The following is a 60,948-nucleotide window of genomic DNA, read 5'->3' as shown; positions in this document are numbered from 1 at the left end:
TTTTTCTCAGTGTGGAATCAAACAACTTCCCAGTTTAATTAATTTATACGTCAGAAAAGTGGGAAAATATACTAAAGAATCAAGATAAGCATTACTCGTGGAGAAATTTCACTACCTAACCAATTGCATGTCTATAGATTTTGCTATTATTTCCTATATTTGCTATTGGTTGAGACCTCATAGTATTTTTTATCTAGGCATTTTAACCATAAATATCGTAGACAATATGCTCTTAGTTCAGTACAGTCTCATAACTAATTTTACACTGAAACAATTTAAAAGTTTATTTTTAAAGCCATAACTGATGTTTTTTTATTCTGTAACAAATGGAGTGTATACTTATAATGGGCAATTGTGAGAGGTGAAAAATCACCTTGTTTTAAATTTTATTTCTGAAGAACATGTATATGTATTCAAAAACAGTGAACAGCATTAGTAAAGGCCGATTCAGAAAGAGAAACCCCCATATTGAAAGTGAACAGCTATAAAGTTTAGACGTGTTGAGGTTTTGAAATTGGTTATTTAGAATGTACTCAAATTCACTTCCAATATATACACAAAACAGAAAGCAATTCCAGCTCCATCAAGGAACGGTTTATTTAGAAGCACGTAACAAAATCTATGGGAAGCATTTTTGATTGTCAATCATACTGTTAAATAAGCTTTGAAACTAGGAATTCCAATATGCTCATGTAAAGAATTAATGTAAGAATAAAACTCATTATTAACATTACATAAAATGTTGCCTTTACATTTTTCTGCGAAAAAAGATTTTATTCCCAAGTACGTACGCTGTAGCAATGAAGTAAAAAAATAGAACACTTCTAAAATACTACCCTATCGATTATACATCAATTCGTGCAAACTTCTGGTATCTTCATGCAACTGCAATAGTGGTAGAAATATTATTTGAAATAGCAAACTCAGATTGCTTAACTATTTCTGCATTCAACATTATAACTGCCATTGCATTGATATTCAATTACTCAGAAACGAGAAGGAAAATTACTGTATGTAACATTTTGGACAGTTATCCAATAAATGCACATTTAAAAAAAGGTCAAATTTACAAATGTAAACTACTTCTCAAAATATACACTATATTAATTTGCATATTTAAAAATTGTTAAAGTTTTGCACATAGTTTTTAATCCATCTCTATGTCCATTTAGATACCCTTACTATTAGCATTTTCTAATCAGGGATAGAAATCTGCAAACTTCTCTGCACCCTTTGCCAAGGGCTTCTGGTATCTGCATTAATTTGACAGTAACATTCCAGACTTCATACTTCCACTATGAATTCAACACCTGTGTAGAATCAAACCTAAAGCAAAGACAAGGGCTTCTGCTCAAAAAAGTGTTTTTAGAAATAAATAAAATTTCACTCAGCCTGTCTTTTTGCAGTCCTGCAAATAACCTTTAAGGATAGCACGTCCACTTACATATCATCAAAGGTTGTACTATAGAAACTAAACATTGAGGATTGCATCCATTCTAGCAGGTTCTTTTATTACTGTTTCAGATTTAATTTGAAAGTGAATAAAAGCTTACTATCAATAAGATTGTTACAATAATCTTACCAGTAATTCACTCCTCAATCTTGCTTTAGGATTAGTGCAGAAATGCAGCAAATCAGCAATGGTTTACAAGAACACGCCCTTCTACAATGACTTGTTTCTAAACTAAAGAGCTCCTGAGAATTATTGTGTCCCAGCACAATGGTACGCAAACATGGAACTCTGATTTACAAAAAATAAATCTGAGCCACCAAATGCTTGATTAATATACTTTTTGCCCCCACTGCATGATACACACAAGATACAAATATATGCATTAAGTTAAAAAGTAAATATAATTGACATTATTAAAATTGACTGCATAGAAAAGCAGAAAATTGAGACCTGTTTTAAATCTAAAAAAAAAACCCTAAAAAGTTTATTCATTTTTCATTAACATCCTCATCATACAGCAAAAAACAGTTAGAAGTACAAATGATTGTCTTTGCTAGAGACCAACACAAACTGTGTTTGAAAGCTTTGTTAGATCATTTTTACATTTTTACATTAGCAATATTCTCACCTATTACAAAAGTTATTTAAAAAAAACAATACCATAAACAGTAATATCCCTTTTCAAAGATTTTTAGATCAGGACAGAAAACCCACCAATCTTTGTTACTTGCAGCAAATTCATCATAAAGTTTGAAAGTGTATTTCATTAGTGTTAGTTATGATAAATATACATGTTTGGGACAAAGACCCAATTTACTTGCCTCTGTACTCCACAATTTGAGATGTGTAATAGAAAAAAATCACAAGTGGTTAAAGTGCACAATGTCAGATTTTAATAAAGGCCATTTTCATACATTTTGGTTTCACCATGTAGAAATTACAGCAGTGTTTATACATAGTCCCCCCCATTTCAGTTAATGTTTGGGACACATGGCTTCACAGGCGTTTGTAATTGCTCAGGTGTGTTTAATTGCCTCCTTAATGCAGGTGTCAGAGAGCTCTCAGCACCTAGTCTTTCCTCCAGGCTTTCCATCACTTTTGGAAACTTGTTGCTGTTTATCAACATGAGGACCAAAGTTGTGCCAATGAAAGTCAAAGAAGCCATTATGAGACTGAGAAACAAAAATAAAACTGTTAGAGACATCAGCCAAACCTTAGGCTCACCAAAATCAACTGTTTGGAACATCATTAAGAGAACATTGATGAGTTACTAATCGCAAAGGGACTGGCAGACCAAAGAAGACCTCCACAGCTGATGACAGAAGAATTATGTCCCTAATAAACCTGTCAGACAGATCAGAAACCTGTCCGACAGATCAGAAACACTCTTCAAGAGTCAGGTTTTGATTTGTTAATGAACACTGTTCGCAGACAACTTCATGAACAGAAGTGCAGAGGCTACACTGCAAGATGCAAACCACTGGTTAGCCGTAAAAATAGGATGGCCAGGTTACAGTTTGCAAATAAGTATTTAAAAAATCAACCACAGTTCAGGAAAAAGATCTTGTGGACAGAGTGATGGCAAGAGCAAAGTATGGAGGAGAGAAGGAACTGCCCAAGGTCCAAAGCATATCACCTCATCTGTGATACATGGTGGTGGGTGTGTTATGGTCTGGGCATGTATGTCTGCTGAAGGTACTGGCTCACTTATCTTCATTGACAATACAACTGCTGATGGTAGTAGCATAATGAATTCTGAAGTGTATAGCCACAACCTGTCTGCTCAAGTTCAAACAAATGCTTAAAAACTCATTGGCTGGCAGTTCATTCTACAGCAAAAGAGTGATCCTAAACATACTGCTAAAGCAACAAAGCTAAAAATTGGTCTTGAGTGGCCAAGTCAATCACCCGATTTGAACCCAATTGAGCACCGCCTTTTATATGCTGAAGAGAAAACTGAAGGGGACGAGCCCCCAAAGCAAGCATAAGCTAAGGATGGCTGCAATACAGGCCTGGCAGAAATGACACCCAGCAACTGGTGATATCCATGAATCGCAGACTTCAAGCAGTCATTGCATGCAAAGGATATGCAACAAAATACTAAACATGACTACTTTCATTTACATGACATTGCTGTGTCCCAAACATTATTGTGCCCTGAAATGGGGGGACTATATATAAACACCGCTATAATTTCTACATGGTGAAGCTAAAATGTATAAAATATGGCCTTTATTGAAATCTGACAATGTGCAGATTTTAATATGTGATTTTTTTTATTACTAATCACAAATTGTATGGTAGAGGCAAATAAATGATGGGTCTTTGTCCCAAACATTATAAAGGGAACTGTAAATCCAAATTCCAAATCCAAACTGCAAATATAAGCAGCCTGAAACGTGAATTTATTTTATAATAGCACTTAACCCATTCTAGTTTGAATATTCATCTCTGAAAAAAGTTCCAGAAGGACTTTAACAGCTCCTTCAAAGAACATTTGTGTTAAACAGTGAATCAGTATATGAAAGGAAATGAACACATAAAAAAATATGTAGTCTTGAAGAAATGTTCAACCTTGGGCCCTTTTCTAACATTTAATCTACTATCAAAGGAAGGTATTCCAGTCTCTTGTTGCCTCCATTAAATGTCGTTGACCATGACCCACCCATTCATCCTGGTTATCAAATATCCTACCACAAAACCAGCAACTGAATCTAGCCTCAATTGCTTTATTTGAAACTGTCTTCACAATCTGATAATTGTTCTTGCTGGTCTTTTTTAGCTTCAACTTCAGTACATATCTTTCTTTCACAGGGCTCACTGGTTTTACCCTTTTGCATTGGTTGATAAGGAAGCATTTTGCAATGGCTTTATTACTGCTGTGAGGATGCAACAGTGCACTGATTGTTCTTTTTGACAAAACTACCTTGAGAACATTCCCTTTACACTTCTTAATTGTTTTCATGACATTAATTACTTCAGGAACATCTGCATCTGGATGATCAAGCACAATCACAGGTTGGTTTCTCCTAGGACATTTAACAAGCTGACCATTATCAAAAGGTACAAGCCTGAGAGTTTGTACAGTTCCACGAGAAGCTGTTGCATTGTTAACTACAAGAGACTTTTTTAATACTTCTTCAGCTTCTTCAAATTCACTTAAGCTATTAGTTATTATTTTGGATGATTTTTCAGAACTTTCCCATTTTCTCTTTAGTCGTTTACTGTATCGATATACAAGCTTCTCCTTACATGACCTCCGTGGTTCCCACAGTTCATCAGATTTCTCATTAACCCATATGCAGCTTGATCGGACTGCAGGTCTCTGTGGAACGAGTGAAGTGGTTTTATTTGTATTTCTTTTCTCAGTCGAGCGAATGGACGAACCCCGGACAACTGGAGGAATAGGAACTTTAAGAGAAGCCGTACTACAGACTTGGCGAGGGGTGTTGACCGTTGCGGTATGGGTGGGTACAGGATTATTCACTGGTAGTAGGATATATTGAGACCCACTTGTCAACATTACAGCCTGGCTGGATTGTTGCAAAGGCTCAACTGCATTACCTGCAGCATCATTATGAAGTGATACTGAAGTTTTCAGGTACTGGTTATTCTTCATGCCCAACGCCCCACTGGAATTTTTAATAAATCGCAACAAAATCTTCCTCTGATTAGGCCTACTTTCTTCAGACTTTGAATCAGCATTTGCCACATTCTCTTCACTGGTGGCTGCAACAGTTTTTTTCTGCATAATACATTGAAGCAAAACAGTTTGTTGGCTTGGTATGTTTTCTGTATTTTTATCTTGTACACCTTCCAATGCAGTGCCTTGTCCCAATCGAATTGACACCAAATTATTTGATACAGATGATCTGTTGTTTTCACAGGGTTCACGGATCAATTTTTCACCTTGACATTTTTCATTTAATGAGCCATTTTCTGTTCTTTGTTGATCATTTAGATCAGCTGCAAGTTTTGCATAAGAATGATGATCAAACACAGCAGAAACAGGACTATTACACAGAGGGTCTTTGGGAGACAAAACCTTTATTGGTGCAGTCTCCATGCCTGCTACTCTGGAACCACTAATTAATGAACACGTATTCTGTTGGACTTTGTCAGAGGTTTGTCCTTGTGCATTTGTATTTGCACTATGCATTTTTGGAGGATTGCCCCCACAAACGATGTTAGAAACTGCACCAATTGTTCCATTACTGAAAGTAAGTATCAAACCAGGCCCCTTATCTGTCAGGCAGGCAGAATTTCTAGTAAGGACTTTTGTTTGTGCAACTGCACCACGAGAAACCATTTGTAGTCTGGACTGTTTTGCCAGGTGTAGGGGAACTGAAGAACCTTTCTGTGATGGTTGGACTAGAACAGGCTTACTGATTCCAGCCCAGCGAAATGGGCCCAGAAGAGTTACAGGTGGCAGAGCAGAGTTACTATTGCCATTTGCAGAAGTGCGAATCGCATCCTTTATTAACTGCTGGTGAATAATTTCATCAGAATGAGTCTTTAGCAGTATGTTCAGCTTTTCAGCATTTGGTGGTTTGCAACTGGTGAATACATGTGAAGGTGCAGGCAACTGCTTATTTCCCCCATCATTATGTATATTGTTTACAACAGTGCTATTATTTTCATCATTCACAGAGTCCAACAGCAAAGCATTGTTTTTAAGGGAATAATTATGCAAATCAGGTTTGTTTTTCACAGTATGTGTACAGTTCTGTTCCTCTTGACAACTACTATTTAAATACTCGGATTCACTGCGAGGAGTTTCATCACTAAAGATGGAAGTGGAAGTGGCCTTCAATGCATCAAGTAGCACTTGATTTTCTTCAGGAGCCAAACAACTAATTCCATTCCCCGTCTGTAATGAGAACACAGATGTGATTCGAGGCATTATCACTGATTTACTGCCATCAGAATGACTAGCTTGTTCTTCCAAAATCTCTTCTGTAGAACCCAAATTCATGTTATCTTTGGTGTGAAAGTTCATCATCTCTACGTCCACAGTATTTGATTTTTCCGAGTTTGATCCACTGTAATCCAAAACAGTTTGTGAACTTGTACTGTTGACAGAACGTGATTGGGAGTCTTCAGTATTTTCCAATTTACCATTTCCATCTGAGCAAGTTGGCCAATCTGTTGAAGAGGACCAATTATTGTTACTTTTTCCTCGTTTACATTTTGTCCGCACTGTTGTACAACTTCTCATATTTTGCACTTCACAATCATTTCCAAATTTTTTTTGCCCATCCCTCTTTAAAGTATCAGGTTCCAATTCAGACTGACATTTGCCTATCATTTCTGCAGCAGGGATTGTATTCAAATTAACCAAACATGGTTCATAAATACCTCCATTTGATTTGTCTGCCTCAGAACAAACCTTTTCCTGTTCTGTGAATGTAATTTGATCTTTTAATGCTGTACTGTCAGGATCAGGGTTTGCATCTACACAATTATCACAGGCTGTTTCATGCCTTAAGCTCAGAGTTTCAGGTCTCAGTTCAGTCGAGGTAAAAGGGAACCTAGAATTTGAATAACTTGTATCTTCTATATTTGACATCACCACAGGAATATCTTTTGATGTCATAAATCTGCTCTCATATTTTCCATTAATCACTTCCGAAGGTTTCAGCATTTGGAGAAGTATAGGTGATTTCAATTTATTCAAATCCCAAATATCTGATTTTTGGAATCCATGCAACTGTGAAGGAGCACTTGTACACAACTCACTAGAAGATGAAACATCATCAGTTTGTGAATTTATTCTAGTTACTATCTTGTGTGGTTGCCCAGACTTTGAATCGTGAACAGCATTTGATGGCAGCAAAATCATTGCTGATTTTGAATCATCTCCTTGTACGATTGAAACACCTGATTGTTTCGAAGCATAATTGTGAATGAAAGGCAAATGGATACCTCTTTTGAATTGTAATAAGGGGTCACAATCTGACTCTTTTCCCTTGGATATCTGCTCATTATTTAGGCACTGCAATAATTTTGAATCAGTCTGGCTATTGGCTGAAGATACAAAAATCTTGACATGGATAATTATTAGTAACTGAAGATTGTTCTGAAGTTGGAATTTTTTGCATAATTTGATTCCCTGATATGGCCTTATTTATTGCAGCCTCAACTGCACGCACTGAAGATGTTGGCAATAACAGATTGCCTGCTTGTTCCGAATCCATGCCTGCAATCAATGGCTCTATTGCCTTAACCCGAGTAAATTTCACATTGGTAACAGTAGATATTCCATGAGGCACTGTCTGTGTTTTTGATTCCACAGAATGGTCTCTTACCAACAAAATGCAAGGTTGACCTGCAAAAATATTTGATAATCTAACAAAGCGAGCACCTGTACTCGAAGGATTTGTAGCCGAAATGCCATCATTTGAGTTTTGTGCATTCTGCGGCATGTGTAGCAAGTTGGTATTGTTGTCTTGGGTTTGAGAATTTGGAGAGATAAGCTTGTGTTTGTTTGGAGGAATGAGCTTAATTACTAAATGCTGTTTCCCATTTACTACTTTGAAGTCCATAAATTGAGCACTATAATTATGTGGCACAGATAATTTATTGTTCTTTAATGTTACTTCAGAAGGCTCAGGTGGCAATATTTTTACAGATATTTGTTTACGGCCACTTGCTTGTGTTTTCTTCTGTTGAGACCTATTTAGAGTTACTAGCTTTGGTCCACAAATTTCATTTTTCTTAACCACATCTATCTTTGGACCAATTATTTCCTCACCCAAACATGCATCTAAATATGGAGCAGATTGTGGCATTGGATGATTTTGCTTCTTTGTGGCATCAGACTTCTTAGCATTATCCTTTGCAGTTACCAAATGCTGGATTTGCTTTTTTCTCCTCCACTGCGCTTTCCGAGTTACCCCATTTTTGTACCTTTTTAGAACAAGTTTCAGACCCAATGGATTTGTCACTTTTCCTTTTTTATCCAGATCCACCTGTGATTTGGAGTTGCCCACCTCAGCCAGGCCCTTGTGGACAGCATTAACGTGCTTAACAATATAGTCCTTGCGTGTTGCCCCATAGTTACAATATTGACAACAGAAAGGAAAAGATCCTGTATGTACAACAAGGTGCCTTTGAAACTCACCTTTTGTGTAACTTACATGCTCACATTTACCACATTTATATTGAATTACATCATGTCTATGAATGTGCTGCATAAACGTGCCCTGATCTTTTGTAGAAAACCTGCACTTTTCACAACGGAAATTACCATTTGCACCATGTCTCCAATTTAAATGCTTTCGCAACTCTTGTCGAGTATACATTTTCCCATCAGCGCAAACTTCACATTTGAAAAGAGGGGTAAGATGTTTCAGTCGGTGTGGGCTCAGCATCTGAAAATCATTAGCAGTAAAATCGCATAATTCATGCAAATCTGCGGCGTGAAATTCCTGGTAATGTTTCAATAATTGCTTTGGGTTGTATTTAGCACTATTTTTACATTTCCCACATTTGAAACGCAAAACCTTTACTAATACGGCATTTTCTGTCCCCTCAGAAGTTTTAGATGGCTTGTCTAATGAATTCTGCACAAAAGCTTCTTTTAAAGATACTTCACTGTCCACTCGAGCTGCACTTTTTTTCCTGAAGGATTTTCTTGCAGTTTGGCAACTATGTGGTGATGTTTTGCTTTGATGTACAAGTAAATCTGAAGATATCTTTCTCACATCTAATCTGGTGAGAACTACTTTTGAATTTTCAAGTTTGCGTTTGAACTCTGCCCAAAGCGGTTTTTTCGCATTTTTATTCACAGTCAAACGTGCCAATGAAACTTGTGCAGCCTTTTGTGCTAAAAGTCGTCTGTTTTTACGCGAACGATTTCCCGTAGGCATACTTAATTTCTACAATTCCTGGTAAATTTTGTATCAATGAGTTGTTGCTTCATGAATGGACAAAATTTGACAGAATTCAGTTTTGAGGAACACGAATGCTGCAGATGTTTGTCAGATGCTTTTTCTTCAAACGGTAGATTTTACAAATCTCAAAAGAATCATATCTTCTGAATTTACTTCAGACAAAACTGGCCCATCAATTATTTCATCTCTGCGCTGGTGATTCTGTAAAGTATAAAAAATAAAAATTCAGATTGTAGGCAGAGAACAAAAATCTGCTGCACTGCAACAATACTTGTGCAATTTAGCCAATTTGAATATATCAAACTACCATTAGAAGTTTAGAATTGTAGCCTTAGATAGTAAAAAAAAGATATTAGCTTAGATTGTGCAGTTGAACTTCTCAAACCCAACATTAACTTCCAGTATCCGAAATCCAGAAATTATTTTTGGTTAAATCCTTTGGGTTTATTTGTTTAAGAAGGAACTGCAGATGCTGGAAAATCGAAGGTAGACAAAATTACTGGAGAAACTAAAATTTGTATTACTTTATATTACTTGGAAGCGGACCAACTTGAGACAATGCCACCATTCCGTTTGCCCCGGGTTTCATCCCACGTACCAAAAATTAACAAAGATCTATCAAACACAACTTTAAAAATTAATTTACAATAATTTATTTTTCAGGTATTGGTATTTGAATTAAATTAATCTATTCGGTATTGGAAACACCAAATAAGACCACAGCAATTCACACTCTTTTTCATGTATTTTGCACTATGGTGTCAGGATAATGGTCTATAGTTCTGGGAACTGTAGACCAGCAGACCTAATATATGTGGTAGGGTGTGAACTGCAGACCAGTAATTCTAAAATATGTTATAGGAAAATTACTGGAGAGAATTCTGATAGAAGATATACATGCATTTGGATTGACAGGGCTTCATGAAGGATATTCAACATAGTTTTGTACTTGGAGACCCGGTCTCAAATTTGATCAGACTTTTTGAAGTAACCAAAAAAGTTGACAAGGACAGGTTGGTAGGCATGGCCTATATGGGCATTAGGAAGGCCTTTAAGATGGTTCATATGGTAGCTGCTCTGGAAGGTTAGATTGCATTGGATCCAAGCAATTCATGGTAGGAAACAATGAGTTTTTCGGATTGGAGGTCTGTAATTAGTGGTGTGCCTCAGGGATCAGGGCTTGGCCCACAACTGTTTATTATCTATATCAACAACCAAGACGAAAATGTACAAGGCATAAGTACGTTTTTAGATAATACTAAAATTTTGATCAGCTGGGCAAATGAGCAGAGGAAGTTGCATGGGAATGTTGCAATGCTTTTTTTTTTTTTTTAATTGGTTTTGAGGAGTGAACTGGGCGTGGTTAAACCCCTTTTTCACAGGGCGACTTGACGCAAGTGTTAACCAAAGTTGAACATCGTGGGAACCTCTTGCAATAACCGTACGGCATTCCTGGACCACCGTGGCGCTAACGGCAGGTACTCGTGTAACTTGGTGACTCGGGAGAAAATTCAAACAAGCTTGAATTTCTCCAAGAGTGACTTGTACACTTGTGGTTGAACATTGCAACATTATATGCACGTAGTGGCCAGTGCGATATCCGTACTGACTCTTGCGTGTACCGTGGGAACTCCTGCGAACCCGGAAGCTGGACAGAGGGGACAGAAGGCGAGTAAAAATTGTCTTCTGTGGGTTTGAATTTAAAAAATAAAGATTTGCATCCGCATATGGACATCAACTTATTCATGAGTTATGTTAATGAGATTCAAGAAAATAACTATAATCTTTAAAAGGGACTTTACTGAAAGGCCCCGCATTTTTATGGTCCGTGAGAAATTTTTCACATGTACTTCTTTGAGAGATACAGCTCGGAGTCCTCGCCAACCAGCGATCGATGCCTTTCCGAAGCAGGGTCCGGAACGCTACCAATCAATGTTCTCGAGAGACCCGTGTAAAGGAGTGAACTGCACATGCTGGTTTAAAACGAAGACAGACACAAAAAGCTGGAGTAACTCAGCGAGTCAAGCAGCATCTCTGGAGAAAAATAGGCGATGTGTCGGGACGAGACACACCTTCAGACTCAATTTCGTTCAGGATGTCTGAAGAAGGGTTCCAATTCGAATCGCCACCGATACGTTTTCTCCAGAGATGCTGTCTGACACACTGACTTACTCCAGCTTTTTATGTTTTTCTTCCCAGATCTGACTTACCTGCTGAGTTACACCAACATTTTGTGTCCGTGTTCACTATGAACATTGAATTATTGAATTATTAAATTTTCTCTCTCTCCCTCCCTCTCTCCCTCTCCCTCTCCCCCCCCCCCTCCCCCATGCAGTAAATGCCGGTTAACCAGTCCAAAGTTTGCAACGCTGGTTCCCTCTTGAGATCACAATATCCCTAGCCAACAATTGGCCTATCAGGGAACCAAATATAGACATAAAGTGCTGGAGTGACTCAGTGGGTCAGCCAGCATCTCTGGAGGAAAGGGTTAGGCGACATTTCGGGTCGGGACCCCTCTTCAAAATACCCTGCTGAGGTCATCTGTTGTTGGCCCTGATTTGTCCCGGTCTTTTCTTGCTTCCAGTTCCCCCCTACAATCATCCCGAAGAAGGGTCCCGACCAAAAATGGAATATATTCCTTTTCTCCAGAGATGCTGTTTGGCCCGCTGAGTTACTCCAGCATTTTGTGTCTAACTTGCTGATTCAGACAGTTTTTGATTTACTCTGAAACACACGTTGGAAATTTAAACTTGGGCGCAACTAACATCGTCTTACTACCGTGGGAACTCTTTAACTCAGCAGGAAGGCAGCAGTTAATTGTTGCTCCCTTCAGTTTCCCAGAGGGTCGGGACGGGACTGGAGTTGGAAAGGTGGGGGAGTCGAGGGAGACAAATGGGGGTGTCTTCATTTACTGGCGGTGGGTGTCTGTCACTGAAACAGGCAGGTGAGATTTCACATCCACGTTGTGTGTGCCCTCTCTCTCTCCCTCCCTCCCTCTCACACAGGCTGAGAGACTCTGCCTTTGTGAGTGTACGTCTATTTCTCCCCCTCTCACCCACACACAGTAAAGACCGAGTAACTGTGCTCACTCCATCTGTGTCTCCCACATACACAGTAAAACTCTGCTTTGTGTGTGTATATACCAAATCAACCAAGGGAGGATATTTATAGTGTGTGAAAAAAAAAAGTGACATCATTTGTGCCACGTGATGATTTAATTACACTTGACAGTTTACAATGTCATTCAAGATTTAACGGGAAAGTTCGGGAGACGGACAAGTCACTCGCACAAATAACAGAAATGCCGAGTACCGTGGGAACTCTTTGTCTACCCCCCCGTTATATCGTGTGATATCGTGCTAGACCACGACCACTTCACTCTGGCTACATCTTGCGTCAAGTCGCCCCGTGAAAAAGGCCTATTAATATTAAGGTGGTGCGAGGTGTTGCATTTTGATAAGTCAAACCAAGGCAGTGAACCCTTGGGTCCTGGGAAGAGTTGTAGAGCAGAGGCATTAAGGAATTCAAGTATAGAGTTTGTTGAAAGTGGAACTGAAGATAGATAGGATTGTGGAGGTGGCTTTTGGCATGTTGGCCTTTATCAGTCAGGAAACTGAATACTGAAGATATTATGTTAGAGTTGAACAAGATATTGGCATGGCTACACTTGGGAGTATTGTGTTCAGGTTGGTGTCTCTGTCTGAAAAACGGTCTCGACCCGAAATGTCATCTATTCCTTTTCTCCAGAAATACTGCCTGACCTGCTTAGTTACTCAAGCATTGTATCTATCTTCAGGTTTGGTCAGGATGTGTAGGAAAGAACTGCAGATGCTGGTTTAAATCAAAGGTGGACACAAACTGCTGGAGTAACTCAGCGGGACAGGCAGCATCTCTGGTGAGAAGGAATGGGTGACGTTCGGGTTCTAAGAAGGGTCTTGACCCGAAACATCACCCATTCCTTCTCTCCAAAGATACTGTCGGTCCTGCTACATTACACCAGCATTTTGTGTCCACCTTCAGGTTTGGTCATCTTGCTATAGGAAAGATTCCTTTAAGCTGAATCCCTAGATCCCTCTGCTCTACAACACTGCCCAGAGCCCTGCCATTCACTGTGTAGGTCGTGCCCATGTTAGACTTCCCATAATGCAACACCTCAGATTTCTCTGTATTAAATTGCATCAACCATTCCTCAGCCCACCTGGCCAATCAATCAAGATCCTGCTGCAATTTTTCACAACCATCTGATGATGTTTGATTACATAGGATACATGTCCATTTCTATCATTAATGTGCATGAAACTTCATACCTCCTTGGACTTTCGACTGCATCTAACTTAACAGCACTCAAACATGCAATCATCAGTTAGTGGTGTGACAGAAATGTCAACTTTTAATATATAATTCTTGCTGTGAAAATATTGAATACCTTAAGCTCTCACAGAGAACAAATAAAAAAGTTTATAAACTGAGAACTAAATAATCACTGAACGACATCTGGCCTTCAAACATAAAAAAGCATTGAAGAACATTCCCTCTTAGTGGTTTCAAAAAAATAAAATACAGCCAGCCCCCCCCCCCCCCCCCCCCCCCCCCTCCCCCCCCCCTCCCCCCTCCCTATAAAACGTCTGACCTATATGCAGCCGGTGCACAAAAGCAAGCATTTAGGAGACAGGGGGGTAGATTTGCCAGCAGCCCCATATGGAAATTCAGTCCGCTGTAATATCTGCGTGATTAAGTCAAATTCTCTTTCAACTTGGTTGGCCTCGGTTTTTATTCAAATATGTTGCCAGGCAGCTGCATTGGCAGTTTGTGAACGGTTCAGGCTAGGATCAGTTCTCAGGAGCAAACTCTATCGTAACCTGGGAGAACCTGTAGTTATTTTTGAATTTCATCTTCTACCTGCTAGAATCGGAAGTGGATAACATTGGAAGTGATCGCTGATCAGCGTGGTCACAAAAGGTCTGTTTCTTCGCTGTATTTTTTAATCAATTTAATCTTTTTTTAAATCCACAACAAAGAATACACCAGATAGGGGAAATCAACATATCAGAACCAGCTAGGTTTTTATGGATAGGTCTGTAATGAATGCTGGCCTTTTGCAACAAAACACAATGTGCACCATGTTCAGAAATGCAGCAGTGCTACCTGTTCTCATTAGTAGGCCATGCATTACAAGTTCAAAAATGTGTCATTGTGTCCAAAATCAACTTGAAAGACAGTACAGATTGGGAAGGCTTTTGGTTTGGGATGCAAGGAAAGCTTAGAAACAGCCTTCAATAGTGCATTCTCTTCATGTTATTCCCATTTGTTTCTCAAATCATTCCAAAATATGCCTGTAATGCTTTATTTTAGAGGTAGTCTTAGAAACTCAACAGAATCTACATTAAAGCTCTCCTTAATATTAACCAGGCACAGTTCAATCCTCAAAACCAATAAAAAAAAAGCATCTCAGCATTCCTAATATGTTTGCTTCATTTTTCCAGGTCACCATCTGTGGGCTTTAAACAAACTCAGCCTAACCAATCAAATCAAAATATAAGCAATAGCAGAAATAACTTTGCAACAAATTAAGGATATTCGAAAATTAATTAAAAACAGAAAATGCTGGACATTCTGAACCAGTCAGATACACCAGCTGAGAGAGAGTTGACTGGCCTTTCATGTCAGTCCTCGGGATTGGGGGGGCTTGCTTTCTCTCCAGTTTTGTGGGGTGTTAAAGAGGCTTTTAAGTGAACAGAATCTTCCACAGAGGGAGCAGATTATGGCTGACAGGACAGCCAGTTGTGGAGTCTGAGAGGAATAGGGCCTGTGTGTACTCCGAATGCCTTCCCAAAACACCCCTTCCAGAAGTCTGGGGCTACAAATTGAGGGGGTCCGTGGTCACATTGCAATTTATCGTTAACTGTGAACACCTCCTCAAATACTTTCCACTGTGTAATCTCTTACCACAACATAATTCAGAATAAAGTCTGGCTCGGTCATCTTTTTAGTGTGGTGATGGAAGGTTTGATTTTTGGACTCGAGGCCAGTGACCAATGATATACTATAGGGTTTGGTGCCATGCCCATTGTTCTACAAAAGTTAAATAAGGTGGCATTGCAGTCAATGCCGAAAATTATCAAGAATTACAGCTGGATCTTGATCAGTTGGATAAGTGGGCCAAAGAATGGCAAATGGAATTTAATTCAGATACGTACGAGGAGTTGAATTTGGGGAAATCAAACCACAATAGGTTAAAAATCGCTCAGTCTCTGCCTTGAACATATTTAGTGACTCAACCTTCAGAACTTTCTAAGTGAGAAAATGTTTAAGACTCCGGATCCTTGAAATAAATAATTTCTTGTCATCTAAAAGGGACAACTAGTTCTATACACTTCTGCATATAAAAACACTCTGCATTAAAAATATTGCCCAGCACATTTACTTTAAAGATTGCCCCTCACCTTAAATCTGTGCTCTCCAGTCTTTGATATTTCCACCCCGAGAAAAAGGTTCTCCCACTTGTTTAGTATCTTTGTACAACAATATACAGAGTTAATGGCCCACATTTACCAAATAGCAAACACTTTGCTATGAAGTCCTCTTAATTATTTCTTACTTTTTTTTGCAACGGAATAAAATAAAATGTCACCAATTCATTCTGTACACCATTTCTTTACACATTCCCCAGACATTATGTCTTATCTTTAAGGCCCTGTCCCACTGTATGAGTAAATTCAAGAGCTCTCCCGGGTTTAAAAAAATATCAAACTCGTGGTAAGCACGTAGAATGTACGTAGCGGGTACGGCGGAGCTCGGGACGTCTCCTAGCAGCTCGTAACGCTAACGGCGGGTACTCGTGAAGATTTTTTAACATGTTGAAAAATGGCCAGAAGAGCCCCGAGTACCTACAAGCGGCTATTACCATAAATCTCCGAGTTTGAATCAGGGGAAACTGGGAAGAACTCTTGAATTAGCTCGTACAGTGGGACAGGCCCTTAATACTGCCTTCCAAAACTAATATAATCTTAAATTAAACAGAGTATATGGTTCTCATACCAGATCTTGCATGGTTTGGCTAATTTATGGAAACAAAATGCAGTGTTTTTGAAGTGTCACATTTCTGAAGTGTCATTGAATACTTTACCTACAGACATGGTTAATAATGTTTTTATAGACCAACATGGAAGCCCTGGACATAACCTACACTCAGGACCTAGAGTAATGAGGTCATTTGAATTTGTGTACAGTTCTGATGAAAGACCATAGGTCTGAAACATTCATTCTGTTTCCACGGATGTCACTTTACCGGCTGAGTTTCTGCAGCATGTAATTTCCACCCTGCCCATCCCCTACACAAGATTTTCAGCATCTGTAATTTCCTCCTTTTCAACAGTTTTGGCCTTCAATAGAATCAATGATGCACACCCCACATCACCACAGCTCTCCAGGAAACAAGGTTCCACATACTCATAACCCTCAGTGAAACACTTCATCCAAGATTCCACTTTAAATGAGCAACCAACATTTCATGCTGCCTTACTTGAAATTGGAGAATTCAATGTTCGTGTCCGTGGGCTGCAAGATACCCATGCAAAATATGAAGTTTGCCTGTGGCCTCACTTTGGCAAAGGAGGAGATGAAGGTCAGAAAGGTTGGTATAGGAACGGGAAGGAGAGTTAAGATGATTAGCAATCAGGAGATCTAACAGACCTTGGCAGACAGAGCTCCGGTGTTCGCCAATAAGTTGCCTAATCTATGCTTGATCTTGATCGGCCTCCTTTACTTCAGGAGCACAGAATGCAATAGGCAATGTTTGAGAAGGTGCAAAAAACCCCACAAATTTGTGATACATGATCTCCCATGCACAAAACCATGCCAACTATTAATTAATCAAACCGTCTTCCTTTATGCATGTATATCTTATCCTTGAGAATCCCTTTCAGTAACTTACCTATCACAGATGTTCAGCCTACTGATGTATAGTTCCCAGGTTTTTATTTGCAGGCCTTCGTATACAAAAGTCATCCCATTAACATTCCCTAGTCTTCATGTCTTTCTCTGCAGTAAAGAGGGGAGAAATATATATATTAAGGACCTTGTCCATCTTTTGCAGATCCACACATACATATCTACTTTGATCTTTGAGGGGCCATGTTCTCTTTTACCTCAATATACATAAAATCTCTTTGGATTCTCATTAATATCCTTTGCTAAAGTTATCTTGTGCCTTTGTTTTGCCCTTTAATTTCCCTCTTAAATATATTCCTGAAACCCCTCTATTCATCACTTGGGAACATGCAGACTTTGAACTCTCACTATTAAAAACCTCCTACTTTTCCTTTGCCCACAAACAAACTACTTGCAAGCCCCTGCCCCACTTTAAAACTTTAACTTGTGGATCACTTGACTTGTGCATAAATATTAAAACCAAGAGCCAAAGTACTCACTCAGTGACACTTCAGCCAACTGCACTGTCCTATATCCCAAGAGTAGGTCAGCAACTTGGGAAATCAAAGTGACATTGAATATGTCACTCATGATAGTTTAATCTGTAGAAGTCACTTTCGGATGAATGTAGGCATGTCAAAAATCTTGCTTTTGAAAAGTTGACGGTATAATATCTTCTGAAATAACACATTTCTTCTTAAAACAAAGCAATGCAAATTTGACACCAAAAAAGTATATAGCATAAATATTAAAACCAAGAGCCAAAGTACTCACTCAGTGACACTTCAGCCAACTGCACTGTCCTATATCCCAAGAGCAGGTCAGCTTTGCCATCTCCCTAGTAGGGCCTTCAATATATTGCCTGATGAAACTTCAATGACCACACTTAAATTCCATCCCATTTAAGCACTTTACACTAAAGCAGACCCAGTCTATGATAAAGGTTAAAATTCCACACAACAACCCAATTATTATTACTACAACTCTCTGCAATCTCCCGGCATATTAATTCCCTCAACAACCACTATCTAGGGACCTAGAACTACTATCTATAATTATATCAGCATCCTAGAAGATCTTGAGTTCTTTCAGCTCCAGGTTATTCATTTGGTTAGTCAAGAGCTGCGGTGGTTACAAAATAACCATATCCTTTCATAAGCTATGGGCTTTCACTCCCAGAAACTAACAATAGTTTTTCAAATCTCACATTCTTCTACTCCTTCTACCTCTACAGTTTGTTGAAACTTGGAGTAAAGCCTTGATTCCCTTTACACAGAGACCACAATCTCAAGAACATTGGGAAAGAGTGGAAATGGTGAGCACTCACCCTCCACCTTGGGAAATCAAAGTGACATTGAATATGTCACTCATGATGGTTTAATCTGTAGAAGTCACTTTCGGATGAATGTAGGCATGTCAAAAATCTTGCTTTTGAAAAGTTGACAGTATAATATCTTCTGAAATAACACATTTCTTCTGAAAACAAAGCAATGCAAATTTAACACCAAAAAAGTAGATAGCATTGCAATACCAGTATAAAGACACAGCATTTACCTTAAGGTGTCAATACATGACAATGATGATACCAAAACCATTTTTCAACATTACTTTGACTACAGACAGGTAAATTGGGACGTTTTTAAACACGAGGATTTCCTGCTGCAGAAAAAATTATGAAGTTGCAAAACTCTATGCAAAATCTCAATTTCGTTTAAAAAGTCAACAAAAGTTTAAAATTTTTTTTTTTTTTTTAAAGAGAAAAGCCACATCCTAAATGGGTGAGCATTTGTCCGACGTGTGTACAATTCAACCGTGGGGACACAAGTCTCGTCTGGTGAACCAACAAGTGAAGATTTTAAACTGAGGCGGTGTCATGGAGAGCAGGTACAATGCAGACTCGGCTACTTACACGATGGCGAGGGAGGGTTGGTTGTGTTCCAGCAGCGTGTAGAGGTTGAGTAAGGAAGCTACAGCGAGGGGTCCATGGAGTGAGTGAGGGTCCCGCCGGCGCCGGCCCTGCAGCCCAGGCCACAGTCTGGTCTCCAATAGAAATCTATTCTATTCCTCCACTGTAGCCAGGGGCGGACGGATACACTCGCCCGGCCCGGCCCGGCCCGACCCGGCCTTGGAGCGGCCTCTGTTGGGTTTTATTTTAAACAAGCGCCTTGGTCTCACACACGACCACGTTGAGGAGCACGGGGGCCGGCGGGCGGGCGGGGGTCACCGGGCCATTGGCGGCACCGCGGGCTCCATCGGGCCGCGTCTCCCCCACACTTTGCCGGCGCACTCTTTCTTTCCTCGCGTCCCGCAGCCGCCCGGAGTTTCCGCCCTCCTCGACCAGGCGGCGGCGGCGGCGGCGGCGGCTCCGATCTCCACCAGCGCCCGCCGCCCGCTGTAGGGGCTGGGCTGGGGTGCGGTGCGGTGCACTGGGCTGGGCCGGGCGGGGAGAGTCTGGGGCCGATGTGTTTAGAGAATTAAATGCTTTTGAAACTCGAGCGTGGGTGACGATGAGCCGCCATGACAGTCACATCCGGGCATTGTGCTGCTGGAAGGAAGCCGCTTCCGGTGGGTGAGTGGGTCGGGCCCGGCGGAGGGAGAGGAGAGGAGAGAGAGGGCAGGGCAGTGAGAGGGCAAGGAGAGAGATGATAGGGGAGGAGAGGAGGAGAAAAAGGAGGGAAAGGGAGAGAGGTGGGAAGAAGAGGAGGGTGATGAGAGGGGAAGAAAAGAGGAGTGAGATGATAGGAGAGGGCAGGTGCAGAGAGGAGGAGAGGGGGAGAAGAGGAGGGAGACTAGAAGAAGGCAGAGGCGATGAGAGGAGAAAGGGGAGAGAGCAGGACAAAGAAGTGGAAGGAGAAGGAGATGAGACAAAGGCGAGGGGAGGTGAAGAGAAAAGGGCAGGGGAGAAGAGAAGAAGTGGTGAGGGGAAAGGAAGAGGCGAGGATAGAGGTGTACCTTGTAGTCAAATTGCCATCAGATGCTAGGGCACTTCTGCATTTCCTGTTTAAAACTAAAAGCACCCACACTACATTGGATGCGAATAAAACAGCAGATAAGCAGCTGAGCATTGACACCTGCAAACCTTTCCACCACAAAGCACATCAAGAGTGAGGTGGCGTGTGTAGGAAGGAACTGCAGATGCTGGTTTAAACCAAAGATAGACACAACATGCTGGAGTAACTCAGGCAGCATCTCCGGATAGAAGGAATGGGTGAGGTTTCGGGTCAAGACCCTTCTTCACACTGAGGGTGAGGTGGCAATAGTTGCCTAACTGAGTGCCCTGTAAGGTGCCAACAACCCTTACAGGACAAATCAAGCGTCTGGATTGGCACTGCATCAATCATAATAATCATTTATTCTTTCTACAACATGTTCTGCATTTATTTGCCGTGGTTACTCTGAGCAATTCTCAAGACCATTACTTATTCCAGGAAGGGCAAGAGACAAAACCAATGATGAATCTGCCAACGATGTATCTTCAAAACTTAGAGGCCCAGAGTCATATGGCATGAAAACAGCCCCTTCAGCCCAAATCATCCATGCCAACCAAGATGCCATAACTAAGGTAGTCCCATTTGGCCACAACAAAGCAGTACAAGCAAAAATTGGAAATACATTGCCATTATTTCATCATTGTTGATTCAAAATCCCGAAGGAGTGTATTCACCAGAAGGACTTGTTGCAGTCCAAATAAATGGGTCATCATCAACATTCTCATTAAATGGGTCATCAGTACATGCTGGCCTTTCCAGTGATACCCATTTCTCAATTAAAAAAATACAGGTAGAAAATAAATTATGCTTCTAAAAATGTTGCACAATAAATTTGTTGGTACTGTTGCATGACTCTCAAAACCAGTTAGCTTTCTTGCAGTCATGCCTAGTGGTATTGGTGAAGTTTTTACATTTTTATAATTATTTTCACTTCTAATTGTTAACTCTGATTAAAAAAAACAGCCCACTTGAATGATCTAAAATGTCTTAATAGTTGAACAGTGTTCCTGTATTCTGTGGCTAATAGCTCAAATAAATATAAATACAATTAATCTTTTCCCTTTAAAGGACCGTTAAGTTATGAGCTGTGGAGATTCCCAAATATCCATAAATGGCAAGAATACAAAATTAATGAAATGTCTCAGAACATGGTATTTTCAGTCATTGAAACCCACTTTAAGTAATCTATATGAATGATGCTTGGTACTGCACTTATTTTCACACACTTTAACTTGTTTTGTAACTTGACTTTTTGAATTTATTTGTAAATAAAATAATTAAACCAATACGATATACATTCTATTGTTCCTTTCTAATCTCAGTTGTTTCCTATTTTAATTTTTTAATGTAAAAATTATCTCTCCATATGAATTAACATACTCTCGATGTATTCTATGTTTTCTTTAGTATACGTATAATCTTGCCCTCATAATAATACACATCATTGTACTCAGTTTTGTTAAGTTCCAAAAATACTGTTCCACACACATCTGAATATTTACAGTTCTAACTATATCTCTTTATTTTATATTTTATATCTTATTACTTATAAAACCCAAATAAACCGCTTTGGGGAAGCAGAGTGATGCAGTTAGTTAGTTTGTTTAGTTTGTCTAAAGACAATGCACTTGAGCCATTCGCGATGGTATACAGTAATTGCCACTTCACTGCTCCAGCAACCCGGACTCTACCTTGACCGTCTGTGTCACCTGTGTGGGTTTGCACATTCTCCCAGTCTTCGCGTGGGTTTCCGCCAGAGGCTCGAGCCCCCGCCCACATCCCAAAGATTTCAGGTTGGTAGCTCAACTGGCTACTGGAAATTGCTATAAGTGTGGAGGTGAGTGGTAGAATCTAGGAAGAGTTGATGACAATGTGGAGGGAGTTGTAAAAATGGGAAAAGTGTAAGAATGGTGTAAATGGGTGCTTGATGGTCACACTGACTCAGTGGGCCAAAGGGCCTGTTTCTGTGTTCTATGACTTTATGAGCATGCCATGAAACCATTAAAGATTTATTATATGGACATCAATGTCTCATTGCTCTGACTTTCCACTATTGCACCATTCATTATAAAATGGTCTTCCTCATCAGTCCTCCCTAAGTGCATTGTTTCACACCTCTGCACTGAATTATAGCTCCTCTGCCCTCTTCCCATTTAGTGATCTGCCTTTGTCATTGTGATCCTGGTATCCTGCAAACCAAACTCCTCTGACCATTATACACACAAACACATACACAACACGTTCTGGACTTAAAACATTTCTTCATTGATTAGTTTTTCTTGGGGATCAATTATTTTAATACTAACCACAGAGTCCTAGGATATACAGCAAACAGTAAGAAATGTTGCATTAAGTTGCATCCAATTCTGGTCCCCAGATTGTTTAAAGGATGTGAAGATACTAGAGTGAGTGAAGGAATGATTTACCAGTTTTTATTTTATAAGGTTACACTGGAGAAACTGAGGTTATTATTATTTGAAACATAAGTTTGAGAAAATATTTGAAACAAGACTGTGACTATTGAGGAAGGACATCCTTGCAATTGAGGCAGTGCAGCGTAGGTTCACGAGGTTAATCCCCAGGATGGCGGGACTGCCATATGAGGAAAGACTGGGCTTGTATTCATTGGAATTTAGAAGGATGAGAGGAGATTTATAGAAACATATAAAATTATAAAAGGACTGGACAAGCTAGATGCGGGAAATATATTCCCAATGTTGGGGGAGTCCAGAACCACAGTCTAAGCATAAAGGGAAGGCCATTTAAAACTGAGATGAGAAAAAACTTTTTCACCCAGAGAGTTGTGAATTTGTGGAATTCTCTGCCACAGAAGGCAGTGGAGGCCAACTCATTGGATGAATTTAAAAGAGAGTTAGATGGAGCTCTAGGGGCAAATGGAATCAAGGGGTATGGGGAGAAGGCAAGGCACGGGTTATTGATTGTGGATGATCAGCCATGATCAAAATGAATGGTGGTGCTGGCTCGGAGGGCTAAGTGGCCTCTTCCTGCACCTATTTTCTATGTTTCTATTTTAAAGAGAGTAAATAAAATATTACTATTCCCATTGCACACGTGTCAAGGACACAGGAAAATACGTTAGTAGTGATGGGCAATAAATAGAAGAAGAATATGAGAGCCAAATTATTCACACACACCTGGTGTCATCTGACATTTACTGACTTGATTAAAATGTTACAAACAGATTTATTCAAATGGGAATTGTACAAGCCCTTGAAAGAATAATATGGCAGGCTTGTTTCCATGCTGTAGAACGCCATAAAATGTATGAATCATTGATTTTATTTTTTTCACTAAGGCAGCAGACAAAATTGTGAGGGTGAACAAATTGATTCTCTGATTCACTTTAACTTAATTAGCACAACCCATCTCCCCGATGCCTGATTAGGTTACCAAAGCTGAGGTATCTGATTACCTCCCCATTTACTCTTTCTTCATGACTGCACTTGTTTCAGAGCCATAGGGCAGGCTGGTCCTGCTCTTGAATCACTGCAAATACTATATGAAATATTGGAAGAAGGACAAAATTGACTGATTAATCTGAGCAGGATGGTTATTTTAAGTTTGTACAATGTGCCTTATCACCTTGAGGAATCTATACATATTGTAAACTGTCACTGCTGCCACACATGCAAATGACAAAATGGCTGGAAGATCATAAGCTCAGTAAAAGGTGCCTTTTGGTCTGCCTCGCGCTGGGCATCCTTTGGGACAAAGAGATAAATACTTCTGAAACAAACTTCTCAAAACCCAGGATTGAAAGGTGAGGGAAGCACTGCAATAGCCACAAAATCCCTGCAGAAAGGTCACCATTTAGGGCACTCCCATTTTAGAGGGGCTTAATCACATTCAAAATGTACTTTAACTGTACTGAAATGTGCATGTTGGAAATTATATAAAGCTAATGAAGAGTAAATATTTGATTGTAATTGAAGCATCCTATCACATGATGCAAGACCAAAGTGGGTATTTAACACAATTAACATTTTGAAAGTACCATAATAAATCTTTGAAAATGTCATATCTTTTTTTTCAAATTGAAGAAACATCATTTCAGAAACTACTATTTGGATTTACTTAATGACTTTATCATAGGAAAACAAGTTTGTTTTTGGTGTACCCTCCAACACTTCCACAACTGGTGCTGATAATGAAGTCTCTTTAATCATATTCCTTAAATGATGCCCAATCATCTGATACAAGACATGCTCTTCCATCATGACATCTTTCCTTTTGGTAAGGTGGACAATAAGTCGACTTAGCCTTGTTCCACATCTGGTTTCAGACTGGTGTGGAGTTCATTCCCACTGCTATTCAAAGACTCAACTAGATTTAATATATCTGGTACCTCTGTTTTAGTAGTGTGTCGGTCATTATTTGTCCATCTCTAGTTAGCCACCTGCACTTATTTTACCACCTGGTTCTAGCAACCCGTCGTTATGTGGGGGGTTGATTTCTAGCTTGCCTCCTCAGGATTGGGGTATTGGGTTAGGATGCTCAAGTAGGAATATAGCTGTGAAAATTTAGCCCTCGTCAGCAATCCCTGGGATAACTTCACCATGTTCTCTCGCTTTACATAACTCTGTGAAAATGTGGTTATTGTTCTGTGATTGTTCATCTGTCCTCTAGGGACCTCACAAGGTTGCCTGCTGTTAACCAATATTGTTTATGTGATATCAGTACATAAGTAGTCATACGTGGTAAATATAAATATATGAATATACAAACATTCAAATCAGAAACAATTTGGCCACTTAATTCTGCACTTACTTTTAATAAGGTAACAGTCGAACTGGATGTAACCTGAACACATTCCCATCTACCCACAGTGACTATTCACTCCTTTGAATACCAAGAATGAATGCACCTTTGTCTTAATAAAATATTTAACACTCCTCCTTTGGGGGAGAAATTCCAGAGACTCACAATCTGCCGAGGGGGAGAAAAAAACCCAAATACAGAAAATACTGGACATATTCAGTATATCAGAATAGTTAATAGCCTGCAAATCAGGATGTTAGTTGTGGATGTCATGAAGATAATTCATTGACTGTCAGGGAAACATGATTAGACTCTCTCCCAAGTTGGAGATGGTTATTGCCCGAGGTCTATGTGGCACAGATGTTACCTGGCACTTATCAGACCAAGCATGAATGGTTTCTAAGCTTAGCTGCATACAGACATAGTATGTTTCCTTTGTTACCGTGCGATGAATTGAATTGAACATTGCAATCACTGGAGAATATCCCGACCATCTTGAAGAGCTGCTGTTGAGATGACTTGAGCCCAGATGGTTGACTTCTAACTGCACAAGGTATCCTTTACACAAGGTATTACATCAGACATATTTTACCCTCCATTTATTAACATGTTTGTTTGCAATTTTAACCATCTACTATTTAAACGCTTTATGTCTTCGGTGTCAAGAACCTGCGGGTTTTTTTAAAATCTTGCAACTTTTAACACAGCTATTCATATACTAAGCATTCTCTTATATATTTTTTGGTAAATGCCCTTTGCTTGGTGCTTGCTTTGTGCATAGCAATCTCTCTGGGTGACTTCCTTACTCCCAGAGCTAATTTGCCGTTTTCTCTCATTAGATCGCCTCGAACATCCAACTTCGCTCTCAGAAGCAGCAAACTGTTCCAACATAGTTACAACTGGCACGGCGAACAGAAGTTGATTAATTGAATTGAAATCCAATCCAAGAAATCCTTAAAGACCGATCAGGTCGTTGATTCCACTGATCCTTGAGCAGGTGAAATGAGAATCTGTCAGATGCGCCCCTTCACTTCAGTTTCTAAATATCAGATCGAGAACGTCAGAATCGGAGCGAAGCTGGACACAGGTTTAGCCCTTTAGAACCTGGACCTGTAATAAAACCTCGCAGACTGGAATGAGTGGGAAACTGAACAAAATGTTCAGAATAAAAGATAAGTTTCTAACTATGTTTGTGCATCAAAATGGTCAGTTCCTTTCCAGGAAACTGTATTAATTCACTTCTCATCTGTTGAAAAGATAATGGCAGAGAAGCATATAGTGCTACATTCGGCCAGCAAGCAACGATCCGGAAGTGCTCGTGTCCCCGAAGAATCGGCGGCACACTTTGCTATGGACCCGATACTTCCTGCTCCTGCTTTCTTGACAATTGACACCGAGGCTCCAAAGTGTTTTGAAATTGTATATCTGCTCTGCTGTCAACAACTGAAAAGACACACGCATACAAAAGAACCACTTTCAGCTGCAATCGCATTATAAATGATTATTAGGGAGATTCAACCTTTCTCATCAGTAGATGTCAGGTTTGTCGGGAGAGTAGAAATACTTGATTAACGTTAATTTGTTGGGTTGATAAGGACCTAAGCGTTGGCGTGAGCTGTTCAGTCTGAATATTAAAGGAATGGTGTGTGTTTTCCGATAGGTGTTTGCATTTTCTTTCTCAGAAGTAAGTCAATTGTCCTGTTGAGTCTGATGGAGTTGGAGAACCAGTGGTGGAAAGGACAAGTGGCTGCCGATGTTCACCAGGCTCTGCGCATCAAGGTACAGTCTCAGGGCAGTCACACTCTGTAGTGTATAGGCTGGCGTCCCTCAAGGGATGGACCTTCATTTAACCCTCCACGCTAGAATGGTGTAAGACTTCCTAGGATCTTAGGCGCTCGACACTTTTCCTCCTCCAATGTGACTGCATACAAAACAGTTTCACAAGTGACAATACAAGTGATAATCGCAGTGCTTTGTGTGTGTGTGTGTTTTTTAAACTTTGCTTACACTTTCATTTTGGGGTGAGTAACTAAAGAAAAGTAACTATTACATTTTAAAGTAAATCTTTAACTACCTCCGTGATTAAAATAAAGTTGTCCAGGAGCAGCTGAGACTTGTTCACGCTGTATGTAAATGGATATTTCACACAATGGAATAGCTCATCAATCAAGCATCTTCAATTGGACGCAAAATGCTGGAGTAACTCAGTGGGACAGGAAGCATCTCCGCAGAGAAGGAATGGGTGACGTTTCGGGTCGAGTTGAGTTGCTGCTGCCTATTGATTGTATCCCTTCTGAACGATGTATCTTCCTTGCAACAAAAAACAGCGCAGAATTGCATTTCTTCTGGAAAAAGAAGCATTCGAAGGTAGAAAAAAATGCTGTAGAAACTCAGCGGGTTAGGCAGCATCTATGGAGCGAAGGAATAGGTGACGTTTCGGGTCAAGACCTTCTTCCGACTGATGTTGGAAATGTTTAGCAGATTAGAGCAACTTTCACCACATATACTACCTGATCTGACAATTTCTATTTTTGTTATTTTAAATATTTAACATCGCTGTAAATGAACAACTTGAGTGCTATATACTATGCCAAAGTAATGATTCATTTGGAAGTTGAATCTATATAAATCAACCGAATAGACAATTAACAACTAACATTTTTTTCTTCTAATGCTAAAAAAGATTGTTTTCATGAGGGAGGTTCTGATCGTTACAAAAAATATCACTGATAAATTGTGTAATTCGAATTCTGAACTATCTTATAACATTTGCACTGCCGGTAACTGTTTCTTATCTAAATATTTTAGGGCTGAGATAAGTGGCTGCTTGTTCCAAAATACTGTACAATAAACTCCACATTATTTGTGTAATCAGATTACTGCCCACTTCAATTATTAATCGTATCCATAGCGAAAATAAACCATGATCGGTCTTTGCATTAGAACACATTATTTGTGTGATGTAGTGATTTACAATGCATCAATATTACTCTTCCTGGTAACAGTTCCATTGCCGACTATATTCAAGACAGAAGGCGCATTTAAGACTACACCTACTGTGGCCGCCTGACGTGAATGGCTCACAAAATTACTTCATGTCTAAACAAAATGGTGTCCGATTGAAATTGCAAAATGTTAAATATTAACTACAGTATTTTGTTGGCTATGTCCTATGTATAACACGATGGGAAAATAAATCTAGCAAGCGATCCAAAACAGATTCAACAAAGAAATGGTTTAATTGAGTCCCATTCATTTTGAATGTGTAATTCCATAACGTAACCCGGCAAAGTACATCCTGTCGCACCGGTATCTGCGTTGCAATATCCTATTTAAAGTTCATACAGTCTCAAATTACATACTTGTGTTAAGGTCCGTGAAGGCGTGACTTAAAGCTAATAACCATAATAAATATTTATTTTCTGCATTATGGTAAGTGAAATTGTACTCTATCTTTACTTTTTAAGTATTCCCTGTTGGATATTTAAAATGTTAAGTATTTTTAAATTAACAAATCTGCAACTACATAAAATGTTAAATATGTTGCATGGAGCAAGTATATGGGTTTACTAATCATATTAATTCAATTACAATTCATTGTCTTTAACTTGAGATCACTTATTTGGCCTGATGGTCTGGATTCCTCTCAATTAAGAGTAAGTATAGCATTGTATTGCTCAATGGTTTGTTCTCAGCTTTGTCAACATTTTTTTTTATTTTTGTTGAGTGCTTGCAGCTGATGTTCCATGGGGCTTCTCTTATAAAGTGAAGTGATTAATTAACCTAGTTAGTTCAGATTGCACCTTGGTAGATTTGATTTTTAAACTGAGGTGAAAATCAATGACATTTGCATCGGGTTGTTCTAATGCAACAAAAGGGGTAGGTATTTAAATAAATGAAAGTTGCAAGTATGTGGAGTGGATCTTAATTGATTCTTCTTCGGAAGGGCTGGATCAGATGCATTTTACTGTGCTGCACTATTCTACACTACCAAATGCTAATGTTAAATCAGAGTACTCTCTTACCATCTGACCCAATATTTGGACCAAATATAGAATTATGCTGGTTTGTCTTTCCCTGTCTTTTACATTTGTACTCATTCATTGTGAAGATGCAGGGGTCATTTGAAGTCACATTTAATTACCCAAGAGAACTAGGTTTGATTGGTAAAGTAAGGCATAGAACTTTCCCTGTATCCCCACCCCCCAAAAAAATATTTTTGGTATGGTCCTGCCAGAAAACCAGAACCAGTAAACACATGGTGAAAGGTAATCGTTAGTTAATGTAGCCAAATTGCCAGAATGTTTCTTATTAAGTAATTCATGAACTTTAAAACTGTTGGGCTGAATTTTACCTTCTTACTATTACTCTATTGCACTTTAACAGGAGCTGAAACTATTGCCCTACAAGAGCCGTTCTCCTCAGTTGAATGTCCGCCGATATTTTGCAGATCTTCTTTCAATTATCTGCAATCATTTTCATCTTTGCCCCACTGCTCGTCATCTGGCCGTTTATCTTCTAGATTTATTTATGGACCGTTATGATATTTCTGTGCAGCAGTTGCACCAGGTGGCACTCTCCTGTTTAATTTTAGCAAGTAAGTATGGTGTCATGTGCATAGTAGATCAACTTTTTATTTCTGAAATGATGGTTGCTTTTCCAGGTTTTTTTAACGATCCATGTTTATAAGTATTTCTGTTGTAAGTCCCAAAACAAATCTGATGTCACGCGTTTGGTTTTTTAAATTAATGCCCACTAGCATTTAAAAGAACCGAGCCACTTGATTGATAATGCAAAATGATGGAAGAAATTGACAATGGTATCATCACTGACTGAAGTGGCAATTTCACACGAACAGAAAGCTCACTAATGCTCAGTTTAGGTTTTGCCAGGACCACTCCAGTCTTGACCTTAGCTTTGGTTCATGCCACAAAGTGCCAGTTAACGTTCATACCATGAAGGTATCAGACAATGATTATCTCAATTCTTGCATCACTTCTACAATTCAGCTCTATGACTGAATTTCAGAAGTCTGGTAAGAATGAATTCCTTTGCTATCCAGTGGAATTTGACGGACTGTGGAATTCTGCTACAACTATGTCAAGGGGCAAGTACTCCAATAGAGGCATATCTTGCACACAGGAAGGTGGTTGTTGGAGGTCACCTATCCCAATCTTGGATGTCACTGCAGGAGTTGGTCAAGGTAGTGTATATTTGACCATCTTCAGCTGCTTCATGGGTGACCTTCCTTCCATCATAAACTTCAAAGTGAGATTATGGGATCATCAGTGATAATCTTCAATGTCATTCACAGCTTCTCAGCAAAGGAAGTAGTCCATGCATGCATACAACTAAACTTGGGCAATAATTGGGCATGGGCTGACAATGGGAATGTAACTTTCATGCTGCAAAAGTGACAGACAATGACAGTAGCCAAGAAATGAGTCTCCACACTGATCCTTGACATTCAATGGCATTGCCATCACTTAATCCCAAAACATCAACATCTTTGTTGCTGCCTTTCACCAAAGTTCAATTGGACCACAATACTCTGACTATAAATGCAGGTCAAGAGTTGGGCCTCCAGCCATTCCAAAGTTATTTCACCTTTTTCAAGGCACAGGCGGGAGTTTTTTTTGTTTTTTTTTAAGCCTCTCCACTTACTGGAGCAATGCAACTCAAAAATTCATACCATTTATGACAATGCTGTTGTGTTGCTGTTGCCCTTTCAACTGACCTAAACATTAATTCCCTTCACCACCAGTACACAGTGGCTCCATGGTGTAGCACTTTCAAAATGCAATGTGGTTACTTGTCTAGGCTACTATAACAGCACCTTCCAAACCTGTGACCTCCACCTTCAAGGTCAAGGGCAGTAGGCATATGTGAATTCAACACCTACAAGTTCCCCTCCATGCCACACACTGTCATAGAAATATATGTTGCTCCTTAATTGTTGCTAGAACTAAATTCTGGAACTCGCATGGTGAGAGTAACTTCAACAGAAGGACTGCACCTGTTCACAAAGGTGGCTCTCCAATCACCATCTTGAAAGTAATGAATAAATATTGGGTTCACCTATGACACCACATTGGTAAAATGAATACATACATTTTTACAAACTTACAAAACTAAAATGTAATGAATACCTAAGATTAGGCCTGAGGGTAGATACAGTAAATGCTGCCAAAAACCAGCAAGGTTTCTATTCCAATTATCACCTCTTGTGTGATCTTTATGTGAATAAGAAATAATGGGATCTTTGCCCAGACAGTAATCATTTCAAAACCGGCTAGAGGAGTTTGTAAGTAGTACTCCTTTTTGTAGTTTTATAATTGGGTAACAACTTTTAAAGAATCTTGCCCTCTTAATTAGACTGCCTTTACTGGTCCCTTGTTTTACTTTAAGAGTTGGGCGTGGGTTGATAGTCTGGTTTACCGAGACCAATTTTAGAAAGAGGATGATTGTTTCTTTTATAACTCCATCCAGGAGTTTTGAGCAAGCTGTCCCATCGATAAATTGGTAAGCTTGGCAACCGTTGTACGAAGCCGGTACAGCACATATATATTTCCTGCCTTTGTGGTTTTTTGAGAACTTTGAGCAAAATTGTATTTTGCCATACGTTTTCATCATTTGACTGCTCGTGATTTTTAACTTGGTACTCGCAGCCATTAGTTAGCCCAGTTGACTTTCTAAGTAACTGCAACTGCTCCTCAATCCTTTTTTTAAGTGTTAATGATAGAAGATTTAGTGATGATAATGCCAATAAATATCAAAGAAAGGTGCTTGGAATGGTTACATTATACTTGCCTGATACTTTTGTTAATGGCATTTTGAATTATAATTTGGCGATATTCGACAGTAAATGCAATTGTTTTGTTGACTAAAATGTCAGAGTTATACAGCATGGAAATAGACCTCTTGACCCAACGTCATGCCAACAAAGATTTCTACTGTCCTCGCTAATGAATATATCCAAGATGCCACTGGAGTGTGACTGGTTGCTGAAGATCATTATTATCATCCACTAGAATTATTACATCCCTTTAATTCTCCATTCTCAAATACCTGTTGTATTTCTGTATGATTTTATTGTACTCATACACAGTCTGATTTGACTGGATAACAGCCAAAGCTTTTCATTGTATCCTGGTACATGTGGCAATAACCCAATATCAATAACAATCCCACATCTGCATTGAGCTCGCATTGCTGTAAATCTTTAAGATCCACATGCTTGTCTAAATACCTTTTAGACATTGGAATTTTATCCATCTCTATAGCTTCCCCTGACACTCTGTTCCATGAATCCACCATCCTCTGTGTAGAACAAATTGCCCCTCATATCCCTTTAAAATCTATCTCCTCCCACCTTACCTCAGCCCCCTCGGGATATTTATATGATGCAGAATTAACATTGTTTATTTGTTTGATGCAGAACTAACATTATAACATTGATTACCTGATTATTCACTCTGGTAAACATTTGCTACCATGAATGTAACTAAGATAATCTTGTTTTATGTCATTAATTCAGGCAAGTTTGAGGAAAAAGAAGAGCATGTACCCAAACTTGAGCAACTCAACAGCCTCAGTTGTATGACCAGTATGAATTTGATGTTAAACAAACATACCTTGTTGCATCTGGAACTCTTATTACTGGAATCCTTCCAGTGGAACCTCTGTCTGCCAACTGCTGCCCACTTTATTGATTACTACCTCTCCATTGCTGTGCATGAGACTGATCTTCATGATGGATGGCCTTTGTTTTACTTGGAGAAGACCAAGTTATACACCATAAAGTACTCTTCCTACTTCCTGGAAGTGTCGTTACAGGGTATTTATTGTCCATGCAATGTTTTCCTCAACCAAACACTGCACCTACTTCTTTGAATAATTACACAAGTCATTAACCTTGGAACTATGTATGATGATAGAATGTTGTTTGGGCTGAGAAAAAATAGTAATTCAGAATGATATGATCAAATGAAATAGTTTTCCAGTATATGAATCAAGCTGCAAAATCCTTTTCTTTGTCATCTATTTCAATTGCCTGCTTACTTTTACCAATAAATAAGATCTATGAGGTAGGTGATAATCCAGGTATATTTAGTTATTCCTTTCCTTGCACATTTTACGTAATCCAAAAATTAAGGTTTTACATAGATATTCCTACTTTGCAACCTTTTAATATGGGATGAGCCTGCACATGTATTTCTTGCAATTGACTTGGACAAAGTGGAGGCTCAGTCCATCTTCCATTCCCCTCTAACTTGTTGATGTGAGGTAGGATTGTTGCTAAAATTAAACAAGTGCAGGTAGCCCTTCTTTAAGTGGACATGGGGATGGTGAGTGACCATATCACTATTTAGAAAGGAGTGGGTTCATTAAATTCAGGGTTTTGGGGGGGATTTGAGGGGAGATTCTGTCGGTTCAGCCAGTCAATTTAAAAAGAGAATAAAAACTGGAGTGATAAAAGTGAGATAATTTCACCATGTAAAAAGCAGTAAGTAGATAATGGTGCAGCTAGCAGAGCCACTGCATCATGCCTCCAATGACCTGGGTTCAATCTTGACCTTCGGTAAAGCCAGAGAAAAGGACATAGATGGGAGGGAAGAAATGGGTGTGGATCTGTGGGACACAGGGAAGAGATTGTTAGGAAGGGGAGCATCGTTTTAGGTTAGTTACCTAAAATTGGAGAATTTTATTTTTGTACCGTTAGAATCAGAATATAAAATACCGTTCACCACCTTGTGTGTGTCTTCACTGCGGCAATGGAGGATGCCCAGGTTGGAAACATCAGTATGGGAAGGGGAGTTAAAATGGTCGGCAACTGGCAGATTTAGCAGGCCGCGGCGGACTGAGTGCAAGAGTTAAGTGAAATGGCCGCCTAATCTATGCGTCGCCTCACCAATGTAAGGAGGCCACATCGGGAGCGCAAAATGCAGTAGATGAGGTTGGAGGAGGTGCATGTGAACCTGAGTCTTGGTTCATGTGCACCTCATCCACTGCATTCGGTGTTCACAATGTCGTCTCCGTTTGCATCAGCGAGACTAAGCTATGACTCTGCAACTGTTTCGCCGCACCTAGTTCTCCTCCATTGACAAAGTAAGGCCACATGCAAACTGGACAAACAGCACCTCTTCGGTAACTTACAACATAATGGTAGGAAATTTGAATGATCCAATGTTAGGCAAGTAACCTAAAAAACCCTCCCCCCCCCCCCCCCTCTTTTCCTGTGCCCCACCTGAATTCACACCCCTTTCCCTTCTTTCTGCGCCCTATCTCTCCCCCCCCCACCACCACCACCACCATTGCCTTTTAAACTATATGTATTCCTTAATCTGGCTTTACAATTCATGTATATTCTGTCTTTTTTTCCATCTCTATCTTTTTTTGGTAGTCTGCCATCTGCAATTCCTTGTGTCTCCTATATTTGGTACAATAATTGTGCAATTTTCTCCACTTCAGAGGAGCGGTGAATTCAGTGATTTATAAACTATTGATTCATCTCTTGAAAATGTGACCATTTGTCGCATGAGGCACAAGTGAGTTTTTAATGGTGTACTAATCAATCAGAACCACTTAATTATCAAGTTGGCCCAAAAACTAAAAATGGGTAGGTGTTGTAAAAATAAAGATGATTTCCTTTCAATATTTATATTTCAAATCCTTCCTTTTGGAAAAGAGAATCTGCTAAAAACAAAAGTGAATTGAGCATCATCACTTCACCACTGACTTCAAATTCCAGACCACTCGTATGGAATCTTGCAGTGGGATGAACACAGCTCAGGATTGTTCACCTAGTAAAAGAGAGCTCTGTATTAACATAGAGTACATCGGCGAGACCAAGCTCAGGCTTGGCTGTTGCTTCGCCCAACACCTCCACTCAGTTCGCACTAACCAACCTGATATCCCGATGACTCAGCACTTCAACTCCCCCTCCCATTCTGAATCTGACCTTTCTGCCCTGCGCTTCCTCCATTGCCAGAGTGAGGCCCAGCGCAAATTGGAGGAACAGCGCCTCGTATTTCGCTTGGGTAGTTTCCACCACTGCAGTATGAACATTGACTTCTCCAATTTCAGATAGTCCTTGCTTTCTCCATCCCTCCTCTTCCCAGCTCTCCCACAAGCCTACTGTCTCTGCCTCTTCCAATTCATTTTCCCACCCCACCCTCTGACATCAGTCTGAAAAAGGGTCTCAACCCGAAATGTCGCCTATCCCTTCTCTCCATATATGCTGCCTCACCCGCTGAGTTTCTCCAGCAATTTTGTCTACCCTCTGTATTAACATGTATCTAAATCCATATTCATTCAAAGCATTGTAGTCCTTCAAAAGACGAGCAGCTAAATTTGTATTTGAATCTTTTTTCTGGACCCCTGTAAATTGTATTAGAGTTTGCTCCAATGACCTCACTGTGCATATTATTTAGCTGTCGGTTCTGTTGAAAACTGCTGGTTAATAGAACAGAGCAACTCGGGACATTCCTGATGTGTGTGCCTGTGTATTACAGCACGGAAATTTGGAATGGATTGTAGCTCGGGTGCTGATGCTTCTGACACCCACTCCACTGCTGGACTCTGCCCCAAGTCCAGGGCGTGAAGTTTAGACTTGCTGAACTGACAGCATAATTCATGTACTATTTTAATTGAATACTGTTTTCATTTGTTAAATGTCCTAATTTTGTGATTCTCTAATTATTAGTTATATAAATCTATTTCGAATTTTGGAACCAATTGACATCACAATAGATGATATCCATAGCATCTATGCCTGGACATATTTATTAAACCTTTGGCTGTGTAGCTGTGGGAATTATATGGGGGGAGGGGGGAGTGCAAGATATGAACTGACGAGCATAGTCTGGCCTCGGGCTCTCTGTGTGAAGATCCTAATTAGTGGCATTGTATAAATACTGACCAGACCCATAAAGTACTGGTAATACCCGGCAAGTAGAACTGCATTTGTGAGAGGGAGACATTAATGACTTTCATTAACTTGTACATTTTTTGTTCACTCTTCACAGTTGCTGCCCGACTTGCTCAGTATTCCCAATATTTGTTCTCATTTCTGATTTCAAGAATCCGCAGCATTTTGCTTTGATTGATTAAATATAACTGGGTACAAATGGAAAATTCTGTCATTCCTAAAATTAAATTGAATGCATGTGTTTTTCAATGGTGTCAATGATTTTATATTTGCAGATCATGGCTTTCTAAATTACTTCCCTTCAGTAGTTGCTGCTGCTTGTATAGCAGCATCTCGAGTTGTTCTCAAACTCTCCCCTTTATGGCCTGTGCGACTACAACATCTAACTGCTTATGCATGGGAAATGCTGTTGCCTTGCGTCAAACATCTGTTGATGTAAGTTCCATTTGTGGTTTCCAATTTTTAAAAAAATGTTTACAATTACAATTGGTTCCTCTGTACTAATGTTTTTTTATATATTGTTGATCATAGTGCTCATAACAATGATGTAAAAGAAGCCAGCAAACACGAAGGTGATCAATCAGTTCTGCAAATTGGACGGACAACTTCCACAAATGATTCCACATCTTCACAAACTAGGACTGAAAGTTTGACTCCATCGTTTTACTACAACCATTTGCATCTGCTACAGTGTTCCCATCAACAGCCATTGCAGCTGAATTGCCAGAGTACTTTTACAACTGGGCAGACATCAAGATATATAATACTACCAAATCCTTCCAACATCCAAGCCAATCCTTCAGCTCATGGACCCATGAAAACTAATGGCACTAGTTTATAGCTACAAATATAGTCAAGACGTATTAATATTCAATTGTAACCAAGTCAATGGTTGCTGAAACATGTACAGCAACATGCATTAAAAGCTATCTGCATTAATCCAATCCAGTTGTTAAAATACAATATTAAATGTAGGGTCAATTTTATTAATATAATTCTATTTTGAAAAGAGCATCTTATTCCCACATATCAAGAAAAACAGCAATACCACTGTTTTGTAGATTTTGGGATGATTGAGTCCAAACAGTTGAAATTATTAACTAAAAGTCTATGTATGCAGATATATTTGATGATTAACAATGGGTGATTACATTAAAATATAACTACTTTAGATCTGGCACCAAGTTGACTTGAAATAATGCAGCTGGCTGATAAACAGGGCAGTGTTCTAATTTGGGAGGTATTGTGCTTCACCTCAAATTGGCCTTAATAGTAATGTTACCTTCTTGTGGACTACTTTACTAAATAATGACTCTTGACAATTTTAATACCATCATTTTTTGGTGTAGTTATTATTTCTGACACGAGTTGAATATTTTAAATATATATAATTTTTTTGGCACAAAGGAAGAAAAACTTTCAACAACTGGTACCTACCTCATGAGCTATATGTAGGCTTTAACTGCAGAATCACAGTTTCAGAGATGATGAAGTACAGCCATAAAGGAATAGTTTGTAAGTTCAATTCCAAAGACAGGTGGCAACTTTTCCCTCCTGCTTCAAATAAGAGGAATTACTTATTTGATATAACTTTTGTTTGTTCCAGTTAAGATAGTAATTTCATATTTTTTCACTTGCTTACAAATCACTTTTTTTAGATGATAAACCTAAAGAGCTACTTTGAACACTTGATCTCCTGATACCCACATTTAAAAGCACCTACCATTTTCCTTTAATTACCTTCCATTTTCCATGGCAACTGCTATTTTCTGTAGATGATTCTGAATGATGCTTTTTCTGTTTTTGGGAGAGGGATATATTTTAATGTAAAGTTGAAAATATTGTTCAGTTAATGTTTGAAAGACAAGAAACACTTTATGTCAATGATAAAAAAGGTATAAATGTGATTCTGTTTTTTGTTTGCTACAATAGCATGTCAATGGATGGTCAATTTTATATATAAGCATAACAAGATTCCCAGCATGAAGAACGTTAAGTGCTATGCCATTCTGCAATTGTCAATGTTTTTAAATTAAATACTTTCCACCAAATGTGTTCAGTGTTCCATTCTAGCTTGTGCATTATGATTTTAATTGGGAATCTAATGGAGATATTTGGGAATAAAATAATGACCAAAATAATTTGGACCTGGCATGTGCGTTTGGGTCTGTACCACATTATCTTATTGGAGTGCTTTTGATTTTTTTTTTTTTTTTTTTTTTATTTTTTTTGATTTTTTTATAAAAGTGTTCCAAGATTGATAGTAAATTTAGTGAAAGATATTTCCAAGACATCTGGATGTGTTTTAGTACAGTAGACTTAACACAGCATGGCAGAGACTAGATCTAGGCATTATGGCAGAGGGTACTATTTCCCATTAGCTTTTACAATGTTGATGAAGATAATGATTAGAGCATCATATTGTGTCGTGGGTGGGGAGAGACAACAGGGTGGGACTGTGCCTCCCTCCAATCAGGGTCTACATGGACAATATGAAATTGGTGACCATGACAGCAGTTTGTACGAGGGCTATTAGAGAAGTTAAATTACAATCTCAAATGGGCTAGATTGAAGATTAAACCTGGTAAACAATGGAAAATGTCATTGGCTAGAGTGAATGTAATCCAGAAAAGGTTTTATGTAGATAAGGAAGAAATTGCATTTATAATGGAGAAGCCAGTTAACAGCTTTGGTAGGTGGTATAACAGGAAGTTGGATGATACTGAACATATTTACAGAAGATGTTATTAACAGGTTAGAAAGGATAGAGAAGTCCGGGTTTCCAGGCAAGTTGAAGTTGTGGTTTGCAGTTTGGGTTATTCCAAGGGTTGATGTGGCCCATAACAGTATATGAGGTGCCAATACCCAAGGTGAAAAGTGTTGAGAGAATGGTTAGTTCATATATTAGGAAATGATTAGGAGTTTCTCAGTGACTTAGTAATGTGGCTTTATATGGGAAAGGAAAGGTATTCTCTATTTACTATTGTCTAGCACAACAGAATAGTTTAAGTGTGCTAAGGTGAGGTTAGAGTTGTAAATTTCAGGAAGCAAGGATACCTTAGTAATATGGTGATCTAGTAATCGGGGAAACCAATGTGGAGTAAACCAGGTCCAATAAAGAGGAGGAAATTGGTTGTGGAGCAGGTATGTGGTCAGGAGGAAGCAGTGAGCTGTTTAAGGGCAGTAGCTCAGGTTAAGCAGGGACAGTGGATGAACTGGGAAAGTGTAGAAAAGAGGAGGTTTAGCTGATAGGACCTGTGGCGCATGGAGGCGGGTCATGTAAGTTTCTTTATATTGGCTATTTATGATGTGCTGTCATCACTGCAGAATCTTAAACAGTGGGAAGGTGGGGACCCAGCGTGTCCCCTGTGTTCAGAGGTGGTAATGTTGTGTATTTTGTCAGGATGTAAGACTAGCTTTTCCCAAGGTTGGTATATTTGTAGGTATAACCAGATCTTGAAGTGTATTGCTGCAGCAATTGAGGAGGAGAGCACAGGTAATCTAAGTATGCAATAGGGTTGGGTGTGTAGCGATTCATTTGTCCCTGATGGGGAGAAAGGTTGAGGTTGAAACTTTTCAGACAGGAATGAGTTAGGCCAGTTATGGGGGGAGCTAATGATTGGGAGAAGCAGGTAAACTTGGGAGGAAAACTTGTTGTTCTGCAGGAAATAATTAGTACTAGTGTTCTGGTCATTTAGTCGGAGGATGGTGTATTTTATGGAACTGACAGTGCCTTGGGAGAACTCTGTGGATGAACCTGATGAAAAGAAAAAACTCAGATATGTAGATTTGGCAGCAAAAGTTGAGCAGCAAGGATGGAAAGCAAATGTACATCCAGTAAAGATGGGTTGTAGAGTTTTCATAGGGCGATCAACCACGTCGCTATTTGGAGAGCTGGGAATTTGGGGGCAGAGTTTGCGTCGGGCCCTAAAGGAGATGTCAGAGGCTGCAGAACATTGCAGTAGATGGATTTGGTGAAGAAGAAACTGTGTCAGTCGGGGGCAGAAAGGAAATGTGTAACGCGCAGTAGGTGTATTCCTTCCAGCTTTATATGTGCGGTTGATATTAGTGGGGCTACGATTGTTTGATGGAGGGATAGGATAAGTGTAAGATAGGATGTGGGTATTTAGCATTTGTTTGAGTGTTAAATCAATCAATATACTTTAGTTTACCTAATAAATATTTACATAGCTGCTTAGTATACTGGTAACATTGGTGGGGGGAGGGTGTTTCTGGGATACCAGAACTAACTGTTGAGCCTACCCAAGATGACATGGGCCTAACACAACGAAGCACCAGTGACGGGAGGTGCCCAGATCATGAGCCCAATGATATTCTTGCATCTACATGCTGAGATTTTGTCGTCGCATAGTTTGATTTTAAATTCTCGTGTGGTTAATTAATGACGATGAAGCCATTGCCCTATAGCATGTGTATAGATAATTTATATACTACATTGGCATTTGGTTTGTTTTTCTCAGTTGAGTGCTTATCCTGGTGTCATAGCACAAGTACTTTGTATTTTAACAGTTTAAAAAAAAGTAATAAATATAAAGTACTCAAAATTGTGCATCTACAAAGAAACTAAAATGTGATTATTTTAAAAATGCAGGAAATTGAGGAACTAAAAGTTACCAAATCTCTTTGACTATGCGGCTCACAGAGGGTTCCAAAAGAGGTAGCTGAAGTGAATAGATGTTTTCCTTTTTTTATTTTTATTTTTATTTTTTTATAAAGGCTTTAATGTGATCCCTTATTGAAAATTTCATGTTGATTTGTTGAATACTTATACGTCACCAAAAATATTTATTTTAAGATGCACAATACATCAAATTGGGGGTATCTTGCCAAAGTACAATGATTCTGAAACATTTCATTGATTAAAAGGTAGCAAATATAATACTACCATCCAAGGAAAGGAATACAAACATAAGTACAGCTCGGTTGCCTTGCATCATTAGTTAGGGAAGTGTGGGAACACCTTATTAAAATATGATTTATCATTTTCATAAGTGATAGGAGCAGAATTAGGCGATTCGGCACATCAAGCCTACACATGCCGTTCAATCAAGGATAACCTGTCTCCCTCTTAATTTTGACAGGCAGCATGATTTTATGCAAGGAATCTAATTTTGAACACTTTGATGACTTTTGATTGTGTAGCTAGCAGGGACAAAAGGTGGAAATGGTACATGCAGATTTGATAAAAGGCAAATTGCCATACAAATGAAATGTGAGCTATAATATAACGACATAGTTAGGGGTTTTTGTTGATGGATAAAACATAACTGAAGGACTGTTTTCAGACAGGGCCCTACAGAGACAATGCTACAGTACACCCTCAGTTATTCCCAATTCCTGTTAGATTTAGATAAACGGAGAATGTAAATATCCAAGGATGTTAAAATACAAAACTGTGTAATTATGTTATGTAGAAGATGCAGAGGAATACTGGGCATTATTTATATTTATAGACTACAAATATTATTACTATTTATAGACTACAATGCTATCTCAAAGTTTAGCAAAAGCAGATGCTCTGCATTTTTATTTTGTCAAGACACTTTGCTGTAAATGTTAAAATTCTTAGACATTTTTCTTTGTTTTGGATTCTTTGCATAGTTGCTTTAAATAAATTCCAAAGCTTATCCTTTCACTGCAAAAATGCATATTTGAAATAATGATTATAATCCAGTTTTAAAATAGTTATACTTACTCCTCAACCCCCGGAGATAGTGGTCTCCCTTGACGCCGAAAAAGCTTTCGACAGGGTCGAGTGGAGGTACCTATATGAGGCGATGGACAGGTTTGGCCTCGGTAACAGTTTTAGTCTTTGGGTCAGTCTATTATACTCGTCCCCGGTGGCCTCAGTACAAACAAACGACACACTGTCGCCCCACTTCCCCCTTCAGAGAGGTACCAGACAGGGTTGCCCGTTATCACCACTCCTGTTTGCTGTCGCGATAGAGCCCTTGGCGGTTTGGTTACGCTCAGAGAAGGGCTTTAAAGGTATCACACGGTTCGACACAACTCATAAAGTCTCATTGTATGCGGATGACCTGCTCCTGTACATCTCGAACCCAGTCAGCTCTCTCCCTGTGATTACGAATATTTTAGAACGGTTTGGTGCGTATTCTGGTTATAAACTTAACTACCAAAAGAGTGAGCTATTACCGATTAACTCATTGGCTAAGCAGCTCCCTCGCTCTTTAACCTCATTCAAATGGGCAGAGGACGGGTTTCGCTACCTCGGCGTTTTTATCAACACCTTATCTGATATGTTCCGCACAAACTTTCTGCCTCTGGTTGAGAAAGCCGAAAGAGATTTTGACCGCTGGTCAGTTTTACCGTTATCCCTTGCGGGCCGGATAAATCTGGTCAAGATGGTCGTCCTACCCAAATTCCTGTATCTTTTCCAGCATGTCCCTATATTTATCACTAAATCTTTTTTTGATAAATTAGAAAGGACAATATCTAAATTTTTATGGGGTAGCAAACCGGCTAGAATCCGAAAGGCGATACTGCAGTCTCCTAAGAGTGATGGCGGTTTGGCACTTCCTGACTTTAGGCGATACTATTGGGCAGCTAACTTGCAAAAAATCCTGTACTGGATGAATGATGATTGCGACCACCTACCGACCTGGGTACACATGGAAAAGGCGAGTTCACATCTCCCGTTGCGGTCTGTCCTATGCTCCCAACTCCCCCTTTCTATAACATCTGCGGGTGCAGGCCCAATTGCGTCCCTCTCGCTCAAGATATGGAGTCAACTCAGGAAAAACTTCGGTTTACAAGGCCCTTCCATCTTGACCCCACTGCTTAAAAAATCACATCTTTAAACCTTCAAGTACAGACCACGCATTCAAAACCTGGCATAGCAACGGTATCAGTAGTATCAAAAACCTATACAAGGATGGCATCTTTTCGTCTTTTGCGGAGCTCTCGTCCAACTACAGCCTCCCAAACTCCCACCTTTTTCGTTTTTTCCAGATTAGGGATTTTGTGAAGAAGATATTCCCCCATTTCCCAAATCGCCCCCCTGAAACCCTGACCGATACCATCTTAGCTCTAGATCCCAACCGGAAGAAACGCATCTCTGTTTTGTACAACTTGTTAGGGTCGGTTATATTGAAACCTCATACCTCATTAAAAGCTGTATGGGAGGGTGAGCTGAATACGAAACTAACAGACCAGCAATGGGACTCTGCCTTGGATTTGATCCATTCTTCCTCCATATGTGCCCGTCATGGCCTAATCCAATGCAAAGTCCTTCACAAAGTCCACTACACAAATGCAAGATTATCTAGAATATACCCCGCTGTTAGGGACACCGGCAACAGATGTAATCAATCCCCTGCCAACCATAGCCATATGTTTTGGTCTTGCCCTAAGCTAGCAGCCTTTTGGAGGAGTGCTTTTGACTTGATAAGCAGAACCTACGGCCAGACTATTCCTTCAAACCCACTGTCAGCCATTTTCGGTACCCCTCCCAACACCAACCTCTCTGTTGCAGTGAAACGGGTCCTAGCTTTTACCACCTTGTTAGCCCGGAGACTGATCTTGCTTAACTGGAGGCTCACCTGTCCCCCGACACACGCCCGCTGGATTAAGGAGGTGCTTTACAATTTACAGCTTGAAAAACTTAGGTTCTCTCTCAAAGGCTCTACCAAGACATTCCTTGATACATGGAACCCTTTCTTGGAACTTGTTAACTCTCTCAACTTGTCCCCGGACTTGGAAGAGGACTCAGTGCTCTCCACCATTGTTCTGCTGTACTGCAGCTGCTCTCCCCTTAACCCCCACCCCCTCCTCCCCACACTTATTTATTTAATTACCTACTTAGTTACTGTTATTAGTGACCCTTTTTTTTTTCTTTAGTACTTTTTGTTTCGCTTATCTCACCATATTTGTGTGGATGTGTACGTATGTGAGTGTTGTTTGTCCCCGTTTGGTTCCGACCTGATTCGGGTGGGTTGAGGGTGGGTAAGGGTAAGGGCTTTGAGAGTCACTTACATACTGTTGCACAATTATGCCTTGACAGTCACTGTCTGTTATCATTGTATGTATGCAAATTGCTGTGAAATTCAAATAAAAAGATTTAAATACTTACTCCTCAACACCAGCATTTTCCATATAATTATATACATTAAAATATATTGAGTTAACTGCAGAAAAGTCTTCCTGAAGTAATTCTTTTGCTTTGGTTTTAAATGTTACAGAAACTTAACATGCTTCAAAATAACAGGAATACCCTTTTGGACATGGAGATGATCTAGACGAGTGCGTGGGGAATAATTTCAAAGAATACAAATGGCTCAGTACTCAGATGTAGTAAAATACGAGGTCAACACAATTCAATGGTTGGAATGTGAAATAAACAACCAAAAGTTAGACACATGAAATAAAGAAACAAAGGAGATAGAATTTAACTGCAAAATGTAAACTGAATTTTTGATAATGCACTGGATTTGAAGAACTTTTTCTGCCAAGGGATTTCTTCATTGCATAAAATGTCAGGAAGACCAAGGTGAAGCTTTTATGAAATTCATTTATTTGAATCCGGGATGATTCCAATTGAGGAAGGAGAAAATGAGAGAAGTTGAAGACAAGAGGTTAGAGAGGCAACACCTAAGAGGAAGAAAGTGTAGACTTGAATTGAATCACTGGTGTCAGAGGTTATGGGGTGAAGCCAGGAGAATAGTAGAGAGGAAATGTTCAATCAGCCATGATTGAATGGCAGAGTAGACTTGATGGGCCGAATGGTCTAATTCTGTTCCTAAAACTTATGAACAGTCAAATGTTATTCATTGCTGAATTTAACGAGATATCTTTATAAATGGATGTCCAGTTGGTATACTTATCAGACCACTATCACAGGGAAAATACGTGGAACAGCAATGGGACCACAGCAGCAGGCTAAAAAGACTCTGGAAATGAATATGATTTTGAAGAGTGAAGAATTGTGAACAAATTTCAGAAATTGATCCATGACCTGATGTGGAGAGGATGGACGATGGCAGCCCCAAATATTTTAGCTTAGAGATACAGCGCAGAAACAGGCCCTTTGGCCCACTGAGTCCTCACCGACCAGCGATCCCTGCACATTAACACTATCCTACGCCCATTAGGGACAATTTTTTTACATTTACCAAGCCAAGTAACCTACAAACCTGCATGTCTTTGGAGTGTGGGAGGAAACTGAAGATCTCAGAGAAAACCCACGCAGGTCACGGGGAGAACGTACAAACTCCGTACAGACAGCACCTGTAGTCAGGATCAAACCTGGGCTTCGGTGCTGCATTCACTGTAAGGCAGCAACTCTACCGCTGCGCCACTGTGGTCACGGTGGCGCAGTGGTAGAACCCAACTTCTAACAAATAGCATAAGGAAAAACATGTGACAATAAAGCCCTGTCCCACTGTATGAGTTCATTTAAGAGCTCTCCCGAGTTTCAAAAAAAAATCAAACTCGCGGTAAGCACGCAGAATATATGTAGCTGGAACGTCGGAGCTCGGGGACGTCTCTTAGCGGCTCGTAACGCTAAATGCAGGTACTCGGGAAACACGGTATGCTCGGGAAGACTCGTGAAGATTTTTCAACATGTTGAGCGGCCATTACTGTAAATCTCCGAGTTCGAATCAGGGCAAATTTGGGAGAACTCTTGAATGAACTCGTACAGTGGGACAGGGCTTTTATGCAGTCCATGTCTTCCCTGAGTACATACAGAGCAAATGATTGATTAAAATAATAGTGAACAAAAAGGTTTGTATGGTTCATGCTCCTGTATGGTTCAGGTTTATTATTATCATGTGTATCGAGGTGCAATTAAAAGCTTTTGTTTGTGTGATATCTAATCAAATCAGATAATACTATACATTAATGCAATCAACCTAAAAACAAGTGCAAAGGGTTCAGCAAAGAGAAAAAGATTGCAGTGCAAAATATATAGTGTCTCAGCATTGGGAATGCATGCTAGCTTATGGAAAGATGGTTCAGAAGTTTGATAACAGTGGGGAAGACGCTGTCCTGAGGCTGGTAGTATGCACCTTCAAGCTTCTATGTCTTCTGCCTGTTGGGTGTGAGGAGAAGAAAGATTGGCCAGGGTGGAAAAGGTTGGGAACCATCAAAAAAGCTTTTCTTGACTTGGATATGACCTGTGCATCTGCTTTCTTGAAAGTAGAGGAGGAAATGCTGTCTTAGTCATAGTGATACAGTGTGGAACCAGGCCCTTCGGCCCAACTTGCCCACACTGGCCAACATGTCTCAGCTACACTAGTCCCACCTGCCTGCGTTTGGTCCATATACCTCCAAACCTATCTGTACCTGTTGTACTTCCGGTGGCGCTGGTGCCAGCTGCCTCCACCTTCAGCCTGGTATCTTTTTGTTTTTTTGTTATGTTGAAGTGTTTTTGATGTTTTTTTAAATGTTTTAATGTGGGGGAAGAGGGTACGGTAAAGGGGATACCGTCCTTCAGTCGCTTCCTGGAGAGGACGCGACTATTATTCGAGTCGCGTCCTTGTCCCCCTCCCCCCCCCCCAGCGACCTACCTACTGGATTGGCGCGGCCTTTCCTGCCTGGACTGACCAGAGCTCCAGCAGCGGCAGGACAGCGCTGAAACATCACGGGGCTGGCGATGCCTTACCGGGGATCACCGTCTGGAGCCCGGAGTGCTGGACCTGAGGCACTGACATCTTGGAGCTGTGGTTCGCGGAGCTCCCAACGCGGGCGGCGCTGACAAACATCGTGGGGTCCTGCAACTCTGCCCGGCTTGGCCTGTGGAATCGGGAGCTGCGGACTCCGGTGGGAGGCGGCTGATCGGGAGGTCCGGGCCGCTGAGGAGGATTTTCACCATCGGGGTTCGGCGTCGGCGTTCCATCAGCCCGGCGAGAGGGCCTGAGCATCGGGCCGCCCGGGGTGGCGACTGCGGGTGCTCGGAAGGCCCCGACCACGGGTGAACATCTGGGAAGATCGGAGGGGAGGCTGGCTGGACTATGGTGCCATCCTCACCTTGGTGCCATTGTGTTATGCTGTGTCGTGGACTTTCTGTGTTTGTGCTTTTTTTTAAATTCTATTTTATTTTTAATGTTTTATTATTTATTATTTTTTTTTATGATACTGACTGTAAAGGGAAATTCATTTCGTTGTCTCTAATTGAGACAATGACAATAAATTTGAATACAATACAAAATCTGAATACAATACCTGTCTAACTATTTCTTAAATGTTGGGATAGTCCCTGCCTCAACTACCTCCTCTGGCAGCTTGTTCCATACACCCACCATCTTTTGTGTGAAAAAGTTGCCCCTCAGGTTCCTATTAAAATTTTCCCCCTTCACCTTAAACCTATGACCTCTGGTCCCCGATTCACCTACACTGGGCAAGAGACTGTGCATCTCCCCGATCTATTCTATTTACACTTCTATTAGATCACCCCTCATCCCCCAGCACTCCAGGGAATAGTCCCAGCCTACACAACCTCTCCCTATAGCTTAGACCCACTAGCCCTGGCAACATCCTTGTAAATCTTCTCTGTCCCCTTCCCAGTTTGACAACATCTTTCCGAGAAAATGGTGTTCAGAGCTCAACGCAATACTCTAAATGTGGTCTCATCAACATCTTATACAACTGCAAAATGACCACCCAACTTCTATACTCAATACTCTGACTGATGAAGGTCAATGTACCAAAAGCCTTTTTATGACCACCTTATCTACCTGTGACTCAATCTTCAAGGAACCATGCTTCTGCACTCCTAGATCATCTGCTCTAACACTCATCAGAGCCCTACCATTCACTGTGTAGGTCCTGCCCATATTAGACTTCCCAAAATATAACACTTCACATTTCTGTATATTAAATTCCATCAATTTTTCCTCAGCCCACCTGGCCAATCGATCAAGATCCTGCTGCAATTTTACATAACTATCTACACTATCTTCAAAACCACCCACTTTTGTATCATCAGCAAACCTGCTAATGTTGCCATGTATGTTCTCATCTAATCTTATGCATTAATTCTCAATACTGTTGAGAAGAACTGTGACATCTCACTGTTATACAAAATGTCTGAGTTCAAGAAGCCGTTGACCTATGCTGGATTTTTAGCTTTTCAAATTTCATGTGAGATAACTCTTTTGGTTATTCCATTATTAGGAATGGAGGAACAGACAAGTACTTTGCAGAATATAGTAGTGTACATCCTGTCAATGTGAGTGAAGATACAGATAAGATAATGATTCCTCTAACAATTGCACAATTGGAAAATAACATGAAGAAACAGCAGTTCCAGCAGAGGGAATAGACCATTGGTGGCATAGTTCTGTCTTGCTTCTGAATCCCGACTTCAGGTGTAAATACTGACTTAATGGCTGGGCCTTTAAATATTTAATAAAGGAATTTATTGTGGAACAAATTATCCGTGTAAAGCTTCAGTGAGATCATGAGAATCTAGTATCCAAACAGGAAATGAAGACCCAGAGAAGTTCAATTAGTTCACCTCCATATTAGTAATTATCTATATAATTAAAAGTCTAAACTTGACCACTTCCTGTTTGCACTGTATATTGATTTTAGAAAAAATGCTACCACTTACGGCTGTGATTTTTGGCCATCTTTCTCAGAGTCCCCCTCCGCTCATCAGGTGCCGAGGATTTTTCCATCGATGAAAAATAAGAGTTATTAGTATTTAAAAAATGTTGAGATTCTCTCTCCTGTCAATCACGCAATGAAGGCCACGCCCCTTCTGGTGGGAGGGACTATAAACCCGGAAGTGTGGGCGTGGCTCAGTCTCACGACTCCTCTCTATCTGAGCTGTGAACCAACTGAACACACTGAATGTCTACTTAACTGTGCGTATGGTTTTTATGTTGTTTTTATGTATTTATGAGGTTTTGTGTTGTTTTGTTTAGTTTTATGTGGTTTCATGGTGGTTTCACGTTGCTTGAAATGGTATGAAACTGCATTTGAATTTGGTAGCCTTGCACCCTGCATGAAATGGTATGAAACTGCACTTGAATTTGGTGGCCTTGCACCCTGCTTGAAATGGAATTTCAAGGAATAGTTGTGAATCAACTGCCAGCCCACCAGCCGTGAGTGAGTGAGCTTCCAGCCCACCAGGCTTGAGTGACTGAGCTACCAGCCCAAGAATCTATTCGGCCCACATGTCCATACCAGCCCTCTGGAAACCAGTCCCTCAGCCCACAACACCCATACTAGTGCTCCAGAAAGTGCGCACCCTCACACCCCTCCACTGGCCACCAATATTGGAATTGGTGGAGAGGTGTAATATTGCGTTGGGGGACCAGCCCTCCCGTGTGAACATGGGACCCAACTTAGTCTGGTATTTATTAAAATTTGCCAAGGAAGATAAGGTTGCTCTTGCGCTGAAAATGTTATTGGGCATAAAACTAATGATTTATGGTTACCATCAATCACCAAATTGAAGTGCAGCATAGGTAAGGGAGTAAGTGGTCTTTCAAGGTTTTGGAACATTGCTAGACGCTAATCATTCCTATGATGATTACCTTTGCAAAAGAAAAATCAAAGTCAAAACAACTGGATAATGGCAACTTCTTGGCCACTTTAAATCTTAATAAATGGTACTGGTGGATGCTAACATGTGCGGACGTGGCATCGAAGGACGAGAAGCCGAGGCAAAGAAGTGGAAGTCAAATAACCGAACGGAAACAAAGCCGAAACGCCAAATAACCAAATGTGTACGAAGCCGAAACGACAACTAAACGAAAGGGTGGGATGCCTAAAAGCAGACCAACCGAAAGGGTGGGACGCCTAAAAGCAAACTCACCAAAAGGCCGCTCTGCCGAAACGCCAACTCACTGAAAGGCTGCGTCGCCTACAAGCCAACTCACCGAATGGCCGCTCTGCCGAAAAGTTAAATTAACGGACATGACATCACCGGGGGGGGGGCAGGACTTGTGAGTGATTGTTCCAGACCCCCGCGTCCATCACATCACTGGCCGGTGGAGACGAGAGGGTAGGGGTCATTTTCCCACACAAGCCATAGTTGACCCACGCACAAAACACCAGATAATCTGTAAACTGTTTTAACTGGAGATGGACACAAAAAGCTGGAGTAACTCAACGGAACAGGCAGCATATCTGGAGAGAAGGAATGGGTGATGTTTTGGGTCGAGACCATTCTTCAGACCTGAAGACTGAGTCTGAAGGGTCTCGACCCGAAACACCACCCATTCCTTCTCCCCAGAGATGGTGCCTATCCCACCGAGTCACTCCAGCATTTTGTGTCTATCTTTGGTGTGACAGTTGTCTCATTTCATTGGCTTCATGGCATGGTGCATGGAAGGGACGCTAGTCTATTAGATTAGATTAGATTAGATTAGATTAGATTAGATTAGATTAGACTTTATTAATCCCCTTATTCAGGGGAAATTCAGATGTCCTTGCAGCACACTAATAAAAATACAACATAGTATTCATGAAGAAATTCAACACCAAACATAAAACAACCCCCCACAGTGATTCCCACTGTGGGGGAAGGCACAAAGTTCAGTCCCCATCCTCTTGTCCACCCAAAGTCGGGCCTATTGAGGCCTCCACAGTCGCCGCCACGGCACCCGATGTTCTCGCCGGGTGATAGTACTCCGGCGTCGGGAGAACCCCCAGCGGCTTGAGGTGCCAGGAACGGCCGCCTTCCCAACGAAGCCCGCGGCTTCCAAGCCAAACTGACCGCGCCGGACGGAGCTCCACACACTGGCGATCTCGGCGAGAGATCCCAGGCTCCGGGATGTAGGTTCAACGTCGCAGCTGGCTGCTCCGCAGAACCGCGGCTCACTGATGATGTTTTCGGCAGTCCCAGCATACTGGAGTTCCAGCGCGGCGACCCAGGAAAGGCATCGCCCGCTCCACGACAGCGCTCCAGCGCCGCGCCACCGCCAATGCCGATGTTCTGCGCCGCCACCAAAGCCGATGTTCTGGGCAGGGCCCCTCAGGAAAACATCGCTCCAGGACCCGCTGGTAGGCCGCGAGGACGGGTCGAAGACGCTGCTCGGAGGAAGCCAACCCCTCCGACCAGGTAGGGACTTGGAAAAGCAGTTTCCCCCTCCCCCCCCACCACCCCCCACACATAAAAAGATTAGACCCCCTGACTGTACACTTAACGAACTAAAAATAACAAAAAAGAAGGGAAAAGAACGGACAGCTGCAGGACAGGCAGCCGTTCAGGACAGCGCCTCCTCTGGATCTATGCATCTATTCATCCAAGTGTGCTCTTAATGAAATCTCACATCTTTGCGAGGGAGGGATGGAATAGATGTAACCACCGGCTAAAGCAAAGGCATAGTTAGGACAGGGATATAATCCCACCACTTAATTAACCAGGTTCCTGAATGTAAGAACTATTTATACGTAACATTTTTGTTTTTAAATCAGTAACTCTTGAGGTTTAATGCCGACCCCGTCCTGTGGGAAGGACTTGCGGCAGCTGGTTTCATAGTGCCTTCATTGTTGGTATGTGCTGGTCTTTCACATGGACTGCCGTCAGTGCCAGTTTTCCCAACTTCCATAGCCGCTCTACATTAGTGGAGTCAGACATGAATCCGCTCTATGATCCTTGGCAGTAACCCGTCCGTGCTGGCAGCCATAGTGAATACTTACCTGCAGTTCATCGCGTGTACTCCAGTTGGCATTGCGTGGCAACAGTACGGGTCACGGGTCACGACCTTGACAGCCGTGCAACCTCCTATAACACTTAATAAAACTGATCAAATAAAGGCAAACAGAAGAACTAACCTTGAAGGGGAGAGAGAGAGAGAGAGAGAGAGAGAGAGAGAGAGAGAGAGAGAGAGAGAGAGAGAGACAGAGAGAGAGAGAGAGAGAAAGAAAGAGAGTGAGAAAGATTACCACTGAGGCAGTAATATGCATCACTGGCCGGGGGTGGGGGGTGGGGGGGGGAGACGGGAAGGGGGGACACTGGAGGGTGGGGGCCGCTTGAGCTTGCATTTGTAAAATGGTGGCAGTGACTTCAAACCAAAGATTATAGAGCAGAGCAAGATGCGCCACTCTGCGAAAAAAGCGTAGTATGACATAGGTATGACATGACGCCATTTTATTGAGCTGCAATTTACAATAATATTATTAAAATTTACAATAATATGAACTAAATATGTGAAGTGATCGATGCTATATAAAACACTGTTCCCTACAACATCAAAGATGATAGAGCGGATCAATCTTCGAAAAGGATTACACCAAAGATACTAGAGGAGCATTGCCCGCTGCCTCAGGAGCCCTGACCGCGGGCAGACGCTTAATAATAATAATAAATTTTATTTTCGGGTGCCTTTCAAAATCTCAAGGATACCTTACAGAAATTAACAGAAGAGAAAAAACATATAGTTGGAGAAAAATAAATAATAAGGACATCACCAATACACAAATTAAAGACAGAAATCGCTCCAAAGACAAAAAATCAAAAAACACAATGTGAAGAGAGAGCAGCGGGAGCTAAAGCGCTCCAGCGTCCACTCTCCCTTCCGACAGCCATCTTAGACACAGACTAACATAATAACTTACACACAAAAAAAAATAAAAATAAGAATCATCTTATTGACACAATGTCCAGTCCCCATCCCCAGTTCACCCAAAGTCAGTCCTATTGAGGCCTCCGCAATTGCCTCCACGAAGGCCCGATGTTCCTGGCCGTTCTGGCCGGGTGGTGTTGCCCCGGCATCGGGAGAGTCCTCACAGCGGCTGGGCCACCTGGAATGGCCGCTACCTAGCTGGGGGCCGCGGCTTCCGAAGCCAACAAGGCCGCGCCGGTTTGGAGCTCCCAGGCTCCGATGTTAGAGTCGGCGCCGCCCACTCCGCTCCGCAGACCCGCAGCCCGGAGGTGTTGATCTCGGCGGTCACAGCTCACCGGAGCTCCAGCACGTCGATCCAGTGCGGCGACCCAGGCAAGGCATCGCTCGCTCCGCTCCGCGATAGCGCTCCAGCGCTGTGCCGCCAACGAAGCCGAGGTGCTGGATGGTCCCCGCCAGGAAACGGTGCTACACGCCCGCTGGTAGGCAGCGAGGACGGGTCGACGGGGCAGCCCGGAGAAAAAGCTGCCTCACCGACCAGGTAGGGACCTAGAAGTATAATTACCCCCTAACCCCCACATTAAAAAGTCCATTTCTCCAACAGACGAAGCTCAGGACTTACTAAAAACTTCAAAAGAAAAGTGAATTAAACGGACGGCTACTGGTTAGCAGCCGTTCCCCAAGATGGCTCCTCCTCGGATGAGATTCGCTTGAGGCTCTCCCGCCGGCCGCCTTCATCTGGTATCGGGGGGGACCGAGAATCAGTCCTGGAACAACTCAGGAGTGGAGGAAACGTCCTCTTCCCCCAAAGATACTAGAGGAGCCTCTAGTATCTTTGCTTTTCCCTGCGCCCTGTTGTAAGAGCAGATTTTATAACTGTGGAGTCCGTCCCCGCTACCAAAGATGTCGCGTTTGGCATAAACAAATGGCGGCCGTGACGTTCCGTTACGTACTACACGTCAGCCCATTGGATTTCTGAGGAGTGGTCTATCTTGCTCTGCTCTATAATCTTTGCTTCAAACTGCTATGATTGCCACAGAGGCTTTTGGCTGTCATGTTCGTTCACCAGCAGATTTTAAGCCAAAAAACAATCTGACACCGAACGCACATGAACTCAAAATGATAAATAGGTATGAAACACAGAAATATTTTTAAAAAGCAATATTTGTTGCAAGAATACACAAACAAATTTATTATTTAACGGATTTAAAATGTAACAAGATACAATAATATAACTAATTTAAAGTGTAAAAAGTGCGGCCACAAGGGGGAGACGAGGCGGAGGGCGGCCGTGGCCGTGGGAGAGTGGGGGCTGACCAGAGGGATGCGCTCCTTCAGCTGCTTACAACTTGGTGCTCGGGTTCAGAGTGCCCAGTCACCTATGGCTTGTGTGGGAAAATGACCCCCACCCTCCCGTCTCCACCAGCCTGTGTTGTGATAGACGCGGCGATCTGGGCCAATCGATGACAAGTCCCGCCCCCCCCGGCAACGTCATGTCCGTTATTTGACGTTTCGGCAGAGTGGCCATTCGGTGAGTTGGCTTGTAGTCAACGCAGCCTTTCGGTGAGTTGGCATTTTGGCAGAGCGGCCTTTCAGTGAGTTTGCTTTTAGGCATCCCGCCCTTTCGGTTAATTGGCGTTTCGGCTTCGTACGCTTTCGGTTATTTGGCGTTTCGGCTTTGCTTCCACTCGGTTATTTGGCTTCCACTTCTTTGCTTTGGCTTCTCGTCCTTCTATGTCCGGATACCGGATGCTAATAATGGATTCTGTCAAAGAGAGGCCTTCATAACAGCTGAGGACCAAAACAGTACAACTGAATTATGCAAACCATGCTGGCAATTTGGTGTTTCATCAGAAAATGTGCCTCTTCAATCTTGCTCAATTATCTCTAACCTTTTAGTTCAATGCAAAATTTACTTTGAAGAGTTACATACCAATTTAAGAGGACTGAGATATAATGGTAAAAATTGTGTTCAAGAGTACACTTTCAAGATAATAATATTGTGTAATAGAGAGCAAAGATGACTGTTCACCATATCCCACATGTCATTCCTTCAATGGTATGCTGTTCAGGAGAGTGGACAAACAGAATCAAGTGCCTGCCTACAGGGAGAATGTGAAATTTCATAGGGCAATAATCGCAAGCTAATTGTGTGGCTTGCGCTTTGTATTGTTATGGTAGTTGGAGTACCTTTACTGTATATGAGTAGAGAGGCTTTGTATAGAATCTCTCCAGAGGGAAGAAAATTCAAATAAATAAAGTAGTACATGACTATGTATCTGATCATGGAATTAAATTTTTTTTTTCGTATTGTCACAAATGGTCTGTCGGAAAATGACAATACATAAATGTTCTGAAAATGACCGCAACACTGTTCAGTTACTTTTGGCTAGAACGGCCAAGGGAAGCAAAGTGCAAACTGCACATGGTTTTGAGCTAAGCTTGGGGATAAGACTTCTTGGACTAAGTGGTTTATCACTCAAAATAATGTTTCACAAAAAGCAGGATGTCCAATTTGGCTACCTACTGATCTATTAGTCTACTATTCATCGTTAGCAAAATAATTATGTTTAGTAAGTTACTCGCCTGTAACATACATCCCAATGTCCAGTTTGGTTTTTATTAGTGCTACTCAGTTTCAGAATTAATTGCAGTCTAGGTCAAATATGGCAAGAGAACAGAATTCTGGTGATGAGATCGGAGTTACCATCATTAACATCAAGATAGCATTTGGCCAAACGTGGCATCGAGAAACCCGAATAAAATGAAAGTAAATGATAATCAAGGAGAAAACTCTTGTCTGGTAGAAGCCATACCTCACAGAAAGGAGAATGCTTCTGATTGTTGGAGGTCTATGCCTTCAGACATCATTGTAGGGGTCTTTCAGAATTGTGTCCCAAATATCTTCAGTTGCTACATCAACGTCTTCAATGTTATGTGAGAAGTGAAGTTTTTCACCAATTATTGTACAATGTTCAATTCCTTTTGCAACTCATCAGAAAATGAAGGAAGCACTGTGAGCATAAGGACAGGCCCAGACAACAAGCATTTTGAATGTGACAAATAAGATTCATACCACACAAGTCCCAACAATGATCATCTTGAACAAAAGCATAGCTGACCAGCTACCATATCCATTTCATGGCATTGCTGAAACCTAACGATCAATAGGTTGAGGAATCTTCATTGATCAAAAACAACTAAACAAGCTACACGTATATTATGGGTAAAACAACAGTACTCCTATCAGTTAGTTTAAATATATCCTCTGTTTCTAGTGCGTTGAAATGACAGAAAGTCACTGAACAGATTTATTGCAGGAAAACCAATTTTGTTTCATTCAGTTAGGATTAATGCATGTTTTAATCATGAGTGGTAATTGATGAAATTAGATTTAGCTGTGTATACAGAGAACATTGCAGAAGTTTCAACTTGGTTACAAAAGGCTTATCTATAAGAGAAGACCAGCTGAACATTCTGAAGCCATGGTCTCCGGTAAGGAAGTGGCTAGTTCGGGAACTCCAAGTGTGTTTGATCTGTCCCGACATCGGAGCTTCGATCATCCCGACAAGAGGGCTTGTACATCGGGCCGTCCGTAGCAACCATGGGTGAACAAAGGAGGAAGACTGACTGAACTTTATTGCCTTCCATCACAGCTGTGGTGGATGTTTATATTAAATTCTATTGTGTATTGTGTTCCTTTTAATTGTGATGTTTGAAGCCTCTAAATGTTAGGAATATCTCAATGTTTCTTGACAGTCGGAACGCAGTCTAGTGATGTCTGGGACTCTCTGATCACTTCCCATGGGCGTTCAGATGCTCCCAGAGAGGTTTGTTTGGAGAGGAGCTGTTCTGATGGCGGGGAGGATTTGATTAACTTTTCAGAAGGGTTTGTTTAGCGAGGTGAGACTTTGTAGCTCAAGGCTTTTCAAAAGACTTCCCTAATTAGCGAGGAATTGTCTGTGTTTCTGGAAGGTCGTAGGAGTGGCATTGGCTGGCGGATTGCCAAGTTTCACTTGTACTGGTGGGAGTTGAGTCTGGAGCAGTGTTTTGTAGTCAGTAGCATCGAATAGCTCCCCCCCACACCGATTTGCCAGGTCCAGGTGTACTGGGCAAGAACAGGAACCATGCCTTGGATTTTGTTGAGGCTAACGACGGAGATGTGGGGAAGAAGCCTTCGGTAGCTCCATTTTTGATGATGGGGAGGATGACGGGGAGGATGGGCACGGACATTCCTATCTTATCACGAGAAGACTGCTTCAGTTGCTTTTCAAAACAGACCTTCACAAGACTGGTGCAAAAGCATGGAGGTGCAGCAACAGCAGAATGACTGCTTTGATTTATGAACTATTGATACTCTTTGGCCCACATTCTACTAATTTTTTTAAAACCCAACAGCAAGTTAGACTGCAATTTAGACTGAACGGCGGGTTTAAATCCCTGATATTTAGACTAAAGTTGTCTTTCTACTAATCGCCAAAGCTTAGGCTAGAGTCTAATTTGCTGCAAAATTTAGACTCAGCAGAAGGCAGGTTTAAGGAAGGTTTAAGCTCGCTACGGAGAGAAAAACTGGCCATTTATGTTGAATTCTATAGTGTATTGTGTCTTTTTTGTGTCTTTTTTTATTTTATAGAGATATATGGTAATCAACATTTTCTCAGAAGAATTTATAGAAGAAGGGATAGGAAATTTTTAAAAGAGAAATTCCTTCATTGTCTATGTCAAATGGTCGGTGGGGGGCGCTGCGAGCAAGATACAAGATACAAGATACATTTAATTGTCATTTGGACCCCTTGAGGTCCAAACGAAATGCCGTTTCTGCAGCCATACATTACAAACACATAGACCCAAGACACAACATAATTTACATAAACATCCATCACATTGCTGTGATGGAAGGCCTAATAAACTTATCTCTCCACTGCACTCTCCCCCCCCCCGATGTCAGAGTCAAAGTCAAAGCCCGCGGCTGGTGATGGCGATTGTCCCGCGGCCATTAAAGCCACGCCGGGTGGTGCGAGGTCGCATACCGGGTCTTGCTGTTAGAGCCCCCGGCGTGCGCTCGCAGAGTCCCGCGGCCATTCCAAGCCGCGCGGGGCAGTGATGTTTAGGCCCCGCTCCAGGAGCTCTTCAACCCCGCAACTCGGGCGGGGGAAGTCGCCGTTGCGAGAGCCCTGAAAAGCGGTCTCCCTCCAGGGAGCCGCGGGCTCCCGGTGCCGCCGTCCACAGACCTGCCGTTGGAGCCTCCGACTCTCCGGTAGCAGCAGCAGCAGCAGCGCTCCTCCACCACTCCACCCGCTCCGGACTCGGCCAGCCCCGCGACGGCGACGGTGAGTCGTAGCACCAGAGTCCCCGGCTTCTTCCTGTTGGAGGCCGCTCCTCGTTGCGGCCCCAACGACAACGGAAACCCGACGAGAAAAGGTCGGGTCTCCAGTGCAGGGAGAGATTTAAAAAACACCCCACACACACACCCCAACAAAAAATAACAAAAACTACATTTAAACACAGACAGAAAATAATAAAACGCGGACAGACTGCAGAGGCCGCTGCTGACCAGAGTCGCGCCGCCCACAGAGCAGCAGCCCTGCCAGCAGCGTGTTAGTTTTTTCTACTTTTTTTGTTTTTTTAGTGCGTCCTAATGTGTGTGTTTAATGTTTCTCTGTGTGCTTTGTGTGGGGGGTGGTGTGGGGGGGGTAAGGGGGAAACCATTTTGGTCGCCTCCTCCACGGAGAGGCAACTTTTTCCTATCCACCTCCCCCATGGCCGAATATCGAGGATCGGTGCGGCCTTTCCCGGAGGATGCTTTCGTTGCGGAGCAGGCGAGCCCTCGCCGGGGGTGCGCTCCGTTTGCTGGCCCGCGGCAGCCTGAAGCCGCGGTCTGCAGAGCTCCAGCTGGCGCTGCGTACGGAGCCTGGGATCCCTTGTTGGGGACATGAGAGAAGAGCTCCGACTTCTACCGTGGGCACGGCGGGGACTTACCATCCGGAGCCTGGGATCCCTCGCCGGGGATCCCTGGAGAAGAGCACTTTCCAACTATTGCATGGTGATGATGCAGGTTTATCACAGCCATCTATGTCATGTATAGTCCAGAAGGTGTCATTTTAGATTAGATTAGATTAGATTCATTTATTGTCATTCAGACCTTTCGGTCTGAACAAAATTTTGTTTCCCTGCAGTCATACATATAATAAAAAATAACAAAAACACACAATCAACACAAATTTAACATCCACCACAGTGAGTTCACCAAACACCTCCTCACTGTGGTGGAAGGCAAAATCTTAAAGTCTCTGTCTCTTCCCTCTTTGTTCTCCCTCTGCGCCAAGGCGATCCAGGCTCCAGATGTTGTGACCCCACCGGGTGATGGTAAGTCCCGTGGCTCAACTGTGCTCCGCGAACGGGCCGGTTCAAACTCCGCGGGTGGTCGCTGCCACCGCCACAGCTCCGAGGCCGAGTCGGGTCTCCATTGCCGCTGCCGCCGCCGCCGCCACAGCTCTGAGGCCAAGTCGGGTCTCCGCTGCCTCCGCCACAGCTCTGAGGCCAAGTCGGGTCTCCGCTGCCGCTGCCTCCACGACAGCTCCGAGGCCGAGTCGGGTCTCTGCTGCCGCTGCTGCCGCCGCCACAGCTCCGAGGCCGAGTCGGGTCTCCGCTGCCACCACCACAGCTCCGAGGCCGCTAGCTCCGCCATTAGGCCTCGGCGCTGACGGGGATGGGGAATACAACAGAAAAAAAGTCGCATCCCCCGAAGGAAGAGACCAAAACATGTTTCTCCCACCCCACCCACACACATATACAACTTAATAAAACAAAATTAACTAAAACATGACAAAGGAACAAAAAGAAAGAAAAAAAACAGACAGACTGCATGGTGGGCCGCAGCTGTTAAGCCAGCGCCGCCATCTTGAACATAGCCCAATGGTGAAGAACCTATATCTCCTTCCCATCAACCCCCCAGCAAGTTCATGACACACCAAATACTTCTACCAGTATTGCCGCTTTCCTGGCATGATAGGGGCAATTGGTTGCACACATGTCCCAATCAGAAGTCCAGGTGGGGACCTCGCTCAGAAGTTTGTCAATCGGAAGGGCAGATATTCTATGAATGTACAGGTAAATGTAAATGTTAAAATCATTTTATTTCTGAGAAATATTGAATGAAATCCTTTCAAAGATTTCTGAATACATGGTTTTACATGAGAAAATGTAGTTGTCCAAAACAAAATAAATGTGGCATAGCACCTTTTTTTTCTCGATAATTGTAATTTTATCGGCTAGTAACGTGAGGAGAAATTGTTTCTCGCTGGCGTCCCAGTTTCCTTTCCGCTGTTTCTTTTTGTCAGCCATGTTGAAGTTGTCGTCTGCTCGTGCTTCTGCTATTGCATTGCACATGTGCAGTACAAGCAGACATCATCACCATGGCAACTAAAACGCGGTCTAACTTTAGACTCAGCTAAAACCAAAGTCTGAAGTTAGACTCGCCTTAGACTTTAGTCTAACTAAACCTCGCTACTGGAATACCAAATTTTTCTGAAACTGAGCTTCGGGTTTAGTTAGACTGAGCAGCAGGTTTAAGGTGAGTTTAAGGAAAGTCTAACTTTGCAATTAGTAGAATATAGGCCTTTGCCTTTGTTTTTGGTGCCACCCCTAAAGCTGGTGGACATTCGTCAGCCTCTGAGACTAGGTCCCTTGAGATGATGGGGCATGCACATGGTGTAAATGTATTTGCAGAACAACCTGTCCATTCTAGATGCTCTGGGTGAGACTATTGGCATGGAAGCCATGGTCTCAGGCGTGGTGGTCAGTGGGAAGTTTGTATGTATACTAAAGACTGAACAGGCGATGGCTCTGGCTCTGGAAAGGGGGGTAACGGTGGGCGGGAATTTTGCGGCGGTGGACCCATGGGGTGGGGGGGGGGGGGGGGTCCCATGGTGCCGGTCATTCTGTCCAGCGCTCCCGGGTGAATCTTCAATAAGTGTCTACATTGGTGTTCCGCTACTTTGATGCTGTATACAAGGAAAATCCGTAATTCTATCCCATTTCTTCTTTTTCTATATTGCTAATAAACACAATCCTCATAAATAAAGATTAAACCCTAAATTAATAAAGCGTTATTTTTTTTCCCGTTGTTCGATACCCCCCCCAGAAAACCGCATGTCAGGGTGGTTACTTGTGAAATTTCAAGTCAACGATATGGCCAGGTATGGTCTTCCGGCGAGGCGATCCTGGGCTAAATGCTTGGGCCTCCATACACGTCACGGCCACCTCTGTAAGTTAACCCCGATCTCCATCTAGCTCCAGCTCCATCTCTATCACCAGCTCCTACTCCATTCGGACGTAATGGCCTGTTGCAGCCGTCGCCTCTTCCTTTGACCCGATGTCCCTCTCCACGCCCGGCCCTCTTCAGCCCTTGTTCCCC

At 41.5% G+C, this 60,948-nt stretch overlaps 2 protein-coding genes across 2 annotated transcripts; one reads left to right on the top strand and one right to left on the bottom strand.

Moving 5' to 3' along the window:
* Positions 1-568: 568 nt before the first annotated feature.
* LOC129703917 (zinc finger protein 518A) lies at positions 569-19,804 on the bottom strand. The gene is given in 6 exon segments (XM_055646630.1): positions 569-7,496; positions 7,498-9,549; positions 15,792-15,860; positions 17,282-17,388; positions 18,605-18,753; positions 19,187-19,804. Coding segments are annotated over 2 exon segments (5,265 nt in total). The 5' UTR covers positions 9,325-9,549; positions 15,792-15,860; positions 17,282-17,388; positions 18,605-18,753; positions 19,187-19,804; the 3' UTR covers positions 569-4,058.
* On the top strand, positions 19,033-36,982 carry ccnj (cyclin J). The gene is made up of 6 exons (XM_055646631.1): positions 19,033-19,161; positions 25,886-26,825; positions 29,433-29,643; positions 32,584-32,883; positions 36,252-36,411; positions 36,508-36,982. The coding sequence occupies exons 2-6, from the start codon at positions 26,757-26,759 to the stop codon at positions 36,815-36,817; spliced, it is 1,050 nt and encodes a 349-aa protein (XP_055502606.1). The 5' UTR covers positions 19,033-19,161; positions 25,886-26,756; the 3' UTR covers positions 36,818-36,982.
* The last annotated feature ends 23,966 nt before the right edge of the window (positions 36,983-60,948 follow it).

The sequence above is a fragment of the Leucoraja erinacea genome, chromosome 15 (assembly GCF_028641065.1).
Source record: "Leucoraja erinacea ecotype New England chromosome 15, Leri_hhj_1, whole genome shotgun sequence".
Classification (NCBI taxonomy): Eukaryota; Metazoa; Chordata; class Chondrichthyes; order Rajiformes; family Rajidae; genus Leucoraja; species Leucoraja erinaceus.
The sequence above is the reverse complement of the archived record's forward strand: the minus strand, read 5'-3'. Positions and strand labels throughout refer to the sequence as shown.

Excerpts from the sequence above, each read along its gene's own strand:
- ccnj (XM_055646631.1), top strand. The coding sequence starts at position 26,757 with ATGGAGTTGGAGAACCAGTGGTGGAAAGGACAAGTGGCTGCCGATGTT. Across the intron at positions 29,644-32,583 it reads CTCCTGTTTAATTTTAGCAA|GCAAGTTTGAGGAAAAAGAA; the intron begins GTAAGTATGGTG and ends TCATTAATTCAG. Across the intron at positions 32,884-36,251 it reads CCTGGAAGTGTCGTTACAGG|ATCATGGCTTTCTAAATTAC; the intron begins GTATTTATTGTC and ends TTATATTTGCAG.